This window comes from Microtus pennsylvanicus, chromosome 1 (genome assembly GCF_037038515.1).
Source record: "Microtus pennsylvanicus isolate mMicPen1 chromosome 1, mMicPen1.hap1, whole genome shotgun sequence".
Lineage (NCBI taxonomy): Eukaryota > Metazoa > Chordata > Mammalia > Rodentia > Cricetidae > Microtus > Microtus pennsylvanicus.
In genome coordinates, this window is record NC_134579.1 from 191,381,627 (window position 1) to 191,442,574 (window position 60,948).

General features: G+C 43.2%; 1 protein-coding gene across 3 annotated transcripts; it reads left to right on the forward strand.

The window, feature by feature from the left end:
• The first annotated feature begins 22,193 nt into the window (after positions 1-22,193).
• Positions 22,194-58,337, forward strand: Myb (MYB proto-oncogene, transcription factor). Of its 3 annotated transcripts, XM_075947860.1 has the most exons (16): positions 22,197-22,470; positions 26,546-26,663; positions 28,242-28,313; positions 29,876-29,968; positions 30,215-30,435; positions 32,485-32,719; positions 33,812-33,892; positions 34,231-34,335; positions 36,167-36,421; positions 37,278-37,646; positions 39,411-39,547; positions 40,427-40,541; positions 40,632-40,757; positions 41,824-41,934; positions 43,093-43,200; positions 57,001-58,337. In XM_075947860.1, exons 1-16 carry the CDS (start codon positions 22,448-22,450, stop codon positions 57,115-57,117), a joined length of 2,286 nt encoding a protein of 761 aa, XP_075803975.1. In that variant the 5' UTR covers positions 22,197-22,447; the 3' UTR covers positions 57,118-58,337. The 3 variants fall into 3 exon arrangements, with proteins under 3 accessions (XP_075803985.1, XP_075803975.1, XP_075803993.1); XM_075947870.1 differs by lacking the exon at positions 43,093-43,200 and having other exon boundaries at positions 22,194-22,470; XM_075947878.1 differs by lacking the exon at positions 37,278-37,646 and having other exon boundaries at positions 22,203-22,470.
• Positions 58,338-60,948: the final 2,611 nt, after the last annotated feature.

Genomic DNA, 60,948 nt, shown 5'->3' on the forward strand with positions numbered 1-60,948 from the left:
GCCTCGACCTGAAGTCCTGTGACAAGTGCATGCTCACATTCAAATGTAGCTCTACGGTGCCCACTTCTTTTCCATTACCTGCTTAGAGAGGAAAAAGAAAAAAAAGAAACGTTTAGCAATTGACCTAGAAAGACAAAGTTTCACCTCTTGAAAGGAAGCAAGGTGGCTGAAAGGGGGCAGCTTTGTGTGGGAGGGTCTTTTGAATGGTTTAGTACAGCACCAAGTTGATGGCAAACTCCTAATTATTTATAAAGCAGCTCCCTTTTCTCTTACAAAATCCTTGCTGAAGAAATAAAACATACCCGTCGGTATATAAGATACATATTTCTTCAAGCATGTTCTGCAGAAATAAAACATACGCATCTGCGTGTAAGATACATATTTCTTTAAGCATGTTCTGCAGAAATAAAACATACCCGTCTGTGTATAAGATACTAATTTCCTCAAGTATGCTCTGCAGTTACAAAACTGATGATGAAATAACAGCTTCTTTAAGTACTGTGTTCAATATCTCTGCCTTCAGCTTGTGCCGTTAGAAGGCCCCCCGCATCAGCTCACCCTCCTCAGTCCCAGGCCCCAGTCTGTCCTAGGCAACAGGGGGTAGAGGGGTGAAGAGGAAGAGGGAAATATCTTCTGGGGGGAAGAGAATATGCCTCTGCGTTATCACTCTGAAACATCAGTGACTATAGTCAAATCCTTTCCTGCCACCAGTTTTTACAGCTAAATGCCTTAAATGAGGTGGAAATATGTAAAAAAAATCTCACAGCCCCTCTCTTTCCCCTTTTGTGTGTGTGTGCATGTGTGTGTGTGTGCATGTGTGTGTGTGTGTTGCATGTGTGCACATATGTCTGTATACATAAACATAATGTCTTCTTGAGCTGTTTTGGATCCTAGGGAGCTAAGTTTCTTTTTGGGGTAAAATTGGCTGAAATTCCCCCAAGAAAGTTAAGACAAAGAAACATGAATTACAAGCTTCTTGTCTTCTATTTGGGTTCTTTGACATAACCTTTGACTCTTTTTGCTTTGTCTCATTTCAGACAAGGTCTCATGAAGACTGGAGTGGCCTCTAATTCACTATACAGCTTAGGATAACCTCAAACGTTTTATCTCCCTGTCTCTACCTCCAAACTGTTGGGATTACAGACATGTCTCATTATGCAAATCCTAACCTTTAAAGTGTGTGTGCATGTGTGTTGATGTGTGTTGGTGGGTTGGTGTGTGTGTTGGTGTGTATGTGTTGGTGTGTGTGTGCATGTGTATGTGCGTGCGTGTTTATGTCTGCCTGCAGGTATGTCATGTAGATGGGGTGTGCTTGCGGAGGAGTAAGGGAAAACCTCAAGCGACATTCCTTAGGTACTATCTATCCACCTTGTTATTTGACAGAGTGTCTCTGGCCTGGAACTCACCAAGCTGGAGCAAGTACTGGGATTACGAGAGCATGCCACAATGCCTAATATCTTTACACAGGTTTGGGAATTGAACTCAGGCCCTTGTGCTTGCAAGACGAGCACTTTGCCAGATGATTAATCTCTCCAGCCCTTTGTCCTTTAACCCTTGAGAATACTAAGTTCATTGTCTCTTTTTCAATAAATTAGTCAGCAAGAACTCTCGACCATCATCCGCCGCTGATATGAACCACGTCCGAAACACAACAGTGTCTACCGGAGTTCATCTTACATTGCTTAGCTTTTTTAAAAAAAAAAATGGAATGCTTTATTTTATCATTGAGGCTTCGTTCAGTACTTGGACTTGTGACACTGTTTGTTGACCATTTGGATCCAAACTATTTGAAAGTAGATCTCGTGGATATACAGCAAGTATAGAGCTTGTGTTTCCGTGGACAAATAAGGAATTGTGAAAATAAAGAAAGGTGACTATATAGCACATTAGAAAGTGATTTGAGTCCTGGAAAGAAACAATAAGCATGGAAGGGCCAGTGGGAATGTGGGTGTAGGGAGCTGACGTTTTCACTGAGAAGGGAAGTTTAAATGGAAGCTACAGGATGAAGAGGAGCAAACCATGTGAACGGAAGGGGGATCTGCAAGCAGAAGAACAAACAGGTGCAAATAGATCTTAGGTAGCAAGGGTAGCATGTTCCAGGACCAGTCCAGAGGTCACAGGGCTAGGAATGGTCTGGGCAAGCATAACTAAGTCACAGGTTCAAAGCTCTTATGGATGCATAGATGGAAGCCAGTCAATCAGGAAGCCGTGCATCCTTACAGGTAGAGATGCTGATGCTGGACAGGGTGGCAGCAAAGGAGTGGGGAGGAATGATCATATTCTGATATTAAAGGTGGAGCCAACATGCTTTCTTGATGAATGATGAAGGAGGAAATCAGAGGATAACCACAATGCTTTCTAACTCGAAGAATTCGGTTCCCATTGCCAAGCAAGGAAAGACAGAAAGAGCCACAGTAGATAGAGGCGTTGGGTGTCTAGCGTTCGCCTATGTGAATCTGGAGGTCAAAGACACACCCAGACAGGAGATGCGTTTCAGAATCATAAGCAAACAGAAAATACTAATGCAGGTGAGAGAAACTCCAGAAGCCATAATGGGATAAACACCCACAGCAGACCCTGAATAGGGAAGGGCACAGCAATGTGTTTTTAGCCACTGAGAAATCTCTCCAGTCCCTAGAAAGAATATTTTTATCCACTTACTGCAAGTGCAAATAAAATGTCATGCTCACAATGGCCTTTGCTTGTGTTTGTGTGCAATCTTTTCTAGGTTTAGATGGTGGAACTTGAAAAGGTCCATCCCCAAGGTCTGGGGAACCTGGAGCTTTAGGCTTTTCTACAGAACCATATTGTGTTCTCCACTGCCCTTTCCTATCTCTCCTCTGAAGCTCTGCTCTTGTTTGCTCATTCTGCATATTCTTTCGGAAAAGCAAACACTCCATATGACTGTCATGGTCATATGGATATCTCTCATTTCTTAATGCTCAGTGTCACCCGTTCCGTGAAATCAACGCATCGGTGACTCTCCTCATGGCTCATGGGTATCTCAAAGACCACGCTTGTCCAAACGTTATTTTCTTTCCTCCAAACCTTTCTCACATTTTTTTTCCAGAATGTTCCCTCACACTGCGGTGTTGTCATTAGTGATATCTTCAAAGTAAACCATCTGGGAATGGCCTGATGCTCTCTCATCTTACCTCCCCTCATCCCGTTTCCCAGTTAGTATTGATCATTCTGCAATTGGACATTCCTCACTATGAACCACTTCAGTAACTCCCACATCCGTCTCCATTACATATATCACAAGATTTTGCAATTATTTACTTACAGGCCTGTGTCCCCTGTAGTCTGAAAATTCCCTAAAACAGAGGTTCGCAACCTTCCTAATCTTGTTAGCCTTTAATTCAGTTCCTCATGTTGTGGTGACCCCCCCACAACCATCCATAAAATTGATTCTGTTGCACTCCATCACTGTAATTTTGCTACTGTTATGAATCATAGTCTGTGTTTTTCGATGGTCTTAGGTGACCCCTGTGAAAAGATCATTCAACCTTCCGTGGGGTTGTGACCCTCAGGTTGGGGGCCACTGTCTAAAAAGCAGTTTCCAGAACTTCCTATGGATGTGATACAGATGTCAGTAACTGTAGACATGGGAATAGGAATGACATATCCCATAGCAATGAAAAGCCTTGCAAAGTTATTATTATATGGTGATCATGGACATGCAAAGATCCTGATTAAAGATACTTAAATCCATGAATGACAAATTACTGAAAGATTGGTGTCTTATTTAGGGCTGTGGTTGCTGTGATGAAACACCATAACCAAAAGCCACTTGGAGATGAAAGGGTTTATTTGGCTTATGTATCTTGAATCAAAGTCCACTGAGGGAAGCCAAACAGAAACTCAAACCAGGCAGGAACCCAAATCAGGCAGGAACCTAGAGGCAGGAACTGATGCAGCAGCCGTAGACGAGTGCTGCTTACTGGCTTGCTCATCCTGGATTGCTCAGCCTGCTATTTTAGAGAACCCAGGACCACCAGCCCAGAGGTGGCACTACACACAGTGGGCCGCACCTCCCCCATCAATCACTAATGAAGAAAATTAATAAGAAGCCCTCCAGGTTGGGTGACAACCTCATCTTATGGAGACATTCTCTCAATCAAGGTTCTCTCCTTTCTGATCCTTCTGACTTATGTCAAATTGATATAAAATCTAGCCAGTGTTATAGAAACAAGACAGAGAATATCCAACATCATGATAGAAATAAGACAGGGAGTAAAGAAGTGCCAGACCTTGCACCCACAGTAAAGAGTTATCACACACACACACACACACACACACACACACACACACACACACACACATATACAGGAGAGAAGAGAGAGAGAAAGAGACTCAGTGGTCCTGTTCACAGAAGCTTCCTATTAAGCTGGGAGAAGAGGTAGCTAGAAATACACGACAGTATAGGCCTGATAAATTTACTTGGTAATACCCCAGGATGGCTATGAAGGTAGCCCAACATATCTGTAGATGATACTGTTTTGTAGATGACATCGCATTGTCTTGGACATTCCTGGTCTTGACTATGTCCTAGAAGGTCAAATTCAAGAAAACCAGTGAAAGGTATGGTTCAGGGGCAGAACCTAGCAAGAGATATGAACACATAGATTTGAGAATATGTTCACGGGATAGCGGAGGGTCTGACCTGACCAAAGAGGTGTGGGAAGGTGGGAAATGGGTTAGAACAGGAGGAGGCTAGAAAGCTGGGCATGGGATGGATGTACAAGCCTATAAAAGTCATTACTTTGAAAGAGCTGTCATTAAAATTTGACTCCATAGTCTAGCAAAAATTAATATTTCTTTTGGCCCACATACATTTTCTTAGCTTGTTTTATGGAAGAGAGAAATGTGTCAGATCCATCTGCCAGAGTAAGGGGAGAGAGTAGGCCTGATATCAGCCCACGGAGACACAGAAGCTGATAAAGGAGTGGAAGTTATTCACTCTAAATGGAGGGAAGGACAACACTGGAGAGACCCAAGTGGTGGGCAACCAGAGACCAAACTCCAAACAGTGGGACATTAATTCCAGGTTCTACACATTGGTTCTAAACTGTGCTGAACGCAAGAGCACTGGGGGGACTAACTGGTCCAGAGAAGCATCTGTGCACGACCGTGATGGAAACAGAAGATAGTAGATAAAGAAAAGGCAAGAAAGGAAATGAAAGAGAGGCGTGAGGTTCGTCAAGCCTTTCTCTAGGCACCGTCTCCAGCTCTCAGCTAAGGCAATGACACTGCCCCACATGACACAAAACTCATCCTGAAACTCCAGCCAGCGGGGGACAGGATGAGCAATTTCGTTGCTGACAGACCTTCATTCTGCTGTAAAACTTCAAGAAGGAAGAAAACGGCTACCAAGCCTCCAACAGTTGTACTCTGCCTGCCTTAGGGGGAATCAATGAAGAGCCCATGGATCTCTATGCTGAAGTAAATGTTTGCCTCTCTACGCATGCGTAGACACTGATACACACCAGACTCTAGGAGATATTTTTTCTGTAATTTGTTGTGCATTATCAGCTATTTACATAATTGCTTTAATTAAGTTAGTTACAGCAGTTCCTGTAAATATGCGAGAGCTCACTGAAACATGTAATTATGTCCTTATATCATTAATTAAACTCTATCAGCTGGGAAAATGACTGTAAATATGTCTGGAGGTGTTGTTAGTCTGTGTAATGGAGACACAGAGGTCTTTATTGAACTACAATAAAATGCTCAGCATTAATAAGCCATTTAAAACATCGTTTGTGAGTTTTTTTAAAGTTCAGGATCTCTGTGTAAGTAAAAGAAATACATTTATCTTTCTGTTCTACTGGTTCGAAATACTGATACGGGGAGGGGGCCTTCTTTTCTTGCAGATTTAGGGAAATGGTCAATGCTTTCTTCCCTAGTGGTCATTCCTGGCATTGCAGGAGTGGTCCTTAAAGCCCTTTCCTCCTCCCCTTAGACAGTGCTTGGCTGAGGCAAAGATAGAGGAAAACCCACAGAGGACACAGACAATACACAACTGTTCTCCCAGGTTCTCATTTCCTACCAAGCAAGCTTTTTTCCCTTAAGGTTTATGCCCGAATACCCCTAAGCCAAAACAAAATCTTATGGGGGGAGATAAATAACTCAAGAGAGACCTCCAGACAGGGTGGCTACCAACAGCTGAGAAGCCAGCACCACATCCCTTCAGGTCGGCTTCTGCCTCCTCCTGTGGTACCTACCTATGGCTCCACCCGGCCAGGCACCAAGAAAAGGTGCCCTGATTCTGTTAAGAGGAAATGTGGATGGCTCCCCCAAGAGACACAGAAGCCCTTGTTGACTCAAAGATGGTCCAAGCAAAGAAAGGCTGCTGCAGAGCCAAGACAGGAGATCCCCAGAGCACGAGAGACACACAGGAAACCCCCTCCTTCAGAAAATAACAGAGAAACCTTTCAGTTCTTCAAGTGCAGAGAATAAGGGCTTATGACTAGAATTCTGGTTCTCTTTAGTCGAGTCTGTATTTCTGGGAGTGGAAAAGGTTAACTGTTGTTCTTATTAAAAAAAAACAAAAACCCATGAGTTTTCTTTCTTTTTTTTTTTTCTTTCTTTCTTTCTTTCTTTTTCGGAAAGCAACATCTACACTTTAAAAGTAAATTCTTTGAAGTAGACATTTCTAAGTTTTGGAAGAAATACTACAATTTTATTTTTAAAAATCACAAGGAATAACACTTCCATGTGCTCTTTGCTTTTGCATGTAACCAATACTAGATCTTGACGTCGGTTACATCGGATTCAGTTTATGGACTCGGTAGTTATTTAACAACTAGTTTTGGATTTGAATTTCTGCCTTTTAACTTCATGAAGCATAATTAAAGCCAGGCTTACCTCTCTGTCTAATCACATGTAAAATGACATGTGACAAATGGCCGCAACTTCCTACCCCCCAATGATCTCATGAACCTATGACCACTGTGGAAATGGTCTCTCTTAAACAACGGGAACTTGTACATGTTTATTGTATTTTATGTATGTTCCAGCATTTCCTAAAATCTCCACACAAAGCCAGATAACCCAAACACACTTTAATTTTTATTGGATGGTGGGTGTTCTGATTCAGGAGCCCTGGGATAAATTATAAGTTAAGCAAAAACTTTTTTCTTTTTTCTTCTTTCTTTCCTTCCTTCCTTCCTTTCTGTATTTTTGTGTTTTGTTTGTTTGCTGTTTTGTTTTTGTTTGCTTTTTTTTTGTTTATTTCCAGGATCTTGCCATACAGCCCAGTATGAACTGTTGGAACTTAGCATCCTCCTGCCTCAGCCTCCAGAGTACAGGCATCAGTATTATTTCTAGCAAACGAACATAATGAATGAAACATCACTGCTAGCAATATGCAATACATTATGGTGGCAATATTTTGACATTCAGGAAAAATAGACCAAATTATAGTGTGCAAAAATACTATGGGCTGATGGTTCCATTTCCCAACACTCCTTCACTTAACTGTTAAATTCAGAACACTTTGTGTGTGTATGTGTATGCCTCTGTGTGTATGTGTGTATCTGCATGCCTGTGTGCAAGTGTGCGTGTGTGCATGAGTGTGTGTGCACACAGTGTGCGTGCACGTGTGTGCGTGTGTGTGTGTGTGTGTGTGTGTGTGTGTGTGTGTGTGTGTGTGCTATTTTCCAAGAGAACCTTTCAGTAACCTCATCTATCTGGCCCGGCAGTGCCATAGCCTTGTTTACCTGGCAGCGCCGTAGCCTTGCTTGTTTGGCAGAATGAAGCAGCCTCAGGAGACCCATGACCAGATCTATATTTCCAACTTCTGTCTTTAATTCAGCATTAAATTCCCTCCAAACCTAGTCTTGTCTTCTTGAAGTGAAAGATTACCCATAAAACAGTCTCTCCCTACCCCCAGCAGAGGCAGAGGGGACTATGGAAAGGAAAAGACTGGAGGAGGCCTCCCTGGGACCCCTAGCAGCTGTTGTCACTCACGAAACAGATATTCCATCAGGGACACAGTGTAGTCCACCCGTGGGACAGAACTTGGTTTTCTAGATGTACTTGTGGCTCTCATCTGGCGGTAGTCAAACCACGACCTCCTTTGCAAGCCCTCAGTTGAGCTGCTGGATGTTCCTGTCAGGGTGTAGCAGCCTTCTACCTCTATAGCAATGGAGTGACAATGTGGTCACTGCTGGCTGAGCAGTGTTTTGGAGCTGGATTCTTCCAAGCAAGTCATTACTGAAGCAAATCTCCAGGTCACCAGAGTAAACAGATCTTTATAGATTCACACACTTGGCTGACTCGAATGGTGGTGCCCACTTCTAATCCCAGCACTAGGAAGACCAAGGCAGGAGGATACCTGCAAATATGAGTCAACTGGGATCCCACCTGAGTTCCTGATTTAAGAAGAAAAGGAAAAATAAAAGAACAAATAAATGCATTCTATTAATAATAAGGAAGCCTATATGTTAATTTCAAAAGCAACAATTGGGAGAACATTCTGCCTTTCCTTTAGGGTCATTGTCAGATAAAGAGAAATAGTGTCTTTGTTTAGGCTGTTGGTCCTAGTTTGATTTCTGTTGCTGTGATAAAGACCGTGGGCAAAAGCAGCTTGGGGACGAAAGAGTTTATTTTGTCTTACAGCTCACAGCTCATTATTAGGGAAGTCAGGGCAAGGCAGGAACCCAAAGGCAGGAAATCCCGCAGAAGCCATGGACGAATGCTATTTACTGGCTTTGTCCCCACAGCTTGCTCAGCTTGCTTTCTTTTACCACCCAAACGTTGTCCAAAGCTGGTGGGCCACAGAGGACATGGGCTTCCCACGTCAATCATTAATCAAAAAAAGGCCCCCACAGCCTTGCTTGTAGGTCGATCTGGTGGTAACAATCCTTCACTTAAGGTTCCTTTCTTTCCTGATGACTTTAGCTTGTGTTCAGTGGACAAGAAGTAACCAGCACACTGCAGAAAGAGTTATATCAAGCTATCATTGATGCCTGAGCTGGTTGTTCTACAATTAAACAGAGCCTCCTCTCTCCCAGATCTTTGTGTGTGAGAGCCACCCAGACTGGTCTTCTTTGACTCAACACCTTCAGACCAGGGATTTGGCCACTCAATTTTGACTAACCGTCTTCTTCCACCACAAGACAAGTCCCAAGTGAAGTTGTGCTATTGATCTCCAAAGATTTGATAATTATTATTTTTTTTTACATGAACACAGCGAACACAGCACCACGTAAACTCCAAGTCTTTAAGCAGGGTAGGGTGGACAGACATAACAAAGTCAATTTCAGTTTCGGAAACTGACTGCTTCCAGCATTTGGAGTAAGTTACAAGGCACAAGTGATTTGTTTAACAAGGGTTAATTGGACCCTACATTCAGTTTTCTAGGAAGCTTACAGTCAAGTATGGTGTTTCTCTATAAACCCTTCTATCAGTATTGCCCAATTCTATTGACAATACTTATCCCCAGAGCTCAGTGAGATCTACCAAAGCAGACTTGTGAACACTGCCAACGTATGTACGTCATTAAATACCACTCTTCTAAAGGGAGAGAGAGACCAAACAAATATTGGAAATGAAGTTTTATTTTGCCAGTCACTGAAGAACTTAATTTGTCATTGAAGACATTTTGAGCACCAGGCCTCTAATTAAGACTAGTGCAATAAGCAAGAATTTGTCACTAAATGAGGATAGGCAGATGGTAAAGCCTGCCTATACATCATAGCCCTGAGGAACCTGAGGTAGGAAGACCTTGAGGTGAGTTCAAGGCTAGAGACCAGGATGGACTACACAGCCAAATCCTGTTTAAACAAACAAACCAACAAATCAATAAATGAAGAACCTGGTCACAGAGCTTTATGGTGTTTGGGGGGGGGGGATTTTATTAGCTGTGACTCGAGACCTGTGCAGATATGATAAGAGATTGTGAAGACTCTTGGATGCAAAGAACGGAGTTAGGATCTGTCATCTTTGCATCATGATAGAGACTGGTTCTTAGGATGAAGGAGACATTGACGGAGGCAACACAAGAGGCTTGTTAGTTTGCAAAGTTCCCAGATGAACTTCCTGCTGTGGTCGAGTCATCTCTACAGGCAAAGTTCTGGGCAACGTGAGTCTTAAAACTAGGACTCTTTACTCTTGAATAACAGTGTCTATGAGGATGATTTCTGAGAGGTTTAGCCTAGCATCGGGTAGTTGGTAAGAGTCTAGTCTGAAGTAGTTGGTGGCAGGGGTACAAAAAAAGACAGACACTTCTGTATAGAGTTGAAGGGAATAAGCTTAACAGGCCTTTGTTTTTGATTAAACATTGGGGCAGGGAGAGTTCAGGGTGGCTCTGAGCTTCTGGCTTGACTACAACCGAAAGGATGGTAATGCCACCGGCCGAGAGAAAGTATCTTCAAGCCAGCCTGCCGTCATTTCAAAACTGTACTTGGCATGCCCACTTCAGTGAGTCATCTATGCAAAAGCTCTTCACGGTTTTGAAAGATGACCAACTAAGAAATAACATGGCACAGAAGTCACAAGCCACTCCCCAGGAGTGCCACCAGTTTTTGCTCCCAGAAACTCTGCCTCGTGTTTAGGTTTCTGGCAAAGGCTTGCTTGCTTTTTTGAGACTCTTAACCACAAGTTATGTCCGCATAAAAGTTCCCATCTTTACATACTGAAGGGTAACTTTAAGAACATTATGGTAAGAATTCTCCCCATGCTTTTAACCCTAGCAACATCTACTTCCTATATCCACAGGTATGTCAACTCGTTAGTTAAGAAGAATGGAGCTCGGCATGGTGGTCCAGATCTGCAGTCTCAGCACTGGGCAGAGGCAACGGGATGGTGAGTTTGACATCAGCCTGGGCTACACGTGTGACGGGGTGATGCTAAAAGTCATGGTCTTTAATAAACCATTCTCATATATATTGCTCTCAATGTTTAGGAAGCTATCATTCACGCTCTGCTATTTTAAAAGAAAGGAACATATCAAAGGTTTTCTTTATTTTCTCTCAGGTGTGCCTGTATGTGTGTTGGTGTGTACAAGCGCATGTATGGCCAAGCACATGTGTGGAGGTTGGACCTCCAAGAGGGGTTGGTTGGACCTCCCTTAGGGCTTGGTTCTTCCACCTTGTTTGAGGCAGAGTTTCTCTTCTTTGTTGTTCAATGCTGCGTCTATCTGCCAGGCCAGTTGACCTGGGAGCTTCTGGGGATTCTCTTGTCTCTTCCTCCCATCTTGCCTTAGGAGCACCTGGATTGGAGATTTGCATTATTGCACCTGCCTTTACATGAGTTCTGGGGATTAGAACTCAGGTCCCTGTGCTTGCAGGGAAAGCACCTTATCGGCTGAGCTGTAACCTCTTATCATCAAAGGCTTTTTAAAAAAAAAACTATGTAATCTAGGCTAAAACATAAACATCTATCCAAATGGCAAAAATGCTACCTCCTACCCCATAAATATATCCAGTTATTTACCAAGAATAAATGAATGAGTTAGAACTTGGTTATGGGAACTTTGTTGTTCCTGAAACTTTTTCCAAACAAAGCATTGCTTTTCCACAGCAAAGTGTCTGTTGGGCTCTGAGTTACAATAAAATCAGGTGATTTTCCTCAACTCTCTCGAGAGTTAGTGCCTTAGAATTTTCTCTAAGTTTTCATGCAAAGGATTGTAAGTGCTTGGCTGCAGTTTCGCTAAAGGCTGCTTCGTTCACGAAAGCAAAACACTTGCTTAACAAAAACACTTTCACTTAACAAATACTTACAAAATAAGATAACTCTTAAACAATTTTTTTCATAAGCTATTTTTTATTAAATTTATTTTATTACTGTTACTTGGAAGTTAAGGCGGTATCTAAACACATCGTGACTTTGTGGTATTGGTTTTACATATTTGCAAACTTTTCATATTTCTACTAATAAGCTTAAATCCAGGATGGGGTGATGGTGTGCCTTATTCTAACAGGGCTCACATTTAAATTATGTCATTTACTTAATGCGAAGGGACCAAAGTATATATAATAACTTCCTTAGGGTAACTTCCTTATTGAACTCTTTGAGTTAAAAGCATCATGTTTCTGAGACTTTGAATGAAGAGAAGGAGGGGAAACAGAAATGGAACCCACAAACAGTTAGGACAAACTAGTAATTAGGAAACATGCCAGTTTACCAAATGGTTTTTACAACTAAGAAGCCTTTCTTCAGGTGTTGGAATCAGGCATTCACTCCCATATCAATTTTCGTACTAGCTTTAAATGTACGGCCACTCGTCTTTACATCCCAGTACATCCAACATTAGATGGAGATATGTTACAAAAAAATAAATGGAGAGGAATACACAACAGTAGAGAAGGAGGGGGAAACAAAATTCAGAAACGCGATATGACAAACAACAAGCTTCAAAGAAAACCCTTTCTACTACCCCACACTGCCAAAGGACAGCATCCTATAACCAGCTGAGAAACAGAGCAGAGATACTTAGATCATGGGCGATGCTGCGCAACCTCCAAGTTTACCAACCTTCGCCCGAGGAGAGTATAACGTCCACCCGTGGGTCCCGCTAAACTGCAAGAATATATACACAGGGCAATAAAAGTCGGAGGCTCTCACAGAGCCGTGGTTAGAGTTGAGGCTTTAGCATCAAAGCCTAGATTCTCACTCCAGCTCTGCCGTTAGGCATCTGGGCGATCCAGGAAACCCACGTCATCTTCGTCAGTCTCAATAATCCCGTGTGAAGATGGAAAAGCAATAATGGCAATGGTGAACTAGGCTGCAGTTCAGTGGCAGAGCGCCTACCTAAAATGTGGAGTGCTCTGGTTTCAACTACCAGCACCAAACACACACACGAAGCAAAGCAGAAGGAAGCGGGCAGTAGATGGGAGAAACAGGACCTGCTGAACTAGATGAAGCAATGCTATATTACCAAACCTGCCTCAAAGTCTGAAACGCAAAGGTAAGCATTATTGTGTTTTAAACAGGGCCAGACAGATGGGTTAGCAGTTGAGCACATGTGCTCCTCCTACAGAGGACTCAAGTTCAGTTCATAGCCCCCATGTCAACTGTTTCCCAACCTCCTGTAACTCCGGCCACAAGGGATCCAATGCCCTCTTCTCCCGCTCCACAGGCAAGCACACTCAATCGCACATATTCCATAGATACGCACATCACCATCATCATTTGTGAATGCATCTATGTAATTAAGAAAATAGTAAAAATAAGGGCCCAGAGAGATAGCGCAAAAACTAAAAACACTTTAAGAACCCGCGCTCAATTCCTAGGGCCTATATGATGTGTCACAACAATTCAGAACTTTAGTTCCAGGGCATCTGACAGCATCTTCTGAACTCCACAGGCGCCAGGCATGGATGTAATACACATATATGCATTCAGGCAAAACACTCATATACATAAAATAAGATAAAATTAAAAAAATAAAAATCTATAAAAATTTTAAAAGAAGATAATAAAAATAAAAAAAATGACTTAAATCCTTTAAAGAAGTATGTCCCAACAAGTTCCCTGTCAATTGTCAACAGCACAGCAAATATTTGTGTGCGTGTGTGTGCTTGTGCTCAAGCTCAGGAACTGAGTATAGAAAGCTTGAAGGTGGCATGATTCCTGCCATCCAGCTTACGTTAAAACTCCTGATGAGGATGGCAAAGCACAGTTATTAAAAACACAAAGAGAAGTGAAGAAATAGCCTCGAAAGAGGCGGGAAGGCTGGGAGGATAACTTAGTTGGTAGAGTGCTTTCCCAGCATGCAAATGGGCATTTGAATCCCCAGAACGACGCAAACCAGACCTGGTAAGGCATGCTTGCATCTGAACACTTAGGAGGGTAGAGGCCAGAAGATCAGAAATTCAAGGTCATATGCTTCACAGAGAGTTTGAGGCCAGCCTGGACCTCATATACACGGTTTCAAGAGTACGGTAGGGGTTGGGATGAGGGGGACACACGGGGATTTACAGCAAAGTTAGGATTAGCCTAGCACTCATGAGAGGGTCAACTGTGGGCTACAGAAATCTGGGAAAGTTCAGCAAAACTGAGCTTCAAGGAATGAGCTAGCTTGAATGAGAAATGTCCCCCACAGGCCTGGGTATTTGAACATTCAGACCCCAGCTAGTGGCATTGTTTGAGGAGGCTCTGCCACCTCTAGGAAGTAAAGTCCTGCTGGAGAAAGAACTTCAGCAGGGGGTACGCTTTGAGAGTCTATAGTCTCACCCCAATTCCAGTTGGTTCTCTCTTCTTTGTGTTTGCACTTGAAGAAGTGATCTCCCGGCTTCCTGCTTTGGCCTCCTGTTGCCATGACTCCCTTACCATTATGGACCGCCTTTTCTAGAACCATAAGCAGAAATAAACTCTTCTCTATGGATGACCAACACATACATGAGCCTGAAGGAGGAAGGCCAGCATTTCCAGCTGAAGGCATGCTAGAAACAAAAACCTCCAAGTGCCAAGGATTTCTTTGTTTTATTTTGTTGTGTTAGGGGGTTGCAGACACATTTCGTAGGAGTTAAGGTTGGATTGGTGAGTTGGTTGTGAGGCAAAATGGCATTCTGCCAGTGTCCCCAGAGGAGCTTTGTAGGCTGTCCACAGCGAAGCCCCTTCTGATTGGCTGGTGCATGAGCCATCCCAATTATTACATACCATCACCCCTGGGGGTAAGGTTGTGTAGGCACAGAGGCCAAGCAAACTCGAGACAGGGAATGCCAAGTTAAGGAGTTCAGATCTTATCTTGTCAACATTAGGCAGCCAGTTATAGGTCTTTACCCAGATGACTAAGTTACTGAAAGTGCTTATAATGAGATCCATCAGGCAGTGGGATGTGGGGACTGGATGGCAAAGAAAGAAGCCATAGGGTGGGGGAGTAATTAGGAGGCTGTTAGGTAGTTCAGGGATGGAAAGGAGGTCGTGTGTGTGTGTGTGTGTGTGTGTGTGTGTGTGTGTGTGTGTGTAGGAATTACGTAACTAAAGGCTCCATTCTTTATTTTCAAAAGTCCATGGCTGGTACGGAGTGTAGTGTTGAGTACACACTCTACATGTGTTTATCAGTGATAAGGAGCTATGGGAACGCCGTCAGGTACACAGAGGTGAAACAAGGACCTATAGATTTCGCGAGGAGAATGTTAAAGATGAGAAGCCCTTCTACTGTTGTGACAGGCAGCTTTCTGTTGCTGGGATAAAACGCTGTGACCCAAAGGAACTGATGGAAGAAGGGGTTGTTGTGGTTTTGAGTGATAAGGGTTTTCCATCCTGGTGACCGGAGAGAGCGGCTGGAGAGGCTGTAAAGCAGAGAGAGGACAAACTAGAAGCAAGGCCAGGCCTGAAGTTCCCAAAGCCAGCCCCCAGTGACAAGCCTTCCTCTAGGAATGCCATTCCTTCTCAGCCTTCACAAAGAGTAACACTACCTAGAGACCAAGTAGTCACATAGTCACGTGCTGGAGCCTATGAAGGACCTTTCTCATTTAAACCATCAGGACTGCACCCTCCGGGCTTGAAGACGTAGAAAATGCCACCCATGGAAATTCCATTCTGTCTTTACACACAATGGGTCTGACTTAGGAAACTTGTTGTTTTTGTTGTTCATTAAGTTCCCTAAATGTCATTGGCTTTTTCTGCTGCTGTTTTTGTTTACAGTTATTTCTTTTTAAACTTTCATTTCATGTGTTTGAGTGTTTTGCTTGGATGTCAACATTTCCCCAAGGTCTGGAATTATAGATGGGTATGAGCTGCCACGTGGGTGCTGAGAATCAAACAGAGGTCCTGGGGAAAAACTGCCCTTGCTCCCAACCACTGGGACTGCCTTCCCTCAGCCCTATTTGCATCTCTAAGACCAGAAGCTTGCATTTCATTAACTGCCTGAAAGCCACTATTGTACACTTGTACTGTCTGTAAAGACTTGTAGAGGAAGACCCCACAGAAAGCAATGGGGGGGGGGGTGGAGAGAAATTACTTCTGTAAACTGAATTTTAGGATTTTCCTCAAGCTTTGAAAAGATGGCTTGGAGAAAACTCAGTAGCTTTGCAACGAAGGTTTATCAAAAGAGAAATAGGTATGGCCTTCACCGTCTGCATCATGTTCTCTAAACTGTAGTCTGCCATCTGTAAGTAGGGCACAGAAGCAATTTAGGGTTCCCGAAAAATGTATACAGACACAACAGAACAGAGTTCATGGTGATAGGAATCAGAGTCTCTTTTGTTTTGTCTTGATTTGTTCCGTTTTATTTGGCTTTTGGGGCACAATCTCCATAGGTAACTCCAGCTGACCTGGAACTCGCTAAGTAGAGCAGGCCAGCCTGAACTCTAGATGGTTTTCCTGGGATGGCTTGAGTTAATCACCACCTACACAGCTTGGATAAGCACTGTTTTGTAAAGAATGTATTTTGCTTAAGGAACCACAGAACAAACACTCTACAACTGACCCACAGCCCCAGCTTTAAAACTTATTTTTAAATGGGTGTGCTTATAAGGTAGGACATAGATGCTTTTCTTTTTGGAAAAGGTTTTATTTTACTTTTTATTTATATATGTGTGTGTCTGTGTTTGTGGGTGAGTCCCTGTGTGCATATCAGCATGTATGTGCAGGTACCTAGGGAGCCCAGAAGAGGGCATCAGGTACCCAGGAGCTGACATCATAGGCAGTTGTGAGGCCAGGGATGGGGGCGCTGAGACTCCAGTCCTTTCTAAGAGCAGCAAGTGGTGCATCATCCCAAGACCTGCTTCTTGCCAGACGGCTGAAAATGCTTGAAAGTCACCACCCTATAACACCTTTTTTCTTAAAACAAAGGAAAGTCTTCTAAAATCAGTTAACGAAACTATGTTAAATGAAAAAAATCTTGACTGGAGATGTAGCTCAGATGTGCCTAGTCTGCACAAAGTCTTAGGTTCAATCCCAGTTCCACACATTATATATAATAATATAATATATAATATCACACATTACATTATATATAATATATGATACTATCTACTATATAATACTGCATATATAATAATATATACTATATAACGCTGCATATATAATAATATAATATAATGTAAAATACTGCATATAATATATACCATATATTATAATGTATGTTATAATATATAATATCAATTATATATATGCAATATATATCTTCACCTAACCTCTATTTCTTAGTCTCAATCCTTCTGTCAACCTTTTACATATTGTCTATGACTTTCCCTTGCTCAACTTTCTGTACATTAGGTTTGTATATTAGCAACTTGTGATAGGAAGTAATTGCGGCCTTCATGCAAACAAACTTCTAAAAACAGCACTGCTGAGTGTGGTGCTTTTTTTAAACAGATGTTAAAGAATGAGTTTTCCAAAGGAAACAGCTTCTACTTGTCGAATGTGCTACTTTCTGTGGTGTGAGCACTGTAGCCATTGTCAATTTCAAGCTAAGGTAATTCACTAAAGGCAAAACTAGAGACAGCATGTTGTATAGCATTTCCATCATTGAGATGTATCAGAAATGTAGCTAAGATAACTCTCCAAACTCAGAACTAGAAAGAGACAGCAGGTTATATAGCATTTCCATCACAGAAATGTATCAGAAATGTAGCTAAGATAACTCTCCAAACTCAGAACTAGAAAGAGACAGCAGGTTATATAGCATTTCCATCACAGAAATGTATCAGAAATGTAGCTAAGATAACTCTCCAAACTCAGAACTAGAGACAGCAGGTTATATAGCATTTCCATCATTGAGATGTATCAGAAATGTAGCTAAGCTAATTCTCTAAACTCAGAACTAGAGACAGCAGGTTATATAAACACAGAACCAGAACTAGAGACAGCAGGTTGTATAGCATTTCCATCACAGAAATGTATCAGAAGAAAACATAGTAAAATTGGAAGTGGTGACTTTAAATATTATCTCTTGAACGATGTTTACTCATAAGTTACTTATTCATCTCCTTTTGTGTAGGGATCTGACAGAGGGCTTCACACATGCAGGATAAATGCCTTTTCACAGAGATGCTCTCCAGCCTTGGGCTTTACTCTTTTTTGCGATCATCCTGTCTAACAACTGGTTGGTGACATTCAGCTCTAACACATGCTGTCCTGGCTGTCCTGGTTCACTTCTCCACCATCCTTCTACTGCATGCTGGACAGTTTACTCCAACTCTTCTACGAGAAACCACAAACTCAACAGACTGAAATCTAAAATGCTTTCCTCTTTGAAATTCCTAACGCACGGGTATCCTTCCCTCTTGACTTCACTTATGTCTATGAACTGGGTCTCCAGTTGTTTCAATGAGCTATGGACTCTTTAAAAGGGCTGTGCATAGGCAATGCCCTCTAATACGCCTCCTTTTCATTTCAGTTGGGTTATTGTCCTCCTTCAGACCAACTGACTGGCCTCTTTTCTTTCAGGCTCTTTTCACTCCAATCTGACAATTACTGTGTTAAATTAATATTCCAAATGCTCAGCTCTTAGAATCTGGCTTGTCAATTCAAAACACACACAGAGAAACACAGAGAGAAAACACAGAGAGACGCATGGAGACACACACGGAGGCACACACTCACTCACACACCGCTGGTCTTCAAAGTTCTCCTTAGGCCTCCTATTTGGAAAGCTCCATGGTTCCTAAGCTTGGAGCATGTCCTGTGATTTGTGATTCAGTTCTTCTACCCAAATCACTCTCCTTCTTCCTGTTCCTAGAAAGACTCAAACCTTTGATTCAAGACTCAGTTCAAGCATTGTTACGGGGACATATAAATCAAATTAAAATCTGCAGAATAGAAACAAACAAGGTATGCCTAATCCAGTAATCACTGAAAGATGCATTTGCTCACCACCCTTTCTGGAAGCTCTGTGACCCATAGTGCACTGAGGCAATACTTGCTTCATTGTTAGGATTAAAATGCTTGCTGAGAGTCAGCATGAGGTTTATCTCCAACCTAGGGATTCCAATTATACACGCCACAGCTGTTCTTCATTACCTGACGGCACCAGGAATTGTCTGTATTCTAACCATTTGGTATTGACTGTAATTATTTCTCTTTTAATAAAGCTGTGAGGAAATTGGGTTGAGGGGGTGGGAAAGGTGGGTGGTAGAGACCTGGGACCCCTGGACCCAGGGCTGTGACTAGCCGTGATAATGTTCACCTTCAGATACTGATTTGATATTAAAGATCAGCAGCGAAGCATTGGGAATTCAGATCTTTTCTATGCCCCTTTTCCTTTAGCCTTCCTCCAACGTTGAGGGTCAAGTAAAAATGCTCCCGAAGCTTGTTTTTGTGAGAGGGCAAACCACAAAGGCCTGCAAGGGACCAGCGATTCCTTTTCCTTTGTGTTTCAGATAAGAAGCTAAGCAAATAGGTTGGCACAGCCCTCTTGGTCACTGACACTAACTCTCCTATGAAGATGAGCTATGGAGAGCTGGGACACTTGGCACAGGAGAGATGCAAGGCCGTGGGAGAAAACCAGCCAAGGTGGACACATCTGAGATTGTCACTAGTGGTCCAGAGATGTCTCCCAGGAACACCGTTTGAACACTTGCTGAAATGCGGGGTGTCTGGTACTGCCCCAAGCCCACTGAAACAGACTTAGGGGTCAGATCAGGACCATGCGTTTTGTGTGGGTGTAGCCGGCGATCCTGGTGCACATTCACGACTGAGACTCAGCACGGCCTGCCAGTGGACAACAACCTTTGAGTTTTAGAAAGAATAATAATAGTAAGGTTTTGTTGTTTTACATCATTAGCGTTTGGAGAGAAAGAGGAGGAGGCAGAATAAGGCAGGGAACGGAAGGAAATACAGAACAATCATCAAGTCTAAAACTTTTCTTTTTAACATCTCGTCCTTTACAGAAACATTTCCTTACCTGTGTGGAGCATCCCAACTAAAAGGATGTACCTGAACTTAGTCCTATCTCTGTCCTGCCACAGCTGAAATACTCGGTTTATGAGATTATAAAAACAAACAAATGGAAAAAAGGTGAGAATGACAAACATAAAAAGTTATTATCTAAAATACATTTACCATTCTTATGAGTGGAGGGAGCAATACATAAATACAGCCACAGCAAACATTCTGCAAAAACTTTAAAAACACTTTTTCACCCAGACAGGAGTTTTAATGGTGATATTTGAATATTAGGGATTCCCAAATATACATAAAAAAGTACAAAGGCATTTAAGAAAATGTGAAATAAGTATTTTTTTCTACTTAAACATTTTCTTTGTTTGTTTTTAAAGGAATTATAAAGTAGGTATACCTCCCAAGAACTTTGTGGAGGAGTCTGTGAAATCACTGTAATAAGGGTTCAAAGACTCAGGTGGGGAAAGCATTCCAGTCAGATGCAGAAAGTAGCGCCAAGCCAGACTACCATTCCTCAGTGGGTAAGCAGCTCCTAGACGTTTGTCATAGATTTGTAAATGTTTATTGTCGGTGTGCAGGAAACTCACTGTGGGATCTATACATCACATCAGCACTGGCTTCACGTCCATATGAACCTGCAAGGGACTTGCCACGGTGAACTGTGAACTGAAGCTTCAACCTCCAGCAGCTTTGTTTTCTTCTCTCCCGAAGAAAAGGTTGTGAAAACTTAGGAGCCACCAAACTGCTCTGAATCGTTATGGATCTTTTCATAAAGATTGAACTATATACCCAGTTTTAAGAAGCAACGTTTCAAACACCAGATAAAGTCTTGAAACCCAGCTTGCCTCACCATTTAACAAAATTATGACTCATTTCAGTAAGAATGTGCTTTTTTAGTAAGAAAAAAAAATGCTTTCTGAGCTAAGTTTGAACTGCTAGGGCACTTGGGACACTCACAAACCCAGTCAGCAGAAGTCTCAAACTCCTAAAAGATTAAAGGCAAAATAAATTGGCGTGTATTGAGAATGAAAAGAAAAAAAAATCCCCAAGGGTACTGATTTATAAACAGAAGTAATGCTGAAACTCCCCTGAAATCCCCCAATTGCCAATCCTTATAAATTCAGCACCAAGCACTTTCCTCCTCTGGGAACCTATAGTTAAGGAAACAGGAATGCCTTTGCTGACTTACAGCTGGTAAAAACTTCAAAGCACACCCACCATGACACTGACTCCATCCGGCACTGGGCACTGTGTGGCTCAGTGATTCTCAACCTTCCTAATGCTTGCGACCCTTTAATACAGTTCCTCACACTGTGGTGACCCCCAGCCTTAAAATTATTTTCGTTGCTACTTCATAACTGTAATTTTGCTACTGTTATGAATCATAATGTAAATATCTGATATGCAGGATATCTGATATACGACCCTTGTGAATGAGTCCCTAGACCCACCGGTTGAGAAACGTGGGTTTAGGTTTTAAAATCATGAGTGCAAACGTGAGATTTCCTGAGAAATGCTAGGGGTTGGTTGGTTGAGATCCAGTGGATATGTCCAGCAGGTGTGTGATGTTGAAGCCTAACGCTGGAGGCAGAGGTACCAGGGGTGGGCGCCGCCAGGGGTAGGTGGGGCCGGGACTTGGTGTCTAATAGAGGGAGGAAGGGCCTGCGTGCGACAAAATGTAAGTGGTGTGTGGGCTGCAGGATCGGGGAGGAGACCGAAAGATGAGCCCGGGGCCCTATCTGTCAAAGGCCACAACCACAGGTCGTCCTGTATTTAGTATCCTTTGTCACTTATGAATGAATTTAAGATGTCCCTTTAAAACTAAAAGTGGAAAAATAGACCTAGCCAAACATCTTTAGGGGGGAAAAAAGTATGTTCCCTTTCTCTATTTAACCGGTCATCATACAATGGCACTGTTCCTGGGTGGGTGGGGGGGACAGATTAATGCCCTCTCTCCCGGTGGGGGGTCCAACCCTCAACTCAGATGTTTCCCCCACCCTTCCGGGTGCCAGTGAGTGGAAAAGCGCTGCTGGTTCGGGCTCGGGAGCCCTGGAGCCTGAGGAGTGGAGTGACCGCGTTGCGTTGCGCGGCTGCCACAGCCCCCAAAAACCGCATCAGCGGGACCGGGCGTGGGTCGGCGCCATCCGGGCCAACGAGCGGGGTTTGCACAGGAAAAGGCGCCGCGAAGGGCCCAGGTCACCCCTCTGCAGCTCGGGCTCTCCGCCCGCCCGCCGTCCCAGCCTTGCTACGCGCCAGGAGCAGCACCGCGGCGCGAGAGGCGACTGGGAGCGGCGGCCAGGCGGGCTGCTGCTCGGGCGACCGCGGAGGCGGCGGGCAGGGCGCGTGCGCACTGCAGGGGCGCCAGATTTGGCGGGAGGGGGAGTGTCCAAAGCTCTTTGTTTGATGGCATCTGTTTACAGAGTTACACTTTAATATCAACCTGTTTCCTCCTCCTCCTTCTCCTCCTCCTTCTCCTCCTCCTCCTCCGTGACCTCCTTCTCCTCCCCTTTCTCCTGAGAAACTTCACCCCGGCCGCGCGGAGCTCCGCTACGCAGCGGGGGAAGGAAGCAGGCAAGGCGGAGGGCAGCGGGAGGCGGCAACCGGTGCGGTCCCCGGGGCTCTTCGCGGAGCCCCGGCCCGCCTCGCCATGGCCCGAAGACCCCGGCACAGGTAACGGGGAGCCTGGGCGGGCGGCCTCGGGCAAGGGCGCGCGGAGATCCAGGCACCTGGGTGCAGGTGGGAATTCCATCCCAGATTGTTTGCGGGGCTGTCAGTCGGTACCTTGGTGGCAGAAGCCACTCTGGAAGTGGATGAATGGAAAACTCTGTAAGGAATGCACCGGTTCAGTGGGAAGCACCTCCAGAGGCTCATTTCCCCCCGCAAGTTGCATGGGGATAGGTTTCTCTTTCGGGGAGGGGAAGAAAACCCGGCACGTTTTCAGCCAAGGACAGAACGGTTCCATCAGACCTGGGGAGCCCACCAGGTGTTTGGCTTGATGCCCCAGTGTCGGCGAGGGAATCGCAGCCTAATTGCTGAATGCATTGAGATGTTTTTGCACTTGGATTTGAAGAGCATATGGCAAATACAGGAAAAGGCCGGATTGTTTAGTGGCTGCAGGTAGTTCATTTTACATTTCATTCATTCATTATGGAGGCAAAAAAGGTGTCAGCTGACAGGCTGCTGCAAAGATTTTAGGCGGATAAAATGGATTTGCCGATTGTTTCAAACCCTGTTATTGAAAATGCGAGTACTTGTTCTGGGAGAGGCTTATATTTCTACTGCACGCATTGCACGCGCCCGCGTCGCACATGTCACCGCACTCGTCGGGGAGATGGGTGCAATCCTTTTCCATTTCGGCCCCACGTTTGGGACGACAGATCAGAAACAGAAGGGAGCGCTCGTCGGAACTGTCAGTTGCTGGTAGCTTAGGTCCTGCCGACCTCGGGATTTCCCGAGGACACACGGGGCTCCCAGCGAGCAACGGATGCGGGGGGTTGATTCGGTGGCGGTCGTCACTGGGTGCAAAGTGCTGGAGGTCAACGGCACCCAAGGCAGCTGCAGCGTCCCCGGGGCTCTTCTGGCCGGAGAGAGGTACAGGCGCCCGGTGCACACGTGGACGCAGCTGAGGTCCCGCAGCTCCAGGCACTCCGCTTCAGTTGCCTCAGGTATCCCGCCTTTGGCAAGGTCACCGGACGGCCCTAGTGAAACACACACACACACACACACACACACACACACACACACACACACACACACACTCGCACACACATACACACGTCTATCCGCCCGCCTTTCCACCGGTGGTTTGATATTTGCTAAACTTAATCTGGTTTTTTGGAACGAACAGGTACTGGCCCTGCAGGGCGCGGGCTCTGGGAAGTTGCAAAGAGCGTGGGCGTGGGGCCCTGCAGCGCACCCTCGGGCTGGGCCAGGCGGGGAGCGGCAACCTCTGGGCGTCGGAACAAGAGGGGGTGAATTGGGGAGACCTTGGATCTTGGCTCCCAGTGCCTGGCCCCAGGCCTGCTGTGCAGGTCCAAGTGCCACCCCTTAAGACGTTTTGCCTTTCGCTTTTGGGACCTAAACCGACAGCAACCGGGTCACCTGTTGAAAGCTGAAACTTGCACCGAGAGGAGGGAGCTGGGAAAGGGTGCTCGGAGGAGGCGCGGCCCAGGTTCGGAGCCTAAAGGTTTTGTCTGCACGGGGCGTGGCCGCGCAGGTTCCCTGAGGCTCCCAGGTAGTCCGGGGTGGGGGAGTGGGGGTGGCGAGGAGGGGCGGGAGCCTTGAACTTGGCTCAGGGGGAAGAGAAACCCGGCTGCGGGCTCAGAGCCGTTTCTTGCAGGGCGAGCGTCAACTCGGCAGGCATTATTAACCAGGTCAGCGAAATGAGTCTGAACCCCTTTTCTAGAATCATGTAGCGGCCACAGACACTTCCTCCCGTTCCCCTCCCTCTTCCCAACCCCCAGCAACTCTTTTTCGTTTCTTTGCACGGTTTGTTTCCTTGATAGAATGTAATATTCATAGTTGTACTCTTTTAACCACACAGGCTCTCGCAGGTGGAGGAGCCGAGAGCATCTAGCCTGAAATCAGCCTTTGAAAGTCCTTTGACTGTTGGGTCTGAGATCTTGTCAGAGCAGATAAAGGAAAAGTTATTTCTGGTCCTTTGTCGAAATTAATCATGCTACTGAGGCGACCAGGTCATTTTAGGGCAAGGAAATCGCATGCAAAGCTCGAAGGCGAGCCCCTTGCCAAGGCTGGACTCGCCCTGCTGCCTCGAATAGCCCTTCAGGAGCTGCAAGAGGCACATGCCGCGTTCACCCCCAAGACTTTGCCTTTGCACATCGGTTCAGGGCTTGCTTTGTAAGAGGCACGGAAGACAGTGGAGACATGCGCTCTGGAAAGTACCTTATAAAATAGAATCCACGCCCTAATGTATAAGACAGGATTCACGAGAGGGAGAGAGATTTGTCCAAATCAAACAACTAGGTTCAGACGGGACTGGGACTGGTAGAGCTTTGCTTCCAGAATCCCTAGTCCTGTGAGCCCAATTCTCCCTCACCTAACTCTCGACTGCCCCCTGTGGGCGACTGAGTCTGTTGCTTGTTTTTAGTTAAAACTTTTGAGCAGAGGAAAACCCAATTATTTGCTTGGAAAATGTCCCCAGTTCTGAGAGCTGCATCTCCAGATCTCGCCAAACCTAAAAGGCGAATCTAATGAGAGTTAAGTATGTGGCTCCACCTGCAGATCCCGTTGGCGTTCTTGGTATCCCTGGTGCTTCGCGGAAGGCTGCTTCATTTGGAAGGCTTTCCCAGCAGTTCCATAGCAAAAGGGAATTGTCACCTGAAGATGCTGACTTTACAGTTTGGGGCTTATAATTTTTGTTCTTTCGTTTTGGCTCTATAGCACTGTGTTGTATATGAAGCGGAAGTTTTTAATTATTATTGCTCAGAAATTATTTACTGTCTCTTGTTTACTGTAGGAAACAAAGCTGTTCTTGGTTCAAAAGGTTGATACTAAGTGGAAAAAAAATGATTGCACATCAAGAATACAGTTTAGTGGGATTTTTTGGGGGGGGGGGTGATGTTATTTTAAGATCACATCCTGCCACCATGTAGTGAGTTAGTTCGGGAAGACAAAACCTATTATGAATGTAAGTTTGCTTTTTAAAAGTAATTTTCATATGATATTGTTTTATGTCATTTTATTGGACTGACTTTGATGGGTTTTTTTGGTTTTACAATGGTGAATTTCAGTGAAGTTGTTAAGTGTGTCATTTTTCATATCTTAAGTTTTATGGAGAATGATAGCTATGATTAGACTGCTAATTATTCTGTGTATGATTGATAAGTTTGGAGTTACTTAGGCCGTCATCAGAATCCACAATGTTACTCAACTCAGTAAAGGAAAAGCTGTTTTGAAAACAGTATTTTTTTTTAAACCTGTAGGTCTGTCTGGGGGGAACCCCTTGGTTTTTAATTAGTTACATTGTAAGATATTTTAGACACCATTCAGTCAGAGACAGAAAACAAGAGTAAGTAGGATTCTGACTAGTCAGTACCTTAGTAATGTGCTTAGTTACTCTGGGAACAGTTTTGTAAACACAGCCACCAGTTGGGTCGACCAGACCTTGAGTTTTGAATGATTTATGTTAATCAGAAAACAGACTGATGGCTGTATCCTTTCCCAGGTTTTGAAACCATTTCTGCTTAATTTTTTTCTAGTATTATGTATGGACTTTGATCGCAATTATGCGTTTGAACGTATTCTGTCTTGATTTTTTTTTTTAGTCTTATTTAGTGGAATACCAGCTCTATTAGGACATAATTGGTTCGTTGTGATCAGAAACTATTTAAATGATTTGACATATGCCAAAGAGTTTGAGTATGCCCTTGTAGAAAGGACATGGGCTCTTGTTCCTTTTATTGTCCTTAGCATTGAGCTTCACGCTCAGGCGTCCATTGGTTGGGCGGCTGCCAGATGTGTAACTTGTCGCTGGTCTAACAGTAACAGCAGGTTCAAACATGCAGAGCGATGGAAAGTGCCAGGGCGTCTGGTGTCTCTGTGGATACCAGCAACAGCAGAACCAGTTTACAAACACTACAGCAACAGAATGCCGTCAACAAGCATATTGCGCAAGTGTGCCAGGTTTTGTCTTGGTGGACTTTGGAAAGCTTTTGTGTGAGTTTCATAATCCAGGAGTCTAGATCCTATGCTTTCAGCCCATGTCTGTCCCTTCTTATTTCTGCAGCATATACAGTAGCGATGAGGATGATGAAGACATTGAGATGTGTGACCATGACTATGATGGGCTGCTTCCCAAATCTGGAAAGCGTCACTTGGGGAAAACTAGGTGGACCAGGGAAGAGGTAACTAGTCATTTTTATCAAGACATACAAAAAGAAATGAAGAGTGTGTAGTTGGTGAAAACTGAAATTGGAGCTAAGTTACATGTGCTCGTCTGAAGACTCTTGGTGTGTTTACTCTGCCATTCCAGACAGAAGGTTCCCCTCACCCTCACCTCTGCCAATGTGTTCCTTCTGCTATCTGTTTCCAAATCATTTGTTGTTCTTTGAGTGTTCCCAGCTTTCCCCTTTATGCTTTGCCCGTCGATTTCTCATTCTGGAGCCCCACCACTTTTTATGCCTTTTCATTATATCTTAACAGATCGTATGTCCTGTGAAACTGTTACTGGCTGCTATCTTTAAGGCTGTGTACCCATGCCACGGAGTGCCTTCTTGACTTCACTCATGTTTCTATGTGTATGTCTTTCCCAACATGCTGCAAATCTCTCGAGGGCTGGGATTAAAGTGTCTCTTTATCTTTATCAAAATCACTTGCTAAAATGTAGGATAGTAACAAATGTTCCCTGGAAGAAAATTAATGCATTCCTTTTTTTTTTCTAAGCTGAAACAGTCATAGAATTCATCGTGCCATAATATACTCATCTAATATTCTTTACATATGATGCTTCACAGACCTATGTGTGTGAAAGGTTATTCTAAAGACATCCAGTAATGGGAGAAGATATGCCCACTTCTTTCTAGAACAAAATCATTAACCTGTGAAGAAAGGTTTCTTCTTGACTGAACTATGGAATTCATTGTGTTCTAAACCTGGGGGCTCCTGAGAGCAGGCGGACAAGACTCCCAGGGGGACACCTCGGAAATGCATGCTCCGCCTGTCACGAGGCTGTCCCCTCGGGAAATCAAAGTTTTGTTGTTAACCATGGTTTCCCATTCCTGTCTGTTCTGGTCAGAATGTGTGAATGGCATCTTTGCAGGACCCTATTAAAGCTATGTTTGTAAAGGCACGTGTGACCTAGTAGAGTGGTGGCCAGTGTATAGGCTGATAGAGCCAACTGCCTGAGAACGTTTAGTGTCTTCATTCATAAACTCTGGCCATATTGAAACAAAACCTTAGTGGCCTTACTGAATTAAATACACCTCTGAGTGAAACATGTAAAATATCTTTGGCTTCTGCATGAAAAAGATTGAGCTAGGGGGAAATCATCTCCCCCATAGTCTCATCTCTTGCCTTGGTTGAATGGCAACTCCGTTTAACACTGGAATTCCCTTTCCCCCATTCAGTAAAAGTGTCAACAGTTACCATCTACTAAACACCAGCACATGCCAGGCTTCACTGTTTTGCCTAATGGTATTGTGTAATCTCCAGATAACCCTGTTGGTACCATTCCTATTTTATAGATGACAAGAGGAATCTGTTTATATAACCATGCAACAGCTGTGTCAAAGTAAAAGCTTTAGTGTGTTTGTAAATGAATCTATGTTCAGACCAGCATAGTACATTAATATTGGCTTTATTGGGATGCTTTTGGAAGCTATTTTCTGCATTGGATCATGAAGTTGGTTCCTTTGTCCATTATAACTTGAACAGAGCTATTCAGTAGACAACTGATATTCTAGCATTGCCTTTAAATACCCTAGGATGAAAAGTTGAAGAAGCTGGTGGAGCAGAACGGAACAGATGACTGGAAAGTGATTGCCAATTACCTGCCGGTAAGTTGGCTCTTGTTTCTTTTTATGACAGAAAAGCCTCCTCTGGATTTAAAGAAAAATTCTTGGAGAATTTATTAAGATACTATGCATTTGTTTATGTAGATGTAAGGAGGGCAGATCCAGCCACCATTTTTATTACTGACTATACAACACATAATTGAGGTTTCTTAATATGCTATCCAGAGATTTTGATTTTATTTCCAAAAATTGCTTCTTATTTTTGTTTTAATTTATCCTGATAATGTAAGTTAACATTCTGATGAATTGTTACAAGATAGAGTTTTAAACTTGGCATTTTCTCCAAATTAATTTCTAAATTTCCCATTTTTGTCAAAGCCACATTGTTTGGTATATGGATTTAAGATTCTAGCGTGCCTTTGGAATTATACCCTTTCATCTAAATGCTGAGTCGGGAACCTAGGATTCTTTTACAATCCTTCTCATCCTTTTAGTTCCTATGTTCTGGCCACAGGGTGGCCGCCCTGCCCTCTCTATTACAATCTTCCTACCTTTTCACGTGTCTGTCAGTTCCAAATGCTATCAGCTTATAGAGCTTCCTAAACTGGAGCTATTCCTAACTAGCAGTGTGCTGGCCTAGAGTGTCTGAGTTCCTGGGTTTTTGATCTCCTGCACCACATAAACAAATAACAATTAAGCGAAGCCCCACCAGTGGTGACGTAGATTCTCACAAAGTAAATGAACTGTCTTGACCTGACACCCAAAGGCTCTCCTATCTGGTCTCAACTTATGGTTCCACTGTTGTCTCCCCCCACCACCCCCTCTGTTTCCTACTTCCTCCCCACAAGCAGGTTTGGTTGTGTTCATTTCTGCTTTTTCTCCTCTGGGCTTTTCTTCCTGGTGATTTTACCCCTTAGAATGTTCTTTTTTTGCTTTTCCTGTTAAAAGTTTTGAGCATCCTCCAAAGGCCACGTCAGGAGCTCCTGGATGTCTCTGAAGGAAGCAGCATCTCATCTTAAGGGGGCTGTCTCTCCTTAACCCCAACAGCACTTTGCTTGGGTTTCTTCTTGCAGATAAATCAGTTTTAGCCATCTGTGATAATCAATTCTGTGCTTATCTTTTTCTTCTTCTAAGATGGAAAGCTCTTAGAAAATGAGACTCTTTTATTGTTTTCATTCCTCCTAAACACAAGTGCTCATGATCCTGAACTAAGCATCTCTCGGTTTGAATGGGAAGCCCTTTAGCTCTTTCTAATGGATTTTCATTGAGACCAGGCAGTAGGGACTCTCTAGCCCATCTTAAGCCACGGAGTTACAGATCACAGGCTTGGGTTAAGGTTAAATTGGCATATGTGTGTGCCCTAAGACGTTCCTTTTATTCATGTGACACAGCTATTCCCTTCACTAGTCACAGACTCCAATCCTAGATGCAACTTGGATATACTTTTAAGTCTGTAAGCAGTGTGGGACAGGTGGGCTCTCCATACATGCCTTTAAATGTTCTTGAAAGTTTGCACTCTGTATTGTTCACACATAATTCATATTGAACAAAGTCCTCATGGGCTCATCACATTTTATCTTTGCGATGGTGCATGCTTTGTCTAGAACCGGACGGATGTGCAGTGTCAACACCGATGGCAGAAGGTGCTAAACCCCGAACTCATCAAGGGTCCCTGGACCAAGGAGGAAGATCAAAGAGTAAGTTCTGTTTCCATTAGATGTGTGAACCGTAATTAAGATTATTTCTAAAACATGTTTCTCATCCCAAGGAAACAATTTATTGTACAAGCAGAAAGTAAAGGGCTCGCTCCCATATATGTTCAGTGGATGAAAACAGGTTTATTTTTTTCTTACGTTTTCTAAAGATCTTGTAACATTGAAGCTTTATGACACCGACTCATCCTGTAACATTAAAACACAGATTATTTTTGTGTTTCTCTGAAGGTAATAGAGCTCGTCCAGAAATACGGCCCGAAACGTTGGTCTGTTATTGCCAAGCACTTAAAAGGGAGAATCGGAAAACAATGTAGGGAGAGGTGGCATAACCACCTGAATCCAGAAGTTAAGAAAACCTCCTGGACAGAAGAGGAAGACAGAATTATTTACCAGGCACACAAGAGACTGGGGAATAGATGGGCAGAAATCGCAAAGCTGCTGCCTGGACGGTAATAATTGGTCAATACATTGATCGGGAAGAGCAAGAGGACGGTCATTGCATATTCTAAGCGTGTCAATGTATTGTGAGAAGCATGTTGTTAGACCAGAATCATTGAGTTTTAGAAGTGGAAAAGAGATCTTATTTCGTGGAGCACAGTTATTGTCACCTCAGTGGCGACATACATAAAAGGCCTTGGGCCAAGCTTTTCCCCCTCAACCTTCACTTCTTCATTTGCAAAATTACTAATATTCTATTTCATGAGCTAATATTAGGATCACGGAAAATGAATGTCAAAGCATTTTGTAAACTGAAGAACTCTAGCTACGTAGAAGGAAACCAAAGACACATAGACTGGTTTGATCCCAGCCAGTTGAGTGACTGGCAATCATTTTAGTCATTTCTCTGCTGTAGTAATATCTATTTCTTACACCTCATTGTACCATTTGCTTACTCTTTTTTCCAGTGACTAAAAAAGGCTGTGTATGTAGAATTATCACGCCTATTTCCAATTTCTAACCAATTTCAGTGTGATGTCTTCTTTTTACTGGATGCGGCAGGAAAAGGGTCCCTTTATGAAGGATAATTGCGAAAGTTCACCTTTGACCCGTTGTCTGTCTATATTTAAATAGGTATATAATTGATTTTATAATTGATAATTGTGAAAGTTCACCTTTGACCCGTTGTCTGTCTATATTTAAATAGGTATATAATTGATTTTATCAATTTTTGAGAAATACTTTCGCTATACATTTTAAAATAAAAGATCATTAAAAATATTTTTATTCTTGAGCTTCTTAACCCCGAAGTGGAGAAAGGATGGTATCAGAGATGGCTTCTTTAGTATTTCCCAGTGTTGCGCTAAAGCATCTCCTCCCTTGTGGCTTGAGAGCTTCAAAAAGTCATGGATCTGGTCAAAGGAGATCTTTCCTCCCATGTGGCCTCAGGATATGTTGTTGACTTTTCTAAAAACTTAAGGGGCACCCGAACTTCCTCTTTTTAACACTCATTTCCCCACCCCCATGGAAATAGTAAAAGGGAGTCTTTAATGGTTTTTTTCTTTCTTTCTTTCTTTTTTTTTTTTTTGAGCTGAGAATTTTTCCTAAGAATGGAAAGAATTTATAGTAAATGCTTTATAGTTTGAAACTATACTAGGCAGTCAAGTGTGGTAGGCAGCACTTGCTTGTAATCCCAGTACTCAGGAGGTTGAGACCCAAAGATCAGGCAGGAATTGAAGGCCAGCCCAGACTACTACCCTGTCTCAGGGACACCCCCACCCCTCCCAAAAGACAGAAAATGTACTGGAGCTAGCTTCTTTTATGTGGGATCCTGTTGAGTCTGGTGGAGAAAGTCCTTACCGCATTATCCAGTCACTTAGTTATAAGAATAATGGGAAGGGCCAGGTGGTGGTGGCGGCGTACGCCTTTAATCCCAGCACTCAGGAGGCAGAGGCAGGCGGATCTCTGTGAGTTCGAGGCCAGCCTGGTTTACAGAACAGGCTCCAAAGATACACAGAAAATTCCTGTCTTGAAAAAAACAAACAAACAAAAGACTAATGGGAGTGGTTTTCAAAGGTAATAGAGATGTTTTTACTCTAACTTTGTACATAGAGTTACGAGAGGTACAGACAGGGCACTGAGGTTTTGCCATTGCTGTCCCCAGGCTTGTCTAAGTCCCTGCTGTGGTGTCTTGACCCTGCTAAGTCACATTCTAAGAGTCTATAACAGCTGGGACTTTAAGTTGTATTAAAGTCCAGTAGCACATGAATGGGCAGAACCTAGAGAAGGATTATTATAGTGAACATCGCCTTTATGAAGGTGTCAAAATGCTAAAAAGAAAACAGAATTTGCAGAAAACTCAATACATCCCAGATTGCAGTAGTAAGAGTAATCTATGGATTGTCAAGTAGGCAGCAAGGAAAAGATCAAGACAATTAAAAAGAGAAAATAGCGGTTATTGGAACCATAGAGATGATTTTTTTTTAGAAACAGTTTTCTGTCAGTTAACTACGATCTGAAACAGCATTGTTGTCATTTGTTTGGGGCGCCTTTCCACACAGGACTGACAATGCCATCAAGAATCACTGGAATTCCACCATGCGGCGCAAGGTGGAACAGGAAGGCTACCTGCAGGAGCCTTCGAAAGCCAGCCAGCCCCCGGTGGCCACTGGCTTCCAGAAGAACAATCACCTGCTGGGTTTTGCTCAGGCCCCACCCTCATCTCAGCTCTCCCCAACTGGCCAGCCGTCAGTTAACAGCGAGTATCCCTACTACCACATCTCTGAGGCACAGAATGTAAGTCCTTCCTGAGAACCTAGTGGGAGGAGGGAGATGGTTATGTCCATTACAGTTCATCTATATGAACTACATGAGTCTGGTCACAGGCGGCCCTCAGCTAAACCCTAGCCGAGGGTACACTTGAGTCTGGCTTCTGTTTCTGGAGACAAGAACAGAAATAGTTTGTCCTCTGTATAGACGTAACGCTAACTAGAGTCTAAGTTGTCTGATTCTCACTCCCTGCTCCAAGTCTGATTTAAAGTTAGCTTTTGAATGTAAATGTGCTTAAAATGTTGCTAAGTCTTAACACTGGGTGAATGCAGATAGATTTATAGTCCAATATTTTGCTTTTTTTCCAAAATGAAAAATTAGAAGGCTAAACAGGAGACTATCAAGAAATGCTCATCATAGAACCATCGATAAAATGACAGAACTTCCCCGCTGGGTGGTGGTGGCACACACCTTTAATTCCAGAACTGGGGAGGCAGAGGCTACAGGAACTCTGAGTTCAAGGCCATCCTGATCTACTGATCTACGAGTGAGTTTCCAGGACAGCCAGGCTTGCACAGAGCAGAGAAACCCTGAATCAAAAAAAAAGACAAAGCTTACCCAAGAATTACAAAGATCATATGCAAATTTTATGTAAAACATATTCATGAATAGTTTTTACTTGGCTGTATCAGTTTCTTAGATTTGACTACAGAATTTCCAGAAAGATCTCTGGTGAATGAATTATCATAAAAGCTTTTGTGCTTTTTATTAAAGCTAAACATTACTCTAAGAAAAACATCCCTGGTGACCAACAGCTAGTGGTAGCGACATCTCCCAAAACTTCTTTCACGTCTGCATGAATCCGTTTCTCCATTGTTCCTTTTTCTGATTAAAGAATGCCTTCTGTTGGGGTAGAAAGACCCTTTGGGCTTCTTTCTCTGCGTTTCTTGGACTATTTAGCCACTTTTAAATACCTGACTAAATTTCAAGTTAGAGAAGTTTTGTTTTGGTTGTTGATCGTTCTGTGAATTTTACCAGCAAAGTACTTTTTCCCCTTCGGTCCCAGTGAAGCAGTCATAAGTCTGAATGACATAGCCTTTGTTGTGCTTCTTGGTCTAGGTGTCCAGTCACGTTCCATATCCTGTAGCATTGCATGTAAATATCGTCAATGTCCCTCAACCAGCTGCTGCAGCCATACAGGTGAGATGGTCAGAGGGGCAAACCCATTAGCTGAACAAGGCACCGCTTTTAAAGACACTTTATTTTTGCCACGTACGCATGCATATTACAATTCGTAATAGAAAGAAAAGTTAGCAGTTTTGAGGACCTAGTTTGGGACAGGCATTTACCACTGGTGGCTTCTGGAATTCTCTGTGAGCATGCGCACTGGCCTCTGCTTTCCCCTCCTTGCCTTAAGTCCCATAAGTTTGCATGAGCAGTGGTAAACTTCGTGGGGGTGGTTCCACACGGACGCTCTCGGGGCTGTGTTCGGTGCCTCCCTCAGACCTTGTCTTTGCCTGCTTCACTTGTCACTCTAGAGACACTATAACGATGAAGACCCCGAGAAAGAAAAGCGGATAAAGGAATTAGAGCTGCTCCTGATGTCAACCGAGAATGAGCTGAAAGGACAGCAAACGTTACCAGTAAGAGCATCACCGTGTGCCGGGCAACCTTGTCTCTGCTCTCTCTCTCTCTCTCTCTCTCTCTCTCTCTCTCTCTCTCTCTCTCTCTCTCTCTCTCTCTCTCTCTCGGGTTTCTCCTCTTCTAAACATTGTATCAGCCAAGATCTGTGTATCTGCAAACAATGCTAATCAGAAGTCGCCTAGCTGTTTGTTTTGTAACAGGATCACAGTAACCCTTGGGACTATCAGCATCCACTGTTTCCTTCAAAAGGACGTCCATCAATTTTAAAGACTAGGAAAGAGAGAATGATTGAAACATCTGCCTTTTAGCAAAGCTTTATAGACATGTAGTGCCCACTTGTTTGAGTCTTTTTCTTTTGCTGTTATTTTCTTAGCATGTACTTACACATGTTATAATCTCAAATTCGATTTGGTGCGTATTTTGTCTATGCATGCCTAAAAAAAGGTACATAGATCACTTCTTTAAATGTTTGCTGCTAACGTTGGTTTGCATGTATGAAAGCTGTGTGGCCCATTTCTATTAGTAGTGATAGTGCACATTTCTGTATACACACATATGTTCCCATAGTTGTGTACCCTATGCGTGCGGGTGTATGGGCACACATATGTTCAGGCCGGAGGTTGACAGATCTCTAGATTGAAAGTTTTATTATAATTGTGTCTGTTTGTGCACACGTGCTCACATGCACTTTTGGAGGTAAGAGGACAGTTTTCCAGAATCAATTCTTTCCTTCTATTGTGGGCTTTGGGGATCAAACTCTTTTTTTATCTGCCTAGCCACCTCGCTGTTCATCTACCTTCTATTTTGAGACAGGGTCTCATGAAACCTGGAGCTTGCCCATTTGCCTAGGCTGACTGGCCAAGGAGCTCGTGGTACTGCTTGTCCCTGCCCCTCCAGCACTTGGTTTACTGCTGTGGATGCTTGGAGATCAAACTCAGGGTCTCAGGCTTGCACGGCAATCACCTTTCAGAATGAGACATCTCCCTAGGATCCCTTACCCCTTCCTTTTTTTGTACTGATGATCAAACCTAGGGCCTCACATCTAGATAGCACTCTGACCCTGAACTACAGCCCAAGCCTTTCCGCGGGCTGTTTCTGAATCCTTGATTGGTCAGCAAACTGGAAAAGCAGATTGTACTTTGGAACATATGTAGTTTACCCAAGAAGTGAGTATGAGAGAAGGGGTACCCAGGCGAGATTTTTCAGGTGGAATGTCTTTTTTGTTGTTTTTGTTAAATCATAAAGTAACATGAGCATAATAGTTCAACCACTTTTGAACTTTTGTCAACATTTTGCAATTTCTCCCCTTGCGCGGTCAGAAGGGAACTTCTGTTAACTTGATCCACTTCCTAACCGCGTACACTCTGCAGCCCCACCTTGCATCAGGGCAACCTGTAACCTTAAAAAAAAAAGAAGCAACAGGATATGTGCAGATAAAAGTAGCAGCTCCAACCATATAGTCCTTTCAATGGCTTAGAATGCAAATGGAACCATTGGCCAGTCACAGCAAAGACCGGCAGTTTGCAAATTAGACTCAAATGGCTTTCTAAAACACTCTAAGACTTTTGTGTTTTTCTAGCATTCCCGAGGTTTTGCATTTGACTAAAATCATAGCCAGTGAAGCAATCCTGTAGGTATAAATTAGAGAGTTATTGCACAGCCGTCAAAAAGGAAACATCTTGACAACTGTCTGGCAGGCCCGAGTTTGAATGAGGCAACAGCTTTTTATCTTGCCCCCAACAGCGCTAGATGCCTTGTGCAACATTATTGCTAAGTTTCTTCTTCCCTTCTTCTCCCATCCTTATTTCTACACACCCCTTCCTCCCTCAGACACAGACCCATACTTGCAGCTATCCCGGGTGGCACAGCACCTCCATTGTGGACCAGATCAGACCTCATGGAGACAGTGCACCTGTTTCCTGTTTGGGAGAACACCGCTCCACTCCTTCCCTGCCTGCAGATCCTGGCTCTCTACCTGAGGAAAGCGCCTCGCCAGCCAGGTGCATGATCGTCCACCAGGGCACCATTCTGGATAATGTTAAGAACCTCTTAGAATTTGCAGAAACACTCCAATTTATAGATTCTGTAAGTAGAAGTGCGAAGGCACGTCGTTTCTGGAAGAGGAATTGAGTACTGATAATGAATCATTGCCATTTTCTATAGCAGATATGTTCCGGCCTACGTCCTTGCAAAGGGAAAGGTCTTCAGGTCTGGCGAGTCCATTTCTCTCAGCGGTCTGATTTCATGTGCTTCCCACACCAAAGATGACTTTCCATATTTTGCCTTCCGCATGTGAATTTTCTTAAAGAGTAATTGACTTACCAGGAAGGGCTCAGGATAAGAACTGTGTCTGAGCTGTGTTAAAACAGAATTTCGTGTATTTTGCTTAATTCTTGTCATACTCTAGAAATTTTCCTTGCTGTTTTTGTTTTTTGTTTTTCCTTTGTTTTTTGTTTTTGTTTTTGTTTTGACAGCACATTTGGGCTTAAATTTCCTTGGAGCTTAAGACAAACTTTCAGTTTGAGGGTGGGACATAGCTTTCTCTCCAGAATACTGAACATCGATTAGCAACTTCATTGGTTCACTGAAATAAAGCATCTTCAGTGAAACAAATTTAAGTTCTGCAAACTCTCATTTTTTTTTCTTGGTCTTCTAGTCGGTTAAAAAGCAGCCATTATTACCATAATGTGTCGTCTAGAAAGGTTTTCTGCTTGCTTTAAAGAGAGTGACTGAGCTCCCCACAGTAGATGGGCAAGGCTACCCACATACCCCTGTGACCCCTGAGCTAGAAGTCCAGCAGACAGACCCAGGGTTTTCTCGCAGGCAGCATTCCTCGCTAGCTCGCTCGCTTGCTCGCTCCGTGCCGTGTTTCGGGTGATGGTGGCACTCGTCACACGCACACACCTTGTCTCAAAGCTCTGTGCCTCCCACATTGTTTCAGGACTCTTCATGGTGTGATCTCAGCAGTTTTGCATTCTCTGAAGAAGAAGCAGCTTTTTCACGTAGCCAGCCGCACACAGGCAAAACCTTCCAGCTTCAGCAAAGAGAGGGCCATGGGACTAGACCTGCAGGAGAGCCTGGTCTGAGGGCGAGCAGCCCAGTGCTGAGCCGGGAGGCTTCCCCTGGCCCAGCCAGAGCCTTACCTCCGGCGAGGCACAGCATGGTTCCACTGGTCATCCTTCGAAAAAAGCGGGGCCAGGCCAGCCCCTTAGCCGCGGGAGACTCGAGCGCCTTCCTATTTGCTGACCTCAGCAGCAGCTCAATTCCCAAGCGGTCCCCTGTCAGAGGCTTACCCTTCTCTCCCTCGCAGGTAGACCACAACTTCTGCACAGCTGTTACTAATTTTCAGCCGACACCTGAGCCTTAATAATTAGAGACTAATCTCCTGAACAAAATGACTAACGACCGCTGTCCTGGCCGATTTAACTCTGTCTCGGATCTAGCTGGGGTTGAGATTGCAGATGGCCTCCCGAGCGTGGGCTGGCTGGCGGCAGGCTGGCTGAGGGCTTTGTCGCCGCTCTCTCTCTTACTCCTGGTGGTTTGGAAGACAGATAGCTGCATGAGATGCGCTTTCATTTCCTTCTCTGCCAGAAGCGAGCATTTCCGTGCCCTCCTCTTCTCCCATGTTAGCCCTCCCTCTTCAAATTCTGCTTCTTTGCTCATTTATTACTAAGTGATTTACTCACCCTCGGGGAGGAGGGAACCAAATTCTGGTTACATAACATTTGGATTACAGCTAGAGAACGGAGTCATTAGAACCTATCTGTCGGCGAAAGTGTTGAGGGAGACAACGACGAACAGATGCTTATGCAAAAATAATTCAACGTTTTCGGCATCGGTTCTTTTAAAATTTGCCAGGGCATTTTTTTTTTTACCAGGGTACTGTTTGCCAAAGAATATTCTTATTTTCATATAGTGCTCTTAAGGCTTGAGCATTAGAATGCTTCGCGGAGCCATGTGTTCCCAAATTAAAATTAAGAGACATTTTGTGTCTTTAAAACATTTCCCCGCAGTTATATTGTTGAAGGTTTTGCATTTCGTTTTATTTTACTTCATTTTATTTTCTTGTGGTTCTGCGACTTGAACCCGGGGCCTCTTGCATGCTAGAGTGCCCTACCACTGAGATACACATGCTCCTAACCATGATTTAAAAAGAACTTTAAGGATAGACCAATGGTTTTCCCATCCCCCAAAATATAGATTTAGGTGTTTTTCTTTTCCCCTCATATTTTCCTAAACTGTGCTCTGTGAAATTAGTTCTGCAAGACCTAAAATATCTCGGGGGTGGGGGGAGGAGATCTAGATAGGTAGAAAAGTTTGGGACACTGACTCCGGGTTTCAGAAGGCTTCTTTACTAGAGAACCCCCTCAGACTTTGTTTTTGTTTGGATTTTTAATTTTTTTTTTAGCTTTTCAAATTGTATACCGAGTCTTTCAGGCTGTCCTGGCTTGCCTTACACTCCTGTGCTCAAGAAACCTTCCTGCCTCTGAATAACTGTGACCACAGGACGCAGCCAATGTGCCTGGCTTCCCTTGAGTTTTAAGTGTGCTGGCGTGTAGCCCGTCTACCCAGGAGTTAAGATCCCTTAGGTTTCCCAAACCTCTTTTGCTTTGGGAACATTAGGATTCTGAGAGAGATAGCTTCTTACTCAGTGATTTTTTTCCACGTAATGCAAACCTTACATAATATTACTCTGGGTTACTAGATCATTGAATCGAGAAAACCAAATATGAAAGAGAAGTAAGATAATAATCTTTTTAAGGTTAATCAAGAGCACGTCCCGTTCACTTTCATGGGAAGTGTCATTTATGGAGGAGATTTGCTTTTGAATTTTCAAGGCTTTAGCTTTGACCCTAGATTTTGTTTCTTATAAATAACATGCCAAATTTTGGTCCTCAGTGGAAGGAAGTCAATATCCCCATCAACACTATATGGTTGTTAGTGTTGTCAGTATTTGGGCTCATGGGTCCCTGGAGTATCCTTGCTTACTATGTGGGTCTCCCTTCAAATTGGGACGAGCACAGACTCATTATTTAATCTAAGTTAGTTTTCTCTCTCTTTCTCCTGTATTTAGTTCTTGAACACTTCCAGCAACCACGAAAACTCAGGCTTAGATGTGCCTACTTTAACCTCTACCCCTCTCAGCGGTCACAAGCTGACAACACCATGTCATAGAGACCAGACTGTGAAAACCCAGAAGGAAAATTCCATGTAAGTCCTCGGCTCAGTAAGAAAAATGTTTATATTACTTATTTTAATGAAGGCAGCCCCAGAAGTTTGACCCCCTTGTATATATGTAATTCATTCACTGTAAGTATCCTGTGCATTCCCACAATGACTGTATCCTCAGCATGTTACGACTAACCAGGAAACGAGCAAATTGCTTTTTCTAGTGCAGTCTAAGTGCACACAACGGTAGTTTTCATATACTTCTCGCAGCCAATTTTTCTTCCCATTATTTTTTGATATTTTAAAAAAAGATTAAAGCATTCAGAATAGAATTGAGAATGGTTCATAGTTTATATTTTTTAATTTTACTTTTTTTTATAAGATATATGCATTAGGATCTCTTTAGATACTTACAGGAAAGAATTATGTATGTATGTATGGATGGATAAATGGATGGATGGATGTATGGATGGGTGGATGGATGGATTTATGTATGTACATGTGTATGTGTATTTCAAAGCCCAAGGTGATTAAGTAATTGAAAAGAAATACATTCTTTGAAAGAAATGCATTCTTATTGCTTCCAAGTAAAAGCAAAGTTTTAGACATTAGCATGTTTTCTAGTTTTGGTCCACTTGAGAGAGTAGATAAGACTGATTTGTAAGTGATACCAGATATTCCCAGCGCTTTCAGTCCAGGACCATTACCTGTATCTTTGGGACCATCCTCAAAAGACGGAAACTGTTTTAGAGCTCTTAGTCTTAGGACAAAGTATTTTGAAGTATTTGTAGATCTGCAATATAACAACAATCGAGATCCACTATCTTTTAATGGCTATAACGAAAATTGTGGTTATGCACTGAGGGGGGTGTAAGCAATGTGTGTCTTTTTTATTGAGCTTTTGATGGTTCTCTTTCTCAGCTTTAGGACACCAGCTATCAAAAGGTCAATCCTTGAAAGCTCTCCGAGAACCCCCACACCATTCAAACATGCCCTTGCCGCTCAAGAAATCAAATATGGTCCCCTGAAGATGCTAGTAAGTTCAAGAAAGGTCCTTAGATTTAGCACGCTTACCCGTGTAGACGATAAGTATCCTCTGATCCAGAAATATCCACTCTTCCCTTAGCCTCAGACACCCTCCCACTTAGTGGAAGACCTACAGGATGTGATCAAGCAGGAATCCGACGAATCTGGAATTGTTGCTGAGTTTCAAGAGAATGGACCCCCACTACTGAAGAAAATCAAACAGGAGGTGAGTTACCCTAGCTCCTCTGCACTCTGAACTGCGTCGCATCCATGCTATTTGGCGGTGACACTTTCCTCACAAGACTATCATGCAAAAATAGTTGAAAGGCACTGGTGTACTGCAGACTCCCGTCTTCCATTTGAAAATTCAGTTACATCAACTTCTTTAGACAGAAAAGATACTAGAGAGGGGTACAGGGAGGAAGGGGCAGCAGGTTTATACTCCACTTTCAGAAATTACTGATATAGTGGCAATGAGGTCACCGATCCAAATCATGGCCAAATTAATTAAAGCAAGATTTTTTATTCATGCATATGGGCTGACCCTCTCTATCACAGGGCTCAAGAAGTCAGCATTGAACATGGGGAAAATAAGGGTTTTTATAGCTCGGGAGCAGGGGGTTACAGAAGCAGAACATAAAACATAACATATTAAGCATACGCATGACACGTTGGTTATAACAACCTCCTGAAACCAAGACATATTTGCAAGGTGACGGTCATAACAACTTTTTGAAACAAAGGCATGGTTGTTGTTTCCTGAAACATACAATACAGAACCATTTGTACTTAAGGTCATAGGTGGGGCATAGCCCAGTCCTTGAGAAACAGAGATTTAATCATAACAGGAATGAACCAAGTTTATCTTTACTGTAAGACAGCTTTCAGGCCTAAGATGGAGGTGAGGCTGGTTTATCAATAAGGGGGTTGGATAGGTGGACAAAGAGACAGGCAGGCAGGCAGAGACACAGACAGACAGACAGACAGGAGATAGATAAATGACAGATTCATTTCTGTCATCTTAAGTACCAAGAAATAGTTTATTCTAAGACAGAATGACCATGGCCAGAGAATTATAGATTCAAGAATAGAAGTTTCCAAGCCCAACAGAATGAAATTTTAACCATCAGAAATCTAAGTGCTAACTTACTGGGAAGAGCCATTGCCAACAGGTTGAACCCGCCATTCAGGCAAGACTTTGTGTTCCAAAGACTGGGGTAGAAATTTACACCTGACAGCAAATGTTTCCTGGAAGTCCCTTCCATAACAAAGCACTTCCTTTTTGCTCTTAGGTGGAGTCACCCACGGATAAAGCAGGAAATTTCTTCTGCTCAAACCACTGGGAAGGGAACAGTCTGAGTACCCAGCTGTTCGCTCAGGCGTCTCCCGTGGCAGATGCCCCAGTGAGTATCATGTGGCCTCTTCTGGGATGGTGTGTGTGTCTCATGGACTCCCGTGGGTGGTGTGGGGGACCACAGTGCCTTTGGCTCTCACTCTTTACGTCGTTGGGTTTCCAAGTATTCACACCCACAGATTCCTTTGCATTTGCTTTGTCTTCTAAATGTCTTATTTCCTTCCAGTTAAGCAATCTGTTGTTTGGTTCCCTGCTACTTAGACAGTCACGGTGTGCAGCAAATGCTTGGCCTTCTAGGTCCTACCCTAGGGGTCCTTCTCTAGCCACAGGAAATTGGTCCCACACGAGAAGCTCTCATTCTTTAATTAAAATGGCACAGTGTTTTCATATAACCCATGCAATCCTCCTATGTGCTTTAAATCGCTTTCGGATTAACTCCTATCTCTCATGGTGTATAAATGCACTTTTCTGTGTCAGTGTTTTGGTTGGTGAACCCATGCATGCAGAGCGGAAGCTCTGTCACCTTGCTCTGGTTATTGCTACATTCTAACAGTTAATCTGTGGATAGTGCCTCCTGCATCTTAGGGACAAGCCAAGCCAGTGAAAATCGTTCATAGTTACTCAGTGTGTACTAACTGCTAAGTACAAATTCATTCTTGTAATCCTCAAAATAATGTTGCTGACATTTTCATTTTCATTATACCAACTGCGCCACTGGGTAACTTAATGGTTTAGTGGCTCAGTGTTAGAAACTTAGCTGGGTGGTGCTGCCTTAGAGCTTGGAGAGGGTGTTTGCCAAGGCCGCGCTTTTACCACGGGCTGCGCTGCTCTTGATTTGTAGTTCTCAAATACTTCTGGGCCAATAGGGAGCATAAAGCGCTGTTGTGAGTACGTCTCTTGTTTTTAGAAGCATGGATTAATAAACTCATCGGGTAGATAGATTTTTTGTGTACATGCCATATGTCAAGAATTAGATGGGACCCTGCAGCATTCTTATTGTTTGGGGAATGTTTGCAACAATGGGTTGGGAAGCCAGTATAGAGTCGGCTCCTTTTGGCTCAGAGAGGAAGGAATTTCTGGCAGACACTTGCATGTCTTCATGCTAATGCGTGTCATCTCGTAGTAAGCTACTCTCCAGAGTTGGGTTTATGTTCTTTTTTGTATTATCCCACCTCATTTAAATTTCAAATGATTCCTTTCCCTTTAGAATATTCTCACCAGCTCTGTTTTAATGACACCCGTGTCTGAAGACGAAGACAATGTTCTCAGAGCATTTATAGCCCCTAAAAACAGGCCCTTGGTGGGTCCCTTGCAGGTAATGACTCTTCTAACATGTGGTGTCTTAAAATTCACTAACTGCAAATCTGTTACCTTACGTTGTGTTTTAATGCTTTAGATAAAAAGGAATGATGCTTTAAAGCAGCTTCTTAGTGTCTAGAACTCACCCTGTGTGGTGTTTTTGTTACTACTCATGTGAGACACTGGAAATTCTTGTAAAATCAGGGCCCCCAGCGTGATGAAGTGAAACATTTTTTTTTAAACTGTAACTGAGACTAAACTCATGTGCTACCCTAGAATGTGCTAGTATCTCCTTCTGCTTTTACACAATCGTAAAAATACGTATCTATAGGGTTTTTTTTAATTTCAGAATTTTATTATGTATGCTTGCCCTATCAACCAGTAATCAAGAGCTGAGAGACTAGATCTCTAACAAAATATGAAATTAGTTAGAAATCAATTGCAGTGCATTTGGCTAGGAGGACAAAAAGGCAGCCATCAGTGCTACCCCGATCATCTGGGATGACCATCTGCCATCAACTTTTTATATCAAAAGAGATTTCCCTTATAACTCTGAAGTAGGTGTCTATTGATGAAATACATACAAATTCCAAATTAATCCCGAGCCAAGTGTAAATCAGAATGCAAATTTGTCCCCTCAAATTATTTAAAGCAGCTCCCAACATTAAATAGCCTAGCACCCAGCCAGCTGCAGCTCCCCCACCCCCACCCCCGTTGTTACTCAGAGGGAAATTCTACCTGGTAACTGGGTTAGAAGTAAGAAGTCTTGTGTGATGCCATAGCAGTGTAAAAGGAGGGTAGACTGTGAGAGAGTTGACCTTTGTTTATAGGACCTTCCCACTACTGGACTGGGTTAAGCCTGCTCTCTCCAAATTGTGAGATTCTTCTTCACCCCTCTGTGTAGCCCTGATGGGCCCTGGAACTCACTCTGTAGGCCAGGCTGACTTTGAACTCACAGAGGTCGGCCTGCCTGCCTCTGCCTCCATAGTGCTGGAATCTAAGGCTTGAGCCACCACCACCCAGCTAAGTTGAGAGAATGTTAAAACCTGTTTTCAAGTATTTGTGATAGTTGCTATCATCTAAATATAGTTTTATTATTTCTTTGGGGATTTTATGCATTATATCTGGATCATAAGCATCTGCAACTCCTCCCCTTAACTCCTCTGAGATCCACTCCCACTGCCCTACTTCCCAAAATCTCGTCTTTGTTGTTGTTGTTGTTGTTTTATTCGATAACCTATTGACTCTAATTTGGTCTATCCATAATACTTCCGGGTGTGGAGCCATGATCTGCATCATGGCCAAACTGCCAGGCATCTCGTGCTCTGAATGAAACTGACTCTCTCTCCCTAAAAAGCCATCAACTGCCCATGACTCCCAGTTAAGGGTGAGGGTTCATGCACCCCTTCCCACTGCATCCTAGACTGTTGAGTGGTGTGGCCTGGTGCAGTCAGCTGCAGCTGATGTGGGTTCGTGGGTGCCATGGTTCTCTCATGCCCAGAAGACACTATTCTGCTTGACGTTTCCTCAGTCTCTGTCTCTTACAGTGTTCTAACCCCCTGCCCTCCCCACTCTGTGGTGGTTCTTGAGTTTAGAGAGAGTTGTGACATAGATATTCGTGGCTGAGCACTTCTCAGGCACTTATTCTCTCTATCCCATAACTTACTGACTCCAGTTTAGCCAGTTAGGAGTGTCCGTTAGCAACCGTCCAACACACAAAGAAACTTCTCTGATGGGGTCTGGGGGCTTCACTAATAGACTGGTAAAGAGATATGAATTTAGAGTTTAATACTGTGTTCGTTTATCAAAATAATAGTAGATTTAAATATGGGCCCGTAAACTCCCCAACCATGGGTTCTTGAGCAAATCTGTAGTACCCAGTATATGCTTACTCCTATGAAGCAGGCCTTAAATTTAATAAGAAAACAGTTGGTTACCCCCTATCCATTTGTGCCACTGTTACCACCACGGGTGTATCTTGCTATGTGGGTCATTATTGCATTTCACAGTGTAAAACTGGGTAAAACTGATGCTAACTCCCTGTCCTCTCACAGTCTTTATAGCATCTTTCAGTCCTGTGAAAAGTAACCAGTATGGAGGGAGCTTCCTGGTTAGTATTGACCCAGAAAGACAAACATCGCATGTAGATTTTATTGTTGGATCTTTTTATTGTGTGTTTAATTTGGATTGCCTGTATAATCCAGGAGTCTAGAAGTGGTTCATTGGTGTGGATGGGGAAGAAAGATCTTAAGGGGGAACAGTAGAACAAAGGTGATATGAAGGGGAAAATAGGGATAATGGGGGAAGGCTGAAGTGGAGAGAGGCCTGGGAGGATGGACCAGAAGGTGCGGGTAAGCGAAAGACAACCAACACTAAGGATGTTCGAAAAAGCCATGTGGAATCCTAGCTGTATAACGGTTTTATCTGTATAATTTAAGTTACCCTGCAAAGAGGATTATGCTCATTTCAGAAGCATAGGTTGCTAAATAAAACATCCAGTGCTAATTGGGGGATAACTCCCCTCTAGATGCCAGTCAGAGGTCCTTTGGCAACCCCAAAACAATACAGGCTGTTGCCGTTGGGCTCAGTTGATTTTTAGACTCCACTGGCGAAGACTCTGCGCACTCTGGTCACAAGACGCGGAGAAATCAAGTTGGTTCTTGTTATCACTTTTTGGGTAATACAGACAACCAGATGAGTTATAGGTACAGTTATTCATTAATTCAGTTGGATCAGTTTCCTGTTGCTTTCCTCAGATACTAACTGCTTTGATGAAAGATGGGTGTGGGCAAGAGTATGGGAGAAGGAAGGCCAATACTTATGCAAAGTCAGTTCTTGGGGCAGTCATGCTTGAGTTGGCTCTGCGTAGTGCAAACTCAGAACACCACAAAGGTACAGGAGTTGGCCTGGTGGGACACAGAAAAGGGATTAAAAGGATGTCAGGGCAAGGGGCAGCCATTTTATCAAGAGAGCTGGTGTAGAGGGAAACCCTTGTTTTGTTCCTTGGCCCTTGGATCCCAAAGCATTGGATTTAACTAATGCTGTTCATAATTTAAGGTGCATTAAGTCTCATGCACATTTTATAGCCTAGTCCTAAGATTCAGTCGATGTTTACTGAAGCTATAAAGTCTAGCCTGGTGCGAAGCTGCTCGGCTTTTATCTGAGCATTTTGGAAGCAGAGGCAGGCAGATCTTCGGGTTTGAGGTCAGCCTGATCTACATAGAGTTCCATACCAGCAGAGCTGCACAGTGAGAACATGACCAAAAAAGAAAAAGAGAGAAAAGAAAAGAAAAGAGGGACCATTTTGAACTTCACAGCGAATGTGTTTATTTGGTGGCAGCAATTATTTCATATATCAAAAACTCATGATTATGCTCCTAAAATTAAATCCTATTGGTTTTTGCCTTAATCAAACAGTGGTTAGGCCAAACTATTCAGAGCTGAACGTGGATAGATATAAAACTTAATAAAAAATAGGTCATCTAAAATGTCAGTCTGACGTTTTCATGTTGTTTGAGGCCGGGTCTCTTTACCACTGTGTAAGCCAGGCTGCCTGGCCCATGAGCTGGAGTCTGGGGAGATCCACCGGTCTCCAGCCTAGTGTCTCCACACGGGGATTGCATGGATTCCGGGCATCAAAACTCGAGTTACCAGGCTTCTGCAGCAAGTATCTTTACCCACTAAGCTCTCCAGTCCCTACTGCAGCATTATTAGTGCTATGAACATTTTAAAAGCCAGTATGGGACTTTGTCAACAGGGGCATCTAGTGTCTGAGACTATAGATGTTCACATGTGATTTCTAAAATGTTTCAGACTTTCATGATAAAGATTGAAGAGTACATAAAATGAGTCTGAATATTTAAACACATCCTTAATGTTCTTATTATCTCAACCCAGCAACATTTGAGCAATATTATTCCTTACCTATGAGCCTGTGTTTTTCTCTTTCCCTTACCCCCACCCCCAGCCAAGTGGTGCCTGAATCGTGGCTGATCTCAAATATTACATACAATATGTTTTTATATACCTATCATAAACTCTCATGTATAAATTAGGCATTGAGAGTAACTACAACTAACCATGAAATACAACAAATACAATGATACACTGTAATATATGTTATTTTAATCCCATGAATGCTTATTTCTGAATACTCTAATACTGTCTGACCACCGCTGACCACCCCCCCCCCAATAATAACAGAAGCTAAAAAAACACAAAAAATCCAGAAAACAAAACTGAGGGCAGGGCATAAGTAGATCCGCTGTTTTCTCATACAGCGGTGATTTTGTTTATTTAAACATTGTTCTATTTCCTGCATTTCTGTGGGATAATCCAGTCGGAGCCATGGGTGAACGTATCGTGCACGTATTAAATGACCTGGCTGTTCGACTGCCTTAGACAATTATCTGGCTGTGAGATAAATAATCTGACAAAAGCAAAGTACTGATGGAGGCACGTGTGTTGGCTCCTAGTTTGAGGGTACCATCCGTTACAGCAGCAGGAGCTTGAGGCTGCTGGGCACATCCAACCAGAATGCTGAGAGCAATAAACGCTGCTGTTCTTCTTGCTTCCTCCTTTATAGGCGAACCAGGACCCCAGCCCTGGGAATAGTGTTGTCCACATTTCGGGTGTATCTTCCCTGTTCAGTTAACTAACCAAGATACTTCTTGAGATGCTCTAGAGGCTAGCATTAGATAATATATTCATTAGATAATCCCTCCCAGAGCGCTCAGAGACTTGTCTGCCGAGTGATTCTAGATTCTCTCAAGTTGCCAATCACTCTCAACCATCTCATTGAATAAAGCGCATTTTATATAATCTATAACTTTTTAAATTCTTACCCTTAATAAATTAAATGCTAAATGGTTCTTTAGCCAATCCATCTAAATATTTTTGTCACAGCATAATGTTTTTGGTTTTACACCATGTTTTTTGAAATGGGGTCTTACTATATACTGGGTAGCCCGAGCTGGCCCCAAATTTGTGGTGATCCTCCTGCCTTTGCCTCCTGAGTGTTGGGATTACAAATTGTAATTCACTGTGCCCAGTTTTCAACTGAAAAACAAATTCCCAAAATATTTTCAATTTGAATGTTTTATAAAATGCAAAATATTTGCCACTCATGTGGTGTAATTAATAATAAAATGTAAAATATTTGTAATTAGTTACAAATGTAATTCAGCATAGTCTTAATAATCCCAGGCTGGATTATGACAACACATTTTTAGATGGCAGCTATTATCATTTCGGGGTCCATATACTGAGTGCTTTAAGCCTTTGTTTCTAATATATATACTATTGAATAAACATGCCTACATGCAAAACATTTGCTATTTCAAGGTTAGAAATATAGGAAGCTGGGATGGAGGTATAGCCGATGGCATTTTTTACTGAGCGTGTGCAAGGCCTTGGGTTCCATCCCCAGAACCACTAATGGAGGAAGGGAACGCGAAGTGCAAGAAACTGGAAGTATTAAACTTTATTATGATGAATTTCAAACATAAAGAGATATGGAAACTATTGTTTCTCGGCAGTGCCTAACAATTTGCCACGTTTATCTATGTGAAGCATTAAGGGTAAGCCCAGATATAATATCTTATTCAAATGTATTTCCAGGCTCTAGAAATTGACATTTTCTGCGTAACACCACACAGTTATCATACATCAGTAACAATCATTCCTGAACACTCTGATTCTCAGGGCATAGTCAGCTTTCCCTAGCAATCAAAGGAAAGCAGTCTCATTTACTTGCTTGATTAAAACTGAAATCGTTTCACTCATTGAGGTCGATTTTCTCGTTGCTCCAATCTCCTTGGACTGCATCATCCAACGGCCTAGCTGCCGTGGCGGTGACGTCTGTCGTCTGGGATTCCTGGAAAGTTGTGGGACTCGGAACTGAATATTCAGTTCTCTCTATTTGTTGTTCGCCCCATGTCCTTGCTCTCCTTTGGACTCATTATTTCCCCGAAGTGCTCTGAATCCTGTGTAGGGAAATGATAGAGGTGAAACCCTGGGGCTGGGTGTATGTTTTGTTATGTGGCTTCTTACGGGGGACAACACAGAACTTACCATGGGGCTCCTATAGTTTAGGTTGTGAACTGAGTCTTTAACAGCTGGGCCATCTCTCCAGCCTGATTATGGTTTATCTTCTATATGTCTAATAAATTAATTTAAGTAAATAGAAACATAAAAAGTTTATGAGCTATTGTACACAGTCATGTAGTCTGTCTTTCTTTCTTTCTTTCTTTCTTTCTTTCTTTCTTTCTTTCTTTCTTTCTTTCTTTCTTTCTTTCTCTCTTTCTTTCTTTCCTCTCTTTGCCGACCAGGCTGGTTTCAAACTCACAGAGATACATGCGCCTCTGCCTCCTGAGTGTTGGGATTAAAGACGTGTGCCACCACGCCCAGCTCATATTTGTTTCTTAAATGATAGTTTCTTACCCTCTTTTTCAGAAGGACTTTGTTGAAGCTGCAAAAGCATAACTGTTGGGTTTCTTTCTCTATTAGACATTTTTTTCTTTAATTTTAAACTGAAAGTGAGTGCACTCATAACTAGTTTGAGACACTTTGGTGTCTGTGTCTTTCATGTGGCTCAGTAGGTGTGAAACTTTCTCGTTTTCTCTTTAGCAGTCCTTTGCCTATTCCCCAAGTTATGGGGGGAGTGGGCTGGAGTCTAGATGTGTGTACAGGGATCACAAAGGGAGAAGCATAGAGAATATTCATTCATCTTAGAAAACTCAGTTTGGGGCAGGAAAGTCGGATTTGTGGGAGGCCACAGAGTCCTTCCTACTGCTCAGTGTTTACCCTGAGAGAATTGAGGTAGACACCCAGAGAGAGCTCCTCCACGGGGGAAGACTCGCCTGCTTTTCTGTGTTCTTTCAATTTCCTTTACAGGCTGAAAAACATACTCTGTGCTAATACACACACTCAAGGTAGACATTCATATCGCCTGATTCAAAACTGTACTCAAGCTACAAGTTGCCCGAGTTTCTGTATTTTGCTCTTAAATTATGTTTCCTTTTATCCCTGTTTCAAACTTGAGTGTAGAAGCTGTGTTTGTAGGCTGTTTCACTCACTTTCCTCTTTTTTTTTCTGTAACCACAGAATGACAGCCTTAAATTTTAATTTCCTGACTTGGTTTGGCAGGGCCTTACTCTTTTACTCTTTTTTTTTAAGCACACAATGAGTTTAAATAAATTTATTACATAAACACATTCTCAGATCAGAGAATTTTACGGGACTGTAACCAGCAATTGAGACTCAACTTCTCTCTCTCTCTTTTTAGATTTAATTTTTGTTCTCTGTGTTTTAGCTGTTGCTAATCTTTCTGTGACTTGTTTATTAATGTAGTTTAAACTGCAAGGCCAGCCCTTTCCTTGTGACAGGCACTACACAGAAGCTTCATGAATTCCCATGTGGCTCTCCTGTGGGCTTAGCACTTCCTATTTTGATGGCTTCAGTTCATTAAATGAAGTAAACTGCTCCTGCCTATGAATTGAGGACCGTGGTATATTCTCCACTCATCTCAGAAGGTCGCAGTGAAGAGCAGTTGGATATGATGCTGTTTCCAAGACGGCAGCACACGAGCCAATGTGTTCCAATATTTATTATCAGAGGAAAATTGTGCACACTCTCTGTCCTTTGAAAAGGACGTAGCTCAGTTTGTAGAATGCTTGCCTAGCATGTATGAAGCGCTGGGTTTGAACCAATGCCACATAAACCAGGTATGAGACCTCATCTTACAATAATCATAGTAAATAAATGAAAGATCAGGTAAAGAGGCCTCACTCTTGCCAGATCTTCTTGTATTGCTGTGCATTTTTCTTACCAGCACACCCTTCCCTGTGCTACCGTGCAGAACCATGACAGTGGGTCACTGAAAGAAACAGACTGATCAACTGTTCAGAAACTCGGGGAGTGAGGCCTCTTGGGACTGTGGAGACAAATGAATGACAGATAGACTGGGTTTCTTTCCTTTTCTGCGGTTGTGTTGGTAGCAGGAAGGCCTGTGGACAATGCACATTCTACGCATCTTTCTACTGTGCTGTGGAACACAGTCACTGCGACTCCATCCGGTCACCGTTTTTCCCCTTACATTGGCAGAAATTCATGTCACCGTCAGAAGTGTTTCGGTGACCTGCTTTCAGTGGGTGATATAAACCAAGAAAGTTTTCTGTGTGCCTCTCTGGAATGGAGCTGAGAGAAGCCAAGCAAACACAGCTCTCAGATGAGCTGAGTCGGCCTGCCCTGCCCAGTCATTCCAAGATGGGCACGGCTTTGTTTGATGATGTTTAGAATAAACACTGAGATAGAATCTGCCCTGGGGAGGCCAGGGAATATAAATGGCTTTAGAGTAATTTGGCAGTTGTCTGGATGTTAATAATCAGATCCTAGGAGGTGTTCAAGAAAAAAGCTGTTCTAAAAATTTGGGGTATCCCAAGCTATAGGGTATAAATGATTGGAACATCTATAAAAATGTAAGAATGCAAACCTCTAGAGACAGGTGGGTCAGAGCCCATATCTACAAAAGACCGCTGTGGGCGAGCACTTGTTAATTTAGCCTAAGAAGTAGAGGCACTGGTGGATAAGGAACGTCTATTCGTCAGCTGCATAGTTCAGCCCCTTCCATAGGCACTCTGAAGGCATAAGCATTTCATTGCTCATTTAATTGACCTTCCCTCAGCAACACCTTGAGTTAAGATACAACCCAAATTTTCTATGGTATCCTTTATGAATGACATTTTAAACAGATGTCCCTCTAGCAAGGAATTCTGACTTTCAGAATTTCATTCAAGTTAGGATAAGTAATATTTTGTTTGAGTGAACGAAATAGAATCAGAGAATTCTTGCTTCTGAATCTTTAAGCACCATCTATCTTGCTTATTAGTTAAAAAATTAAAAAACATAGAGTTTCCGGGACACCTTGACCTTAGTAGACACTGTATAAATGTAATAATGCTAGCAGTTGTTCAGGTGATAGCAAAAACTATCTGAAGTCTAAGTGAAGATGCTAAAATAATCCAATTCTGGCCAGGCTGTGGTGGTGCAATATCATTAATCCCAGCACTCGGGAGGCAGAGGCAGGCGGATCTTTGTGAGTTCGAGGCCAGCCTGGTCTACAAGAGCTAGTTCTAGGACAGCTAGGGCTGTTACATAGAGAAACCCTGTCTTGGAAAGAAAGAAAGAAAAAAAAAAGATAATCTAATTCTGGCAGAAAACCACCTGTGGATATGGTCTTGTCTCCTTTCATTTATTCTGCTTCTGCAAAGGGTCTGGGTAATTTTTTTTTCAAAGTGCTTTAACAGGATATCCCAGTTAAAGTTTTGGCAGACTGTTTATAGTTCACTTCTGCCCAGGGGCAATGGAAGATGCATTACAGGATAAGCAAGGTGACTCTTGGGGAGGATTATTAACATTGAAATGACTTCAGACAGGCTGATGTCTGTGGAAGACCAAGGGTTAGTAACAGAGCAAGAATTCACGAGAGAGGTCTGCAGTGCCTACTGACTTCCTTAAAGTAAATGAAACAAAGATTTAGGGGGTGAAAACAAGAACACACAGACTTGGGTGACAGTATTAAAAAATAATCCTTAACACTAAAACACCTAATCCGAGCTGTCAGAGCTGCCCTCTGCTCGAAGGGTTTGTAGGGCCCTGGGTTCAAGATCATAAGACAAAGGGGAAGCTCTTTTTTTTCCTTTTTCTGCTGTGTGTGTGTGTATGTGTGTGTGTGTGTGTGTGTATTCATGTTCATTCGTGTGTCTGTGTGTGTGTGCATGTCTGTATTTTGGGAGAAGCACACACACCTCAAGTGCTGTCCACTCCACCGTATCCCTTGCCTTTTTTCTCATCGAATCGTCCAGTGAGCTAATCTGACTGGTGAACCCCAGGGAGCCACCTGCCTTTGCCTTCTTAGTGCTAGGGCAAGTGCACCCTACAGTGCCTGGCTTTTTATTTTTTTTTAGCACTCCTGCCTATCAAACTTGGGCTCTTCCTCATTGCAAAGCAAATACTTTCCCCACCTGGCTCTCACCCTAGCCTGAAGAACTTCCTTTTCACCTCAGAGTCCACCTATCTGATCTTGCTTTCCTTTCCCGTCACTGGCACCTGTGTGTCCTCAATAGTTTATTACATTCCCTGTGGGGTGGGCCTACTGTGTGCTCTCCTAGTACAGAGAGAGCTGCTGGGCCCGTGCTCGCTGGCCTTTCTGTCCACAGTGATTCTCACACACAGTAGCTTACTGCACGCTACTGTGTGCACACCAGAACCACGTGTTCCGAGTCCTCTCGGTAGCCCTAGGCTGCAAGCCTCTGGACACGTGCTGAGGAATTTGGATATTTTTGTTGAATTTTAGCTTCATAAATTCTCTTTTGCTGTAGGAGAGGCTGGCCATTTGGAAAGTTCCCACAAAGTGATCATGAAAAATATATGGTACCTTTTTATTATAGTGATTCCATGTTAGATGTCTAGTCCTGGAGGAAGAACGAAGTGCGAGTCTGGGGATAATCATGTAGGGGACTTGTCAAAGTTACAATTCTATAAACAGAAGTTAATAAGAACTCCTGAGCACATTGGACAATCTGAGTCACCCACCGTACCATTCTACACAGGCTCAGAATGTGGCCATCACCAGAAGGCACAAATAAAGGCAAACAAAACTGATTTTGCTGTGGAACTTTAAGATGATGAATCTGCATGTTTAGAAATTGTATTCCATATTAATTGAAGCCTAGTAGAAAAGCTCAATTTTTTTAATAGAAAAAGAGAAAAATAGAAATAATCCTTTTTTGCTTCGATTTATTTTCTCTGTTCCTCATTCTCCTCCATTTTTTTGAAGACACGTATTCATTGTTACTAAATATCTGTATACTTTAACTCTACATAAACAGTATCATAGGGTCAGGTACTGTGTTAGACTCCCTTATTCATCATTTGATTCCCAGGATCCTCTCTCCTTGTTCTCTGAGGATCTATTTAGTCATTGATCTTGAGCACCTGGAGCTTTCTGTGTAAAGAATGCACCCATTGCATTACTGCCTCTCAACCACTAATTTTTTTTTTTTTTGATTTTTCGAGACAGGGTTTCTCCGTAGCTTTTGGTTCCTGTCCTGGAACTAGCTCTTGTAGACCAGGCTGGCCTTGAACTCACAGAGATTCGCCTGCCTCTGCCTCCCGAGTGCTGGGATTAAAGGCGTGCGCCACCACCGCCCAGCCCTCAACCACTAATTATTATACCGTATTTTGCTCAGGACTACAAGCACTAACTCAGTCACTGAAAATAAAACATAAAACCTTAAACTTTAATATTTTAGGTGACTTCACATGTCTGCCTGCATTTCTGTGCTGTGCTGGAGGAACTTCAGCTTCAGCGAGTAAGCAGTGGATAAAACTGAAGCAGGGGCTTTGGGTGAAGAGAAGCGCTTTGCAGAGATATGTGTGCTTGTCTGCACATTTGAGTCCAAAGAAATATTCATTTTACAGCAGTTCTCCACCTTTCTAATGCTGTGACCCTTTAATACAGCTCCTCATATTCTGGTGACCCCAACCATAGCTCCAATTTTGCTACTGTTATGAATCATAATATAAATAATCTGTGTTTTCTGGTGGTCTTAGGGGACCCCTGTGAGAAGGTTGTTCAATCCCCCCCCCCAAGGGGTCGCCATCTACAAGTTGAGAGCCACACTGGTTTAGAACCATTTCAAAGAATGTTGTAACTAAATTTATTGCCTAGGAAACTATTAAATGTGACTTTGTGTTAGAAGCCAACCTAGAACACGGGCCTTCTTTCCTGTATCATGTCTGGGATATGCCATTCCTTGAAAGCCTGTATGCTGACCCATTTGCTGTGGGGTATGACAAGTCGCATGTTGCACCTCTGAACACTTAGAGTACACTGTGCACTTGAGTGTGCCCTTTACATGGATGGGGAGGCAGGGGGCGGGCTAAGAGGCTGTGGCCCTGGGGAAGTGAGAACACCGTGCGCTGCAAACGTTAAGTCGCTGGAACCGGGAAACCTCAGCCCGATGGCAGCAGGGTCCATCCAGGGCTGTTGTTTGCCAGCAAGCATGCCACTTCTCACCCCACATCCCCATGGCTCTGTGTGCCTTGGGAGGTCCTGGTAATTGAACCCCTGAATTTTCTTATCAACTTCCTCACTGTGTTCTTGGCAAGATGTCGGCTAGGTGCAGCCTCGCATATTGCTTAGGGGCGTGGCCTCTTGTATCCCTTCAGTTCAGCTTCTTGCTCCTTTGTTTCTTAGCGGTGCAATCTTGAACGCCTTGCTCACACGTGCTCTCTTCCGTGTTAGCTTCCTGATATGTAAGCTATGTGGGAGACTACAGGGTAGCTATGCCATGGGTATTTAGTGTGAGTTAACATGGAGCAAGGTTGTAGGCGGTACACAGTAAGGGTCTGGTCCATGCTGTTGTGTGACTACTCTCCCCTTCATCTCTCTGTAGCCTTCTAAATGAAGACTGTCCAAATCACTAACTCCCCACCCCCGCTAGGCTTTCCCTCCATTAATTTTCTACCTATGCTCCTCTCAGTGCCCCCTGCCCTTTTCGCTTGTTTGTGGGTTCCGCAAACCGCCACAGATTGTTTTTACACGTTATAAAATCACATGTGCAATTTAGCTCTCTAAAGAAACACCAGGTTCTGGAGGGCAGAGCCCTTGTTGTTGGAGACAAGGCATGGCTATGTAGCCCATTGCTGGCCTGGAGCTCACTGTGTAGCTTAGACTGGCCAAGAACTCTTGATGTTCCTACCTCTCTCTGACTCAAACGCTGGGGTTACTGTGGCTCACCACTGTTTCTTCATATGATCTTTCTTTTCTTTTGTCCCATGGAAAAGCATTCCTGTTCAATGTCAACACCAGGAATAGTGTGTTTCCTAAACTGCTGGCTTCACTTTTGATTTGGGAGCTTATGTTCGTCTTCTCTGAAATGGCTGCTGGGAGCTCAGAAACTGAGTGCCATTTTGCCTCTGTCCAGGCACTGTGCTGTTGAGGACATAGTTTGTGTACAAGTCTTTGCCCCTCTTCAGGCAGAACAGTGCTCAAGCCCCTGTGTGCACACCATGGCATGGGTTTGGGCGTCCAAACCCCACCGCTTCATTTTCCAGTCCAACTAACGTTTGTCTGGACCTGCCTCATGGAGCGGGTGTACAGTGTACATGTATGACTGAGTCTACACAGGCCCCAGTACTGTCTCGGGTGTCTGGACATTGTTCATTAGTTCTGTCCCGTGACTTCCAATGTATCCGGACAAGCTAAGCTAAAGTAGGGCTGGAGATGTCTCAGACTACTTCTGTGCAGTACAAGAAGGCCTGAGCCAGCACTTGGGAGGTTGAGGATGGAACCTTAGAAAGTTCAAGGTCAGCTCAGCTACGTGGTGAGTTCATATTAATAAAGTGAATTTTGAAATACAATGTGTGTATGTAGTTTACATATGTGTATCAATGTGTAGGCTTTATCAGGAGTTGAGGCATTACAGAAGTTAAGTCAAATTTAATTGACTTAATTAGGTAGTTGGCTCAAGCACTCATCAGTTTGTGAGTGAGTAAAGGCCTAGAACTTGCCTTATGTATCTGGCACCCAGTCCCGCTTCCACCATGTAAAACTGCCGAAGAGGCGGAAGGCATCCCAGTAACAAGCTGTCGCGTTGTAAGGAAACATTGGCTCTGAGGGTCCCATTCTACCTAACGACGAATGGCTTCTTGGCATGGACAGCATCCCACCTGGCTGCCCGGCTGGGGATGCCCCTTTGGGCCACCTGCGCTTCCTGCTCTGACCCCCACTGTCTCCCTTTCTCCCCCTCAGCCCTGCAGTGGTGCCTGGGAACCAGCCTCCTGTGGGAAGACAGAGGATCAGATGACGGCCTCTGGGCAGCCTCGAAAATATGTGAACGCATTCTCGGCTCGGACTCTGGTCATGTGAGACATTTCCAGAAAAGCATTATGGTTTTCAGAACACTTAAATGTTGACTTGTGACCTATCACTCCTCAGCATGGAACTCTTCCTGCCTGAGAGGAGAACCTATTTTTGTTGTGGTACAACAGTGCAGAGCAGCACCAAGTGCATTTTAGTTGCATGGAATCTTACTGGGTTTCACCCAACTAAAAAGGATTATTTTTAAAAAAAAATTAATGAATAACAGTCTTACCTAAATTATTAGGTAATGAATTGTAACCATTTGTTAATATCATAATCAGATTTTTTTAAATAAAATGATTTATTTGTATTTTAGAGGATCCAACAGATCAGTATTTTTGACTGGGGTAAATTTAAAAAAAAAATGATACAAAGAAATTCCCCAGTATTTCACATTTCTCAATCACTAAGAATACATACAAATATTTTTAATAGACAGTGAAAGCATTATTCTGAATGTTGACTAAAATACCAAGTAGCCGTTCACGGAGCCTATAAGACTCATTTGTAGTTAATAATATTGGAAAGACATTTATTGTGCTAAACCAGTTCATGAGGAGTTTTTGTTAGCTTGCTTTAAAAATTATTACTGTATGAAATAGTTTTATAAAAAATTATATTTTTATTCAGTAATTTAATTTTGTAAATGCCAAATAATAAAAAAAAATGTGTTTCGCTGCTATGGTCTTAGCCTGTAGAGATGCTGCTAGTCAGAGAGGCAGTAGAGCTTGGATGAGAGAAAAGAAACTTGGTATTAGAGAATTGATTATTCACTAGTATTTCAGACTTTTTTATTTTTATATATATACCTTTTCCTTTTGTAACTGGAAAACTTATTTGGGAGATTTTTGCATTTGTTGTACATTTTCTTTTTTTTTTAAGGAAAGTTGTTTCTTTTTTTGTTATTGTTGGTTTATAAAAACATGCATTGCACTTCTTTTTTTTGGGAAATTTATGTTGTTCATGTCATATGTTTTGTTTTGAGTTCAGTCTGACTGTTCATCGACTCAGGCACTCTGAGTCTGCTCAGCTTTCCCCATAGTTATTAAGTGTATGGACCAGAACTGCCTTGTGGTTCTTATGTTTGGGGGGAAGACAAACATGGAAGTCAACAGTCGGTTTCTGCCTTGAGAACACTGGGTACAAGATGGCCGGCCCTGAGCTTCTGAAACTACAGTGTACTTACTGCCTTGTAGCAAAATAAAGCTGTGCCCGTATTTTACATACTTCCTGGCCTCTCTTACTTTTGTGATTCGGGGTAGTAGTTGCACATCTAAGAAAATGGGACAAACTCAAAACACCATTTTCTTTCCAAAATATGCTTGCCATCTGAAATGTATATGGTATCTTTGCCACAGGAAAAGTAAAGACAAGCCAAGTTAAGTCGTTCATAGAATGATCACAATGACAATTGGGTAGACTCTTTCATCATATGTCAAACAAGGGCTCAAAAAAACTCTTGAATTGGAGGAGGGCGGGAAACATACTTATAGAACTACTGTTATCTGGGCTGGGGCGATGGCTCAGCATGTAAAGTACTTTCTCCATTGCATACAGACTCAAGTTCCAATCCCCAGAACCCACACACAGTCAGACAAGGCATCCAGGTGTGTAGTCCCAGTTTTCCTATGGCAAGATGGGAGGTGGAGACAGCGGAGGGAATCCCCGGAAGTTTGCATCCAGTGAACGGACACAGGAAATGGCAAACAACAAAGAAACCCTGTCGGCACCCAAGTGAGAACTGAGAGCCAAGGTTGTCCTCCATCCTCAACGAATGTGCTGTGGCATGAAGTTCCCATGCCCCATCACACACAGACATATAGGTGTTCGTGGATACACAGAGTTTGTTTTTAAAGTGATATTTAAATAGATATAATAAGGGTATACTGAAGGATCATGCTGTATGGAAAGGGAGAGTCATGAAAGATGCTTAGAAAGTCTTGGGAGACACTGAGAGATGCAATAGCCTTGGTAAGGTGGAGGCTTTCTCCTTCTGCTTCCCAGCTACTCTGACGTAAATGGCTCTGCTCTTCCATCATAAAGGGCAGACATCTCTGAGTCTGTGAGCCAAAATAAAGCCACCTGTCCTCAAGCTACTTCTAGATTTTATCCTAGTGATGAAAAGTAACCAACACAGACTTTCCATTTAGCCCAACTCCCCCGTTTACTGATGTATCCCCATGCCATGTTCAATATCTTTGAACAAACTCTACTTTTCACCCAAGGCACTAAGATCCAAACTCCAATTTTATGAGGTTTCATATGCATAACACAGTTGGTGCTCATAAGGCAAGGATGAGTTAGATCTAATGACTAGTCTTTGGAACCATTTTACAATCTTTTTTTTTTTTGTATTTTGAGACAGTCTTTCTCAGTGTGTCAGCCCTAGCTGTCCTGGAACTAGCTCTATAAACCAGGCTATCCTTGAATTCACAGAGATCTGCCTGCCTCTGCCTCCCGAGTGCTGGGATTAAAGGTGTGTACCACCACTGCCTGGCTTCATTGGTTGTCCTGATGAGTAACATTTTCTGAACAAATAGATGCTTTGTTGATTTGGCACCTGGCTGCTGAGGTCAGAAAATGAAGCCTTGATGACCACTTGGTCATCTCACTGTGCCAAACTAAGTAGCAGAAATGGTGAATGTGGGGCTAAATGATGGGTTTCATCTGTGAAATATACTACCCTCAGTAGTAAGGCAAGAGCTGAGTAGGTGAAGCCCTGGGTTTTACCCACTATAGACTGTGATCTCTGTGGATACCATAGTTGCATGGAAAGCAACTGTGAATGGCTATTTTATAACCCAGATTTTTCTAGTGGCTTCAGGAAGGCAGTGGTCAGAGATTTCCAATTCATTGCTTTAAAGCTTATCGTTCTATAGTTCTGGGTGCTAGAAAGCTCAGAACCACCGTCCTGTAGGTAAATGGGATCTGACTGAAGCATGCTTCCTGCTTTACAGAAGATACTGTTTCATTGTGTAGTCTATCTTTACATGACAGAAGGACCTGATTTATTCGGTTGGTTGGTTGGTTGGTTGGTTGGTTGGTTGGTTGGTTGGTTGGTAGGCTTATTTGAAGCAGGGTCACCTGTGACCCAGGCTGGCTTTGAGTTTATTATATGGTCTCAGATGACCTTGAATTCCTGAACCTCTTGCCTCCACTTCCCAAGTGTTGGGATTACAGGCATTGGCCAGTACACCCAGCTCTGGCTAGTTCATTTTTGTTGTTTGCTTTGTTTCTTGTTTTAATGATCCTTCTCTCTGTGACAAAATACGTGGAACAAAAAGTGCTCTTAAGTTACTGTGTAGTAAGTTACTGTAAAGTGACATCTGAAGAACAGGAAAGATACCGAGAAGACGAATCTGTCCTTTGTCCCTTGTCCTCAGATGAGACTGGTGGATGCAAGAGATATCAAGGAATAAGATCCTGAAGGGGCTTCAGCATCACCGGGGTCTCCTATGAGAGCCCCTGCATTGCCTCATCTGTTCTGGAGTCTGATGACATTTGGTTGTAATTCAGACTTGGCCTTTTACCATCTTTGTGACTTTACACCAGTTTCACCTTGCCTCTCTAGCTTCGTTTTACTTACATTGGATATTAAAGTGCACCTCAAGGCTGCTGAGCAGTGTTAAGGTGATGTGAAACAGGAGATCCATTCATGGATCTCTGTAAGACTCAGTGGTACCTCTCCTTAGGATGCATCATTATGACATAGGAACAACCAAAAGCTGTCAACTGCCCAGCCATGGGGGAGGAAAGATTTCTGAGGTCCATGGTTGTGAATTAAATATATTCAAATGTAAATATCTCTCCCTAATATTCTCTGCCATTCTACCATAC

What these genes read in the sequence shown, in the direction of transcription:
- Myb (XM_075947860.1), top strand. Translation starts at nt 22,448, where the DNA reads ATGGCCCGAAGACCCCGGCACAG. An exon ending in CCAAGGAGGAAGATCAAAGA is followed by an intron (nt 29,969 to 30,214) that starts GTAAGTTCTGTT and finishes GTTTCTCTGAAG; the next exon opens with GTAATAGAGCTCGTCCAGAA. An exon ending in ACATCTCTGAGGCACAGAAT is followed by an intron (nt 32,720 to 33,811) that starts GTAAGTCCTTCC and finishes TTCTTGGTCTAG; the next exon opens with GTGTCCAGTCACGTTCCATA.